At 48.5% G+C, this 72,089-nt stretch overlaps 1 long non-coding RNA gene across 2 annotated transcripts; it reads left to right on the forward strand.

Moving 5' to 3' along the window:
* The first annotated feature begins 28,529 nt into the window (after positions 1-28,529).
* On the forward strand, positions 28,530-46,470 carry LOC103349404 (uncharacterized). Of its 2 annotated transcripts, XR_016213854.1 has the most exons (3): positions 28,530-28,825; positions 33,896-33,963; positions 46,187-46,470. It is a non-coding gene; the product is annotated as an uncharacterized LOC103349404 (long non-coding RNA). The 2 variants fall into 2 exon arrangements; XR_011379157.1 differs by lacking the exon at positions 33,896-33,963 and having other exon boundaries at positions 28,537-28,825.
* The last annotated feature ends 25,619 nt before the right edge of the window (positions 46,471-72,089 follow it).

The following is a 72,089-nucleotide window of genomic DNA, read 5'->3' on the forward strand; positions in this document are numbered from 1 at the left end:
CACCGAAGACAGGCACGTTATCAACACCAATAAGTCACCCCACAACATGGCAATGAGAGAGCTTGGATTCGGTCTGCCTGATTAAGGCGATAAGCACCAGCAAGCAGCTCGACCAGAGTATGAGCTGCAGGTCACCGAAGATAGGCACGAACCAACACTAATAAGTCTCCCCCACAATTCGGCAATGAGAAGGCTTGGATTCGGTTTGCCTGATAGGGCTTGTAAGCCCCTGCAGGCTCGAACAGAGCATGCGCTGCAGGGCACCGAACACAGGCACGCATCAGCGCCTAAAAACCTCCTCACAACATGGCGAAGAGAGGACCCGGATTCGGTTTGCCTGATTGATAGGACTTGTAAGAGCCTGTGGCAACTCTAGCAAGTAGAGCAGAGTGTGTGCCGCGGGACACCGAAGACAGGCGCGTATCAACGCTAAAAAATAAAAAGAAAGGGGGATCTGTGGGGAGCAATCCGGACTAGACTAAGTTACTCGAATTAGGACTTATTCTATGCATCTGCTCTCCTCTGTGGGGAGCAGCTCGGACTAGACTAAGTTACTGGAATTAAGACTTATTCTATGCATCTGCTCTCCTACAATATGGCGCTGGGAGAGGAGAAAACAGCTTCTACCCAGCTGCCTCCAGTTCAACCAATAAACTGTAGGACTTGCTCCTGATTGGAGAGCAGCGTACTTGGCGTGTGGGCAGCCGAGTTGGGATTGGCGGAGGAGGACTATAAAGGAGGAGAGAGACGGCATGCACCGGGAACATCTATGGGGAACATCTAAGGGAACCCGTGCAGCCCCCGAGAGAACCGGCCGGCGGTGTGCCGCTCCCCTGCGGAAGTGGGGAATGTGGCCAGGGGGAACTGCCCTTCCACGGAGGTGGAAGGGATAGTAGCCAACCCGGGAAGAACCAGCAGCAAACCCGGGGAAGGCCGAGCAGACGAAAGAACAGCGCAGGGTCCTGTGTCGTTCCTCCATGAAGACGGGGAGCGACAGTGGTGCTGGACAGGGACCCCAGTGCACATCGCACACAGAATACTAGGAAAGCAATGGGTCAGTCTGAATTTCTGCTTCGCCACGGCCAGGATTTTGGCAGTCCCTTGGCCTAATTCCCACTATTAGAAGACACAAGAGCCATGGAAAGGTAAATGTAGACAGTCACGTGGCTAGAAGGCACAGAAAGCCACAACCCCTGTATTGTAAACTAATAAAGCGAAACATACAACTATGTGATTTCTATAATGTACTTATTTCCTTCATTTAAGAGCTTGGGCACAAATAATAACATTGTAATTTTTATAAGGGAAAGATGCCAATGGTCTACTAAAACTCCAATATTTGTAAAAAAAATTTGTTTTAAATTCCAGCTTCATGGAAATTATTTAATTTTTCTACAAGTGTAGAAGAATGAGTGATTAAATTGACTTAATTTTCTTGCCATCCTAAAATACACCTGAATGTGATTCAAATAAAATTGGGGCCAATGTTGTCAAATAAGAAAGATAGCACATAAGAAAACTCACCACTGTTGGAACTTCAATGTCCGACACCGCTGGATCTTCCAACTGAAGCCTCGGACTGTGCCTGGCAGCCAGCGTCCTCTGTCCTGGAGCCTCCGCTCCCCTGCAGGTGCCCTGTGCCCTGCTGTGCTCGTCCCCTGCTCTTCCGGGCACTCCTTTCCTTGTTCTCACTCCCGCCCTCTGGAATCTCGCTTCCTTCAGTCGCTACCCAATGCTGTCCATTCCTGGAGCCCTCCAGCCACCAACTCCTTTTGTCACTTGGTCTGTCTTTGAGGTGGAATCTGGCAACAAGCCGTTTGGGAACAGAAGTGTTTCAGATTTTGGATATTTTCAGATTTTGGAACATTTGCATAGACATAATGAGAAATCTTGGGAATGGAACCCAAGTCTAAACACACTAATTTGTCCCATAAACACTTTCTACACATACCTGAAGGTACTTCTCTACCCTCTTTTTAGGACACCTGCATTTTGACTGCAACCTGCCCATTACGCGAAGTCGGGAGGAATTCTCCATCTGTAGCGTCACGCTGGTGCTCATATGGCTTCAGATTTGAGTCTTCAGACTAGGGATGTGCAACCAAAACTGTTACCTTCTCTGAAGTCTCAGAGCCCTTGGCTGCCCTAGCTGTCGTCACGTGGAGTTGCAATTATCGTCAGACCTGTCCTACGCTGGCCTGTGAGCTTCTGAAGAGCATCTTCTTGGTGTTTCCGCCCCCAGTGCACAGCACAAGGCAGGGCTCAGTCCACGTCTGCTGGACAGCCACCATGTGCCCGGCCCGCCTGCACACCTGCCGTCAGTCCCCGAGCCTGCCAGGCTCCTCTGCTGGCCCCGTGTGTGTTGCTTTCCTTGGTGAACAGCCCTCCCCTTTGCATGGTTCTTTCTCGTTGCAAAGGCCATGTTCTCCCCCAGAGACTCCTGCAGTCCGGGGGGATTCTTTGGCGAGGGCTGCCATGATACAAACCCATCCACCGTCAGCGCCACAGCAGAACATGCTGTCTCACGGTTCTGAGATCAAGGTGCTTCCCCTGAGGACAGGGCGGAAGGGTCTGCTCCGGACAGTTCCCCCCCCCCACTTGCAGGTGGCCACCTCTCCCACGTCCCCTTCTGTGTCTCACTCTGCCCAAGTCTTCTCTATGTAAAAAGACACCAGATTAGGGCCCAGCCTCATGATGTCACTTTAACTAAATGACCCCTTTAAAGGTGCTGTCTCCAAACAGAGTCAGTTCTGAGGGACTGGGGAGTTAGGATCTCAAGGTAGACACTAAGTGGGGCAGGGCTGCCTGATACCACCTCACACCCTGTGGGCCAGGGCCTCTTCCCACCCCAAGGCCCCTTGCCTAGACCTCTGTCTCACTGGGCCTTGAACACCAGTTTGAAAACCTTTGCTACCACCCCCGGGGGTTTAGTAAGACCCCAGCCCAGATCCTCTTTCAAGTTCTTCACTTCTCCTTCCCCTTCCTGTACTGGGATAGGCAGGCATGCCTGTGCACACACACACAGACACACAGGCTGGATTTGAGGCAAACTCTAGCGTGTGCACAGACGCACACGCGCACGCGCACACACACACACACACACACACTGGATTTGTGGCAAGCTCCAGCCCTTTGTGTTCATGAATTAGCATCTCCTGGAGCAGGGGCCGAGCAGCCCTGGAGTCCGAGGCCCCCGGGAACGCAGCACAGAGCCCTGCTGTGGCAATGCCTGGCTGAGCCCTTCTATGGAGAGGCCAGAAAGGCAACCACTGGGGCTGCTGCTTACATTTTTTTTTTTCTTACTGAAAAGGATCGTACAGAATCAACCCACTAAGAAAGAACTGTCATAAAATCTCACACCATTGACTTGTAAATGGAATTGAATCTGTAGTCTACATAATGACGCCATCAAAAAGGGGAGAACTATCACATTCATGTAGCAGAGATGAGAAACGGCGACCACGCAGACGAACACCCCAGAGGTATTTCCTTCATCCTGCTCACTGCTTTTATATCTCCAGATTCTCTCATTTTACTTATGTTTTTTTATCCCCAGGTCTCAAGACAAGAGCAGAAAGACGTTTTTCCCTCCTAACAAATCACGTCACCCAGAAGTCAATAATACAAATACGCACGTGTCTGGGGTCAGTGCCAGGGCTTTATTAAAAATGATTTTTCACAATGTGTTTCCGTTGTGGCTGCAGCTCCAGGGTCTCCCCGGCACAGGCCCCCGTCCCAGCCTCAGCGCCGGGTGAGGCCTGGCTGGCCGGGCTCCCTCTGGACAGTCAGCACGAGGGCGCCTCTCCCGGGGCTCCTTCCAGAATGTTCCTGGAAGCCCACACACGCCCTTCCACCCAGGTCTCCCTCCCCCACGGGGCTGTTATGTTGCCGCCTGACAAGGAGGGCTGCTCACTCCGTCAGGAGCCGGCCCTCCCGGCTGGAGCTCACCCGCGCCCCAGGCTTAGCCTCGGCGAGCTGGGGGCCGGGACCCCTGTGCCCAGGGCCCCCGGGGCACCCCGAGGCCTGTGTGCTGGCCCGTGCTGAGGAGCATCGGGCAGGCCAGCTGGGCATCCCTCCGTGCTGCATGGCCGGCCAAGCCCACGCGATGGCCACTCAGGGGCCCCGCGGCCTGCGGGAAGCCAGGGCGCCATGCAGACCGGGGCAGACCCGGCAGGGAAAGGGACGTGGACAGGCGCGTGTGTGAGAACGCGGGGCAGCAGGGAGGGCGTCGTCTACGTGGCATGGCGTGAAACCAGGGGGAAGACTGGACACGACGCCGGGAAGACCGGGGGCGGTCCCAGCCCCAGTGCTGGAAGTGGCCAGCCCCAGATGCTGGAAGTGGCCCAGCCCAGATGGCAGAAGTGGCCCAGCCCAGATGCCGGGAGTGGCCCAGCCCCAGTGCCGGAAGTGGCCCAGCCCAGTCCTGGAAGTGGCCCAGCCCAGTGCCGGAAGTGGCTCAGCCCAGATGCCGGAAGTGGCCCAGCCCAGTGCCGGAAGTGGCCGCAGCCGCAATGGCGGACCGGAAGTGGCCACCGCGGCTCCGTCTCCTTCCGCTCTCCCAGGCCTGCTCCACACAGTTGTTCACCGTTAGGGGTGTTTTGTTTTCTTTTGTAATTTCCCAAGAAGGTTGCAGAGAGACCTATGGTTTTAAGAGAGCTGACAAAATGAGCATTTCTCTGCCTTCCCTGTAAACAGTTTTTCTCTGCATGAGAAACCACGTGTGTGTTGTGTGTGGGTGTGCAAAATTTGGAAATCACAGACATTATACGTCAAAGCGCAACCACAATTTTCCTTACCATAAATAACCACAACGGTATCCTAGAAGATTTACCTCTGCTTATTACAGCTGATAGAGAAGAAAAATGGAGGTCTATATGGACAGAATTTTATTTCATAAAGTCAGGATTATACTACATGTACTATCGCATACTGTGTTTTTATTTACTGTGGTGTGCAAATTTTAATATGATACTAAGTAGTCTTTGAAAACATGATGTTTAACAGCTACAAAACATTTTTCAGTGAGTGTACTGAAATCTCTCATTTCTCTACTCTGGGATATTCACATGATTTCTAGTTTTTTACCATAAATCATGCTACAATGACCATCCTCGTGCATGAATCTTGGCAGACATTTCTGACCATTCCTATAGGACGCACTCCTAGATGTGTGGTTATTAAAATAAAGAGAATGAACCTTAAGGTAATGTCTCCAGACCACGTCCCTCTCACTGCTTCCTCACCACCGTGCAGTAACAGTCTTAGAAATTATGGATACAGGGGCTGCCACCTGCCGTGCCAGCATCCCATATGGACACAGGTTGGAGTCCCGGCTGCTCCACTTCCAGTCCAGCTCTCTGCTGTGGCCTGGGAAAGCAGTGGAGGATGGCCCAAGTGCTTGGGCCCCTGCACCCACATGGGAGACCTGGAAGAAGCTCCTGGATCCTGTCTACCAACTGGCACAACTCTGGCCATTGCGGCCATTTGGGGAGTGAACCAGCAGAAGGAAAATCTCTCTCTTTCTCTCTCTGCCTTTGCCTCTACCTCTCTGTAACTCTGCCTTTCAAATAAATTAATAAAATCTTTTAAAAAATTATAGATATATATGCCTTTGTTATGGGTGAAAAACAATGTTTTAAAATTTAATCTTATATTAAAAGGGTTAAATATTTTCATTACATATTTGTGTTCAGTTTGAATTTCGTTAGAAAATTTTGCTCAGTTGTCTTTAAAAATGGGATATTATCTTTTTCTTACAGAGTTGAAGCATTCTTTGTATTAACATTACTGTTTTGTCATTTAGGCTGCATTTTTGTCTGTTTTTCTAAGTTGTCTTATTTTGTATGTGACACTTCATACTTTAAATATTATTGATGAAATGAAGCCTTATAGAGTTAAATCTATTGCTCAGTTCACTTTTTAATTTTTTCTATTTCAGTTTTTTGGAAGAGCTTCATAATTTCAAAGTAACTTTATAGGTCATCAACAAAACATCTTTTCACCCCAGAGTCTTTCAAAAATATTTAACTCCTTCACCTCTTAAAAACTTAAATTTGTGTATGCAGCAATGTGAGATTCTAACCTATTCCCTCCCTGTCCCAGAGTCAGTTTTGTAGCTCAATTGATTGAGTAATCTATTACTCCCCGGTAATTTATGATGCTTTCTTGATCACATTCTAAAATTTTCTATACCCAAAGAGTCTTTTCCTGGTAACTATAAATAGTTTCCACAAATCTATAAGTTTGTAGTTTTAGAAAACAATTTAAATTATTTTATCTTTATAGTATAATTTATAATATAAACCACATGTTTATATGTACTATAATAACTTTACAATATATGATAGGTCATTTCCCATTATAATCTTTTTTACACCTTTAGAATTAGAATTATTTTCTGCAGAATGGTGGGATTATGTTGGAACAATTTGTTACTTTCTTGCAATGCTAAACATATACTCATCATCTGCAGCTGCAATCCCGCTCCTACACATCTGCCCAGGAGCAGTGACAGCACGTATTGACAGGCCTATATGCCAGTGCCTGCAGCAGCATGTTTCATGGTAGCCCCAAATGGAAGCAACCTGAATGTCCATCAACTAGAATGCGTAAGCAACATGCAGTGTGTCCATGTATGGGAATTATTCTGCAATATAAGGGAGTGCAGTGCTGATCTATACCCCAGCGTGGATGAACCTTGAAGACAAGATGCTAAGTAAGAGAAGCCGGACAAATTTTGTAGAATTCCATTTATATGAAATGTACGGCAGAGGCAGGAGAAAGGCCAGTGATTCCCGGGGCTGGGGTGATAACAGTGACTGTAAGTGGACGTAGTGCTCCTTTCTTCTGTGATGGAGACAGTTAAATCTGGATTCTACTAAAGATTTCACAGTTCCGTAAATTTACTAAAAGTAATTGTTTATTTGAGAGACGTTTATTGTATATAAATTACAACTCAATAAAGCTACAAAAATCACTTTCTTTATTTATTCTTTCAGATGATCTCAGGCTCATTTATTGAGTCTCCCAGAAGATCACATCACTATTACTCTAAAATTTAAGGAAAATTATTATATTCGCACTTGTAATTTGGTAATTAGAAGTATGATGTGCATTTTCCAATTCTTTAACTCTCTTTGTGTCACCAAGTAGAGTTATTTTCTTCATTTTCTTTACTAAATATTTTCTTAAGGTGAGAACTACTCATTTTCTTTGAGGTAATATTATAATTTTGCCATAAATAGTTTAAGCTTATTATTACCAGTATATAGAAAAGCATATTTACATTTAACTTTTGCTTTATGTACTTTGTTTTTTAATGTTAAGGTATTTTTATAATAATTTGGTATTGCATGTATGCAATTTTTTAGATTTTTATTTATTCTTTTTTTTAAAGATTTTATTTACTTATTTGACAGGTAGAGTTACAGACAGTGAGAGGGAGACAGAGAGAAAGATCTTTCCATTGTTTCACTCCCCAAATGGCCACCAATAGCCGGAGCTGTGCTGACCAAAAGCCAGGAGCCAGGAGCTTCTTCCGGGTCTCCCATGCAGGTGCAGGGGCCCAAGCACTTGGGCCATCTTCTACTGCTTTCCCAGGCTATAGTAGAGAGCTGAATTGGAAGAGGAGCAGCCAGGACTAGAACGGGCGCCCATATGGAATGCCAGCACCGCAGGTGGAGGATTAACCTACTGCACCAGGGCACTGGCCCCTAGATTTTTGTTTATTCATTTGAAAGAATTACAGAGAGGCAGAGATAGTGGGAGAGAAAAAGAGAGAGAGGTCTTCAGTCCACTGGTTCACTCCCCAAATGGCTACAGTGGCCGGAGCAGTCAATCTGAAGCCAGGAGCCAGGAGCTTCTTCCGGGTCTCTCACATGGGTGCAGGGACCCAAGAACTTGGGCCATCTTCCACTGTTTTCCCAGGCACACTAGCAGGGGGCTGGATCAGAAGTGGAGCAGCTGAGACTTGAAACAGTGCCCATACGGGATGTTGATATTGCAGGTGGCGGCTTTACCTGCTACTCCACAGCACCAGCCCCATGTGTATATACTTTTTAAAAAAGCTTCAAAAATTTAATCTCTTTCTAATAATTTTTTCCTTTCTCTTCAGTGGCTAGAATTCACAGCACAAATTTGAAGATTAATGTTGATAGCAAATAAAATTATCTTAATTCTAATTTTAATCAGAAGTCTTCTAGTGTTTCACCATAAACTATAATGTTGACTTTTGGGTTGTGTTAGCTGTTTTTTGCCTTGTTAATTTTTAGTTTTTTTAAAAGATTTATTTTATTTATTTGAAAGACAGAATTACAGAGAGATGTAGAGACAGAGAGAGAGAGATCTTCCATCCACTGGTTCACTCCCCAAATGGCCACAATGGCCTGAGCTGCGCTGATCTGAAGCCAGGAGCCGGGAAGTTCTTCCAGGTCTCCCACATGGGTGCAGTCCTTGGGCCATCTTCTACTGCTTTTCCAGGCCATAGCAGAGAGCTGGATCGGAAGAGGAGCAGCCGGGACTAGAACCAGCGCCCATAAGCGATGCCGGCACCTCAGGCCAGGGCTTTAACCAGCTGCGCCACAGTGCCTGCCCTAATTTTCAATTTCAAGATAAGTACAGGTTCACAGGAAGTTGCAACAGTAGTACAGCGAGGGCTTGTGCATTCTTTTTCCCATCTCTCACACGGGTGGCATCTGACTCAACCAGCACACAGCAGTGAAGCCAGGAAGCCAGCAAGAGTGCAGTGCGTGTGGTTCAAGGCCATTCATCCTGTGTGCAGATTTGTACAGTCACTACCACAGTCCCAGAGTAGCTCCATCACCACAAAGATCTCTGTTCCCATCCCCCTTAGAGTCACACCGTCCCGTCATCCCGAATGGCTGCCAACCGCTAAATCCTTCATCTCTAACTGGTCCTTTGAAGAAGATTCCATTAGTCATAGAGTAAGTGACCATTTGAGATTGTTTTTATTTTCCATGATGCCTATGCGAGCTATTCAATGTATCATTAATTTCTTTCTCCTTATCGCTCCTATGTCCACAGGCAGGATGTACCGTTGTGTGTTTAACCATTCACTTCATTGAAGGAGGTTTTAGGTGTCTCCAGTTTTTGGCTACGGCCAGTTAAGCTGCTATGAGCAACCGTGTACAGGTTTCTCGTGCGTACATAAATTTTCATTGCTGTGGACTAAGTGCTCAGGAATATGACCCCTGGGACATGTAAGTTTAGTTTGTTAAGAGACTGTCAAACTGTTTTCCAAAGTGGCAGTAGCGTTTGAAAGTTCCATATCAATATATGAGAAACCCACTTCTTCACATCTCTTCAGACTTGGTACTGCCATTCTGCTTCATGCTGGCTGCTCTAGTGAATGTGTGGCGACTTCTCCCTGGGTTCACTTTGTACATCTCTTGTGTCCAGTGATATCGGAAATTGTTCCACGTGCTTGCGTGCCATGTGCACATCCTCTCCTCTAAATGCCTGTTTATGATTTTTACCCACTTTCCCATTGGATTTTTCGATTTTTCCTGCTGAATTCTGAGAGTTCTTTATTTATGTACTCTACATGGGAATCCTTTTCTAGATTTTTGGTTTGAAAATATTTTCGACCAGCCTATGGCTTGTCTTGTTTCCTTTTCAAGGATCTTCTATAGAGCAAATCTCTCTGATCTTGGTGAAGTCCAATTTTCCATTAAGCCCTAATTCCAAAAATTTGAACTATGTTTTCCCAAAAGTTAGGAAGATTTACATTTAACTTTATGCTCCATACTGAGTTAATTTCTATAAAAAATGTGAGTTGTAGGCTGATATTTACTTCTTACCTATTAATACCCTATTATTCAAGTAACATTTGTAGAAAATGCTTCCTCCAATGCATTGCTTCTGTATCTTTTTCAAAAATCAGTTGTGTTTGATAGCATTTCTGTTTCTCTGCTATGATCCAATGATCTGCATCTCTCTCAACCAACACTGTATAGTCTAGATTATTAGATTACCTAGATAGTCTAGATATTTAGATTATTTAGATATTATTAAATTTTATTATAAAATATTTATTATTATTTATTATTTTAGATATTATTAGATTACCTGGATATTAACTATTAAATTTGGGCATTATGACTCTTCCAAAATGTATCCTTCCTATTTCATATTGTTTTCCTATTCTAACTATGTTATCTTTATAGATAAATTTAAAATAATCCTGTCTATACAAAAAACAAAAATGCTGGTAGGAGGGCTGACATTGTGGTGCAGATCTCACTGAGCACCAGTTCAAGTCCTGGCTGCTCCCTTCCAATCCAGCGCCCTGATAATGCACCCGAGGAAGCAGCAGAACATGGCCAATAGTTCAGGACCCTGCCACCCACACGTGAGACCCAGATGGAGTTCCAGGCTTTGGGCTTCAACCTGACCCAGCCCTAGCCATTAGTCATTTAGGAAGTGAAACAGTCAATGGAAGATCTCTTTCTCTCTGTCTCTTTCTTTTGTAATTCTTGCTTTTTTAAATAAATAAATACATACATATTTCAAAAAATTGGGACTTTAATGTGAAGTTCATTAAACTTATATATTAATTTGGGGACAATTGTTAACCTTTGTATGTCAGGTTTTCTAATCAATGAAAATAGTGCCTGTCTTCATTTATTCAGGTCTTCTTTGATGTCTTTTATCAATGTTTCATAGTTTTTAGCATTCAAAGTCTACATTGTTTTAGATTTATAACTAAATATTTTATTTTCATTAAGAATCTAAAAAAATTGCATTTTTAATTTTGCCTTCTAAGTGTGTATTGCTGGTATACAGAAGCACAATTGATCTTTGTCTTTTGGTCTTATATCCTGGTGCCTTGCCAAACTCTTTTACATGATTTCAATTATTTTAAACTTGGTGCACATTTTATGGCCCTGGATGTGACGTATCCTGGCATCTGTTCTGTAGGCACTTGAACGTGGTATGTGTTTTCTGGTTTGGGGTGAATTTTTCTGTACGTATAAATTAGATCCCATTGGTTAGGATGGTACTGAGTTCTCCCATGTGCTCTGGTTTTCTGTCCAGTTGTCCTTCCTGTCTCTTCAATCTGACCACTCTGGGTATCGCATGTGACAGTGACCCAGTGCATTTCTTTGTGCCTGGCTCGTTTCACTTGGATGAGGTCCTCAGCAGTCCTCCACGTTCTAGAGTGCTTCCGAACTTCTCTCTCGGAGGGCTGCACGATATCCCAGCATGACAAGCTTTCAGTGCTGTAGGCTTTACCATTCTGTGTTTCTCGTGGGAGCTCGAGCACCGTAGAGGAGCTGCTGGGTGGGGAGCTGTGGACTGGGCACCATGTTAACCCGGAAGTCCTTGTGCGCTTCACTCTGCTGCTAACTGGGCACCACATTAACCCGGAAGTCCTTGTGTGCTTCACTCTGCTAACCCGGAAGTCCTTGTGCGCTTCATTCTACTGCTGACTGGGCACCACGTTAACCCGGAAGTCCTTGTGCACTTCACTCTGTTAACCCAGAAGTCCTTGTGCGCGTCACTCTGTTAACCCAGAAGTCCTTGTGCGCTTCACTCTGCTGCTGACTGGGCACCACGTTAACCCGGAAGTCCTTGTGCACTTCACTCTGCTGCTGACTGGACACCATGTTAACCCGAAAGTCCTTGTGTGCTTCATTCTGCTGTGAATGGAGGGCTACGAGAACCGCCCAGCTGATGGCATCAGCTACACCAGGCACGAGAGCAGAAAAAGGGACCTGGAAACTCCATTCCTGGTAGAGCAACAATAATATTATATAGATCAAGTTAAAACTTCATATTGTCAGAAGATAACTTAGAGAAAACAGTTTGGAATTCTGTACCATTTACATGGTACACTGAAACAGACTCATCAATTATCACCTACTGAATTTTTACGTAATGACAAGATTCCTAAACGTTATTATTGTAACTCCCAACAAGGTTTAATTATCGGCCTATAGAGTTGACAATTTGAAAACCCAAACAGTTGTGAGGCTTAAAGGAGTTAAAACTCCAAGAAAACTGTCATGTGATGTGTGTGCACGTATTACTTCACAGCAGCTAAATATTTCATTTGTTGTCACTGAGGGAAAACCTGAAGAAGAAGACAGAAAAGGAAGGAGGGGAGGAAGGGGAAGAAAGAGAGCTTTCCGAAGTTGGACTGCAGGATCAAGTTTCCCACTGACGGTGAAGTCACCCACAGCTGAGAGGATCCCAGCCTGGGAAACGTCCAGGTATGCATGAGCAGAGGCAGCAGGAAGTCTCAGTTTTCACTCAGTGAATGCCCTGGGCCTGAGAAGTTCAAGTCACCTCATTAGTGTAATGTTAATTTTGTTTTTGGCGCAGGCATGGATTTCCTTCCGTTGGTTTCTGACGCTTGCTTAACAGAAACAGAGACTGAGGAATTTTTCTAAAGTGAGGAAGACATTTGAGACTGGAGACAAAAGACCGTTCCTGCCCCAAAGCCCGTCTGAGACACAAAGACAGAAGTTAGAGGCCATCGCTCAAATGGAGGAGAGATTTTAAAAGCCCTGATGATCACAAGAACATGCATTTGAGGACCTTCCACAAGAATAATTCAATCTGAAAGGCTTTTTCAAGGTTAATGAATATCAGTGAAAGTTATAAATTAGATGTTTCTAAAATGTAAACTTGACCGTTTTTAATCATGCTAAAAGAGCTATTTCAGTTTCTTATGAAAATGCATACTAAGATGATCTTAAGTCCAGAATAATTTGAACATCTAAATTTGCACAATGTACTCTCTCTATTTAGTAAGTATTTAACATGACTATCCTCCATTAATCCTCTGTTAATACCTCATTAATAATCTTAGCACTCATAAAATATGACCATACTCATAGAAAGATGACCTTAGTTCATGCCAAAACTGACAATCTTAATGTAGTGTTTAGGTTAGGAAGTGAATTCTTAATAAAGAACAGAAACTCTGTGAAAATGGAAATCTATATTTTCCTTAATGAATTTACCTAATGTGAATTAAGGTGGCTTTCCAAAATTCTTGTTGGCATACACCTTGGGTTCACTTTGAGATAGGAATTTCATTTTACTCAGGTCCCCTCCCCCACCCATTGCTCACAGCCATATCCTGTGAGGAGGACCGCAGAGCTGAGGGAGTGTTTCCCTAAGGTAAGAACAAGGGTTTCTCATGAGACAGCCATGTCGTTGAGAGCCTTGCATTTATGAATTCCATGACTTCACGCAACTCACAAATAATTACCAAAACAAGAACTCAAGGCATCTAGGGAACATCTCTTAGCCCTTTGAAGGGTGGTGTGTACCACATGGTAGCCGAGTACTGCCATTTTATTTGCCAAAAGATGCCCTTCTGAAGCTCAGTGCAGAAAAGACTCAAGATCGTAGGCATCAGACTCCTCCCCTGGTGCATATCAAGTACTCGAGAAATGCTGGTGGCTTGTTTGTCTTATAGCCCATGCCACAGAGAGGTTTCAGATCAGTTGGAAAAACACAACCACACACATGGACTTGCAGTCAGTGCATCTGCAGATGTACGGTGTGACAAAACTCAGTACTACAGTGTCTGACACACTCAATACAGTCATAACTACGTTCAATTTGATCCGCATCTATGGATCCTCTTCTACATTGGAGGCAAGGGGTTGAGCACCATGCAGGCGTCACGCATGTGTCCTCACACCACATTACAGCAAAGGGGATGGAGCCCACTGCACTGTCAGAGTGTGCTCAACATAGGATTTGCTTTGAAGGTGAGTCATTCAACCACCACTGCCAATGGAAAGTTCAAAGATTAATGGTTGAAACAAAGAAAAGCTATAGTGGTTGAAAAAAATCTGTATTTCATTTATGGGCATGAAGAACAGCTTTGGAAATCAATGGTCTCACTCATCCTCATTTTCCGGCTTGCAAAACCGTAACACTATAGCATCCTAACTGATTCTATCCTTATACTTTGTAAAGGTGATTTGATCCCAACTCATTTGAAATCTCATATGCACAACATCATTTGATCTCATATGCACAGCATTTAACCCACAGAAAACTCTACCAGCCTGGGTCTGAACTCACAGGAACAGAAGTTTTTAATGGAAATGCTGACAGACCCTTAAGTATAGCAACGTGAATGGCACCAATGATAATAAATATGAGGAGTGATTCCCAAACCGAAGATGGGCAAATAGTTACCCAGCTGCTGCAGAAATAGCAAGATAGAATTTGAAAAAAAGAGAGAGAAAAGAAATTAAATGAAATGGATATTAGCTGGAAACATCTGTGTTCACCACAGAACAAAATGCATATTCAGCAGCCAGTTTATGGGCTCTTTAGAGGATGTGAATGGTGCATTGTAAATAATGACCCGCCTGTAATAAATTCCCAGTAAAAAAGAGAGGGGGCCTCTGTGTGTTCCTCCCACAATTCACATTTCTGGGTCCCTGCTGTGAGTGATGATTCACAGCAGTCACAAATTCCTGTTTTCAGAATGCTATTGTATACTCCAGGGCTTTCATTAAGTTTTACACTAGCTGGGGAAATTTAAAACTTGAGAGAGAGAGGGAGAGAGGAAGAGAAGGAGAGAGGAAGGGAGGGAGAGGGAGAGAAAGAGAGAGGGAGAGAAAGAGAGGAAGGGAGAGAGAAGCAGTTCTCAATGTGGCGTGCAAAGGCGCTCAGTCCATGCGGACGTGGATAGACATGTTGAGGGGTGTGCCTTCCAAACCACTCCATGGCCTCCCACCTCCCCTCCTGGAAACCCATATTGAGAGGGCAAGGATCAGTTGCTTCCTACATGAAAGGAAAAGATAAGCAAGAGATCTTCCCAGCTGGATTCCAAGAGACAGTTAGGGAACAGCATGAAGACACACGGGTTCCACGAGGACCCCACATCTGCTCCAAGTGTCTGCACAGGGATGTGCTGACACTTCATCTACAGAGTGCTAGAGGCTGGATGGCCCACAGAGATTAGAAGTACGCCCCTGTGTTCCAAATATACCTGTTGAGTGCACATATTGCACCCAAAGCACAATATTTGGTATGGCAGATATAAATGCTTAAAGAAGAAATTACCCAATCTAGAGGAAAAATTGTTCCTTTGCAACTCCAGGGACCAGGACAAAGAAATGAACTTCCTTGCTCAGCCCAGGGAGCTGCCTGAGGAGTATGGTGCTGCAGCATGACCAGGCGACCTGCTACAGACAGGTCTAAGCTCCAAACCAGGACTTCCGCCTCCAAGACTTGATTTTATACCACATCTGCGCCTTTCTGGCCCATTAATCGTCCACAGCTACAACGTGCACTAACGAGCAGACTCCGGCACAGGCTGAAGGTTCCAGTATCTCGCGTGCTCAGGAAGCATGCTGTCTGGTGGCTGCCACCTCTGTTTGCAAGCAGGGAGAAAGGCGGCTGGTCCCGCTGGCCCTGGGATATGGAGGCCTGAGGCTGGAATCTACCACTGTCTGAATCCAAAACTCCCTGCTGAAAACAGGAGGTGCCCAACAGTACCAGATGCCTGTCTTCCAGGACAGCGCTCCACAAAGCCTTGTGAAAGGCATCATTCCATGGAAGAACGCCAGGCAGCCCTGACTCACACTGGAGTATTCGTGTTTCCTCCCTAGACTTATCGATGGATCTCTACTCAGTGATGTCTGCAGGAGCAAACACATCCAAGTCATCTTCTAATGTTCACCCCAAAAAAGACCAACCCAACTTCTTCCCATGTCTTCTCTTCTACTGTCTTTCCAAATACATTAATGCTTTCCATGTAAACGTCCAAGACACTGAAAGCTTCCTTCTTTCAAAAAATTTTGCTGCGGGACCTTCAGTAGAGAGCTTAGGATAACTCCCAGTAATTGTGCCTTTTGCCAATTTGTACAGCAGGATGAAAAGCGAAGAAATAAAGAGACCAGCATGCTTTGTTTTGCACCGGCCCAAGGCCTTGCTTGCATGATCTGCAGGGGAAGTGAATGAGCACAGCTGGGCATCTTCCTCATGGTTGGCTGGCACAGAAAGGGGAGGCCTGGGGCCTCGCCCACTGCCCTGCTGGCCTGTGAAGCTTGTGACGAGCAGCTCGGGGGCAATGGGAATTCGCCAAGGGCAACCGGGCAGTGGTCTATGGGACATGGGGACGATGTCTTTAAACAGTGAAACATCCCCATGAAGATGAATTAATGCACTGAAGCGAGGTCTTCCCATTTGGTATGAGGAAGGCAGAGGCTCACTACTGTTATAGAAGGAATCAAAGAAGCAGTCAACTTAGAGTGGCGAGCCCTGGCTGCACGTCGGTTGTGTGCAGTGTGCTCCAAGTTCCCCGTGATTAAGTCATTACCGCTGCCTTCTAGAAGCATGGGACCTAGGCAAAGATACTGCGTGCTAGTGATTCACTGTAAGGATACTGATACAAGATAGAGGCTGCAAAGAGGATCTTGTGCTACTTTGTTAAATGATAAAGAAAATGGGTAAACTCAGAATACTCTCTAAAACCAAAGAAACTGGAATAGTGACTTATGTTTCAGTCTGGAACAATGGCTCAGAAGACAGAAAGCAATATTACCGCACACAGTCGGCAAAGTGTGTACAATGCCTCCAAGAGCTTCCACATGCAGAAGATTGAAACAAGACCCCTACACTACACACTATAAAAAATCAACTCAAAATGGATCAAAAACCTCAAGTAAGACATGAAACTACTAAAGGAAAACACTCCAAGATATTGGCATAGGCAATGATGTTTTGGATAAGATCCCAAAAGCACAAGCAATAAAAACACAAATAGACTAATGGGATTCACACTAAAGAACCTCTGCTCCACAAAGGAAACCATCAACAGAGCAAAGAGAGAACAGGAAGAATGGGAGAAAATATTTGCAGACTATGCATCTGATAAAGGATTAATATCCAGAATATATAAGGAGTTCAAGAAACCCAGCAATAACAAAACAAACCATCCAGTTAGGAAACGGGCAAAAGATCTGAGCAGACATTGTTCAAAAGAAGAAATTCAAATGGCCAACAAAGACATGAATAAATGTTCAGTATCACCAGCCATCAGGGAAATGCAGCTAAAGAACACAATGAGATATCATCTTACTCTAGTCAGAATGGCTCCTATCAAAGAGTCAACAAATAACAACTGCTGGTGAGGGTGTGGAGAAAGGGACCCCCAGCACCCTGCTGGTGGGGGTGCAGATTTCTGCTGCCCTTACAGAAAAGCACATTGAGATGGAGATTCCTCAATACACTAAAAATAGATCCACCATATGACCCAGCCATCCCACTTCTGGGAATATTTCCAAAGGAAAGAAGTCAGCATATGAAAGAGACCTGCACTCCCGTATTTATTGCAGCACTATTCTCTATGGCAAAAATATGGAATCACCTTAGATGATCAATGAATGAACGGATAAAGAGAACGTGGCATCACTCAGCCACAAAAAAGAACGACGTCCTGACATTTGCAACAAAATGGGTGGAACTGCAGATCACATGCTAAGTGAAATAAGCCAGACACAGAAAGTCAACGCCGCATGTTTTCTTTCAGACATGAAAGTTAATACCCGAGTTAGAAGCAGGGTGGGTGCTGCAGTATTTGGTATGTAGATATTTGTCAATGCTGCCTTCACGGAATCGCATGCTTTGCATATTAACAGAACCCTTTTCCCTCATTTTATGATCTTTGTCATAAACCCCATCTTGTGAGATATTGATATATCTACTCTTGCTTCCAAAAATATTGCATATGTGTGTAAAACATTCATATATGAAGCAAATGTGGCAAATGTTGGAAATTACTAAATCTATGTATGCTCATTGGACTCTCCTTTGTACTTTTCTATGCTATTTGAAATATTTTAAAATAAAAGCTGATAACAACTTCAAGGCTGGTTTAGATAAATTTGTAATACCAGACCCACATTAGTTTCTCAGGACATCAAAGATATTTTGTATGTAATCATGGCCTTTGAACAGTCACTGATACCATTCCCTCAGGTTGGTAAACTCAGGGTAATTTCTGGAAGGGTGGTGGGGTGTGTCCAGCCATCGACCGCTCTCAGATCCTGCTGCGTTGCTAATCACAGAGCAGACACAAAAGCAAGCGGCTATTAGATTTGAAGCAAGATGTCCAACTATGGGGGCTGGCATTGTGGTGTAGTGAGTTAAGCTGGCGCCTGCAACACAGCATCCCATATGAGTGCTGTTCGAGTCCTGGCTGCTCTATTTCCTATCCAGCTCCCTGCTGATGTGCCTGGGAAAGCAGAGGAAGATGGGCCAAGCACTTGGGCCCCTGCACCCACGTGAGAGACCTGGAGGAATCGCCAAGCTCCTGGCTTTGGCCTCGCATAGCCCTGGCTGTTGCAGCCATTTGGGGAGTGAACCAGAGGACAGAAGATCTCTCTCTCTCTCTCTCTCTCTCTACCTCTACCTCTACCTCTACCTCTCTGTAACTCTGCCTTTCAAATAAAAATAAAACTTTAAAAAAGATGTCCAATTTTCAACGATAAAAAAAATCCAATATGACGCATGATGTAATCCCTGAACCATGACTATGCATTTGATAGGCCCCCAAAATTTCATAGAATGTAAGTATTTTGAAAGTACATGTAAACGTCAGGATCTAAACAGTTCTTTGCACCAAAATAAATGTATGCTCAATTCCACTTCTCCACAAAATTTTAACATCTCCTCATACTGCACATGACACATTCGAAAAGGAAAACACACAGCAAGGAAGGCCATCTTCCAAGTGAACCTGAGAACTGAAGGAGGAAACACGGCCTTTGCGGGTCAGTAGCTCCGGGGGGTCCCTGTAACTGCTGCCCCCCATCGCACACTTGGAAGCCGATGTCTGGATCCTCCTTGGTGACCACAATGTCCATGCCACACTGCCATTTAGTTTAATGTTTTGGCACATGAGAATGAGTCAGAATTATTTTAGCTGAGTCGTGAAGCAAATTGGAGTTCAAAAGAACTGGACCTGATCGTGGGTGCAGCAAGAATGTTTATTACCCATTGCGTTGCTAAAAATAAGACCAAAACCTGTTACAAGCCATTGTGCGTGGAATAAATCCAATTTTACCAAAGCATCTGTTTAAATACTCATTAACATGCAGCAGAACCCTGAATTGTTTCCTCTGCTTCCTGCGGGAGTGGGGTCATAGGTGATACACATTTTACCTTTTTGTTTTCTTTGTACTACAAGGTTTCTGCTCTCTGAGGTTCACTAGTGTTCATAAAAAGCTATTTCTGAAAAAGGGAAAATCGTAACAGCTGCCACCCAGATACACAACAAACACATGTATATTTTATAAACTCAATCAGTGCACGAATCAAGCAGTTATCATAACTAGTTCAAAAGAGAAGTTAAAAGAAAGGTACAAATTTCTGTAGTGTAACAGAATAAAGGGACAAACGGCACAGAGAGGTAAAAGCTGTTTTTCCGAAGGGAGAAGAGAGCACTCAGCTGAATCTCTGTGGGCAGCACTGCATATCAGAAGACGAGGATTGTTTTGCCTTGCTATACGCTGTCTACAGTTCGCAAAGTTGTGGAGTATTTCCCACACGGTCACATTCTAATGACTCAGAGAGCCTCCTCCAGATTCTTGGAGACTTTGCCAGGACCTACGCAATGGACAGCTGCCACGGAAACACAAATTTCCCCTGCAGTGCTGAGTTCACCTTTCTCTGTCCAGGGCTGGCCCAAAACAAGCTCACTGCATAAATATGCATTTAAAATAAGGAAATACATGTCTTTAATGATTGAAACGATGTGGAGGCAGGCGTGGTGGCAGTGGCACTGTAGGCTAAGGCGCTGCTCGGCGTGCCCTCATCCAGGATCTGAGTGCCAGTTCCAGTCCCTGCTGCTACGCTTCCGATCCAGCTCCCTGTCACTGCACCTGGGAAATGGCCAGGTGCTTGGGCCCCTACCAACCACCTTGAAGACCTGGATGGAGTTCCTGGCTCCTGGATTCAGCCTGGCCCAACCCTGGACGTTGGGGCCTCTTGGGAAGTGAACCAGTATATAGAAAACTCCCCCACCCCCATGTCTCTGCTCTTCCTCTACCCTCTACCCTATATCCCTACCCCTACCCCTACTCCACCTCTACCCCAACCCCTACCTCTACCTCTACCATGAATTTCCATCTCTCTCTCTCCTCACCTCCCCCCACTGGCATCACTCTGTCTATCAAATAAATAAAAATATTTTTTCAAAAATTTAAAAAATAAAATGATCTTCTTTAAACTTCTGTTTCATGGCACCCCTGTCTATGGACAGAGGCTGGCGCAGTTTCCCCTTCCAGGACAGTCACGGTGTGGTTGTGCGCGTTGCAGACTGTCCTGGAAGGGGACCCAATATACACCTAAGAGTCCGTGTAACTCGTCGCTGTAGTTGATCGGGGCACCATGCTTGCTGTCAGGAAGGAGAGTGAGGGTGACAAGAGGAGGGAGAAGCCGAGAACACTAGCTCTGAATCAGGAAACAGGTTTATTCCACCCACTGCATGTAGGCTGGGACACGGCTGTTTACCCACTGATTCCTCCTCCCACCACAAACCAACCAAGAGCCAAGGCCGGGCTGGGCAAGCAGCGTGAACGCATCACCCACGTTAGGCTGGAACGTGAAGTCTGAGCTTTCCAAGACCATGTCTTTCCGGGACACATCGCTGCCTCTGAGCTGGGGTGTGTGAATCCTCTCTGCCCGCTTGAAGACGAGCTGTGTGCAGACAGAGGTTACACGCGATCCCTGTTGAAGGCATCCTGCTCTTTGTAACACGGCCAACCTCCAAGACCATTGTTTTAATTAGGATTGTATTTCATGCCCGAGAAAGCCCACAGTCCCCGTACACCTCCGAAGCCTCGCTCTCCTCCTCCTGCAGGCACCTCTGGGCCCAATTATGTCACCGGCAGGGTGAGGCCTGCAGAGCTGCACTCTGCAGTGACTTCCAGTGCCCTGTTTGTAAACTCAGCTCTCCCGCGCCTCTCCCCGGGCGCGCGGCAGCTTCCAGGGACAACGTCAGCTCTGCAGATTCACAGCTTTTTTGTAGCAACCTAGAACTTTAGGGCTCAGCACCCAGCACACCCTCCCCCGGCCCCGCACATCCAGACCTGCCACATAAGCACTGCAGACAGAAATTCTGACAGGCCCAGCCACGGTCCCTCCTTGCTCAAAGCGAGTGACTCCTGGTCACTGCAAATGGCTTAAGCCAGCTCTCCACAGCCTCTCTTCCACCACAGCTGACCAGGACCAGTCTTCCTCCTCTGCACCTGCAAGACACCCTTGTGGATCTCCAATGTCCAGGAGAGGTTACAACACTGTTACAAAGGGCGAGCTGCCCCAGGAGGCCGAGGCTTCCTAGCAAATCAGAGTGAGTCTGGTAAGGACGAGATGTGCTCTACCAGCTGCTTGTCTCATTCCCCAGGATGACTTTACTGTCCTGAGCCTCCACAGAAATCCCCCCTCCCACTCCCAAACAGGAAAGGACTTCAAACGTTTGTGGAAACTAGAATGAGCAGATTATTTTCTTGCAGAATAATCTGAAATCAAGGCATAGTTTCCTCATAACAGGCAATCTCTACAAACCTTTTTGATTTGACAGAGAGAGACAGTCTGGAAGAGCTTCCATCTGCTTGTTCACTCCCCCATGACTGCAATGGCCCAAGCTGGCTGCAGCTGAAGCCAGGAGCTAGGAACTCAGTGTGGTTCTCTGACCTGGTGGCAGGGACCCAACATCTATCCATAACCCACTGCTTCCCGGGGTCTGCATTAGCAGGAAGCTGGAACTGGGAGCCAGGGTTGGGACTCAAACCCAGGCGATCCATTGTGGGATGCAGACATCGTACCTGGCATCTTAACTGCTAGACCACACACCTGCTCCTCCGTGAATTTTTTTGAAGACCCCTTCAGAGAGATTTGGGAAGCAGGAGGCTCACAGAAAACTAAGAGAAATAGGCAGGTGGCCATGACGGGCACTGGGCCCTCCCTTCTCATCCAGGGCTCCTCCTGCCCACTGTGAAATGTATTTTGTTTTCTCCCAATCAAGGACTGTTCCATCGGCCCAAAGTGAATAACAGGGAAGGGGTAATACTTTTTCTTTCTTTCTTTTTTTCAAGATTTATTTACTTATTTGAAAGTCAGAGTTACACAGGGAGAGAAAGATAGGGAGAGACAGAGAGAAAGAAAGAGAGAGAGAGAGGTCTTCCATCTGCTGGTTCGCTCCACAATTGGCCGCAAATGGCCAGAGCTGTGCCAATCCAAATCCAGGAGCCAGGAGCTTCCTCCAGGTCTCCCATGCGGGTGCAGAGGCCCAAGGACTTGGGCCATCTTCTACTGCTTTCCCAGGCCATAGCAGAGAGCTGGATCAGAAGTGGAGCAGCCGGGTCTTGAACCGGCGCCCATATGGGATGCCAGCACTTCAGGCAGTGGCTTTACCTGCTACACCACAGCACCAGCCCCGGTAATACTTTTTCAATCATCCTGGAGTGAGCTAAGTGGGAACCACTTAACCTAAATCATAAGGATGCCTCCTGAAATATAATATTTTATAGCTGCATAATACAATTTTATCATTTCAAATATAAGAATGTGGGTATATGTGTTTCTAGCATTATAAAAATAAACAGATACTGGCATGATTTCCCTGGAGCAAAAAGACTACAGGGATTGATTTTTTCTTTGTGAGAACCGGAATGACTTGCCAAGTCCTAATGATATATGGCATTTGGTCTTCTCATAAGTTCAAATCAGTCTTTCTTGAAATGCGTGCTACATTTATGAAAATTGGTGGCACACCATACTCAATTTATTTCACCCACCCAAGTCATTTACTTGTGGAAACTTTGTTAATTGCACTTTCAGCTGATTCACCAATGTCTATATGGACCAATGATTTGCTTTGCAACGGCAGGCGCAGGATTTCCTAAGTGGGTGAGACATGCTTTAGCAGCAACATTATAGTCTGAGAGTCCAGAAGACTTGGAACGATGAAAATGAATTCTGAGAATTCAACAACCATTCTCCAATAATGAGCTGAGCTGAGTTAGTACATTAATTATGTACTGGCTTGCTAGAAAGCGTTCTTTCTCTTTAGGTACACGGGGGCGTCTTTAACGAGTATCCTACCCCTGATCAGCACTCTGTGCAGGACCAGGGCAGGGACAGCAGTTTCCTCGTCTTTGTGGCCACAGAAGCCAGATCAAGAGACCTTGAGTTTCGACCACAGGTAGACCTCCCCACTGAGGCCAGGATGGACTGAGAGCCAGGGTGGGAGGACGGCAGGGAGCGTGTTCTGCATGTGGGAGCACACTGCCGCCCTGGTCTGTTCTCCCTGCGTTTGCAGATCATCTCGTCCGAACGCTCCATTCCCCTGCAAGACGCCATCCACTCCTCTCTGTGCACACGCTGATCATGGCCTCACCAGCACAGCTCCACCACTGAAATCCCAAAGCAACGTTCTACCCACTCACCTCATAGTCTCTCCTCCACCTTAGTGTCTCCAATGCCCCCACTTCTTAGACTACTGTTCTTTCCTCGTTTTCTCTCCTACGTAGTCTACACCTAGAACTTCATCACTGTAATCACTGTTTTTCTAGTACATTTCATATCCCTCAGTACTTTAATTGCATGTTCCAGGACAACAAACAAAAGCCCAATTTTAGATGGGCACAGACAACTCCTTTCTCCATTCCTATCCTAGGGTCTGTTGGGTATCCGAGGAAATCTCAAACTGCTTTAGGAGTCACTACAAGCACAAGCTCTTTAACTTCGACTGCATCTTCACTGTGTCCTGACGGTAGTATTTTGGATCCAGAGGAAGGTAACAGCTCTCAGTGTGAAAACAGATGCGCTAAAAGAAAAAGATGACCAAAGCTTCACCAAGGTCAGAGGGGAGGAGAGGAGGGGAGTTAATGTGTTACAAAGTGTCCCCCAACTTCTCCTCGATCAATATGTGTATCTTGGGCATACAGTCATAGTTGATGGGTCTCAATCAATTGATTATAGGTGGGGTTTTTATTATCCTTCTAAAAAGGTTCTTAGTGGAAGCCTCTGGGATCCATTGGGTATAATCACTTGGTTCCTACACACCTTTCACAAATGAGTATGGATCACTTACTTTCTATCTGCCTGGTGCTATACTGAGCCTCACAGGCAGTAAGAAATAGCAGAACTCATTGTCACGGTCTTCAAAAGTTTATATTCATGCTAGGGATAAAATTAATGTGCTTAAACCAGTTGCAATCAGGTTTGGGCAAGCTCTGTCATAATGACAGTTACTGGAGTGGAAAGTTTAAAATGAGAGAGACTGGTTTTGTTGCAAAATCTTTAGACAGATTTGAACATGAGCAGGCCTTGCAGGAAGAACGCGAGGTAGAAAGCAGAGATGGGAAGATTTTCACCACATTTATTCTGTCCTCTCAACATTCATCTTGCTCCCACGTTGCAATTGTAAGGTGAAAGGCAGCAGATGCACTGGGCAAGAGGAGAATCTGGACTGACAGCAGACTCGCCAATCCTACTCCATCCCCTGCAAAATGTCAGCAGGATCCCTAGCACGTCTTGCATGAGACTCTTACCCTAAATTGTCTGAGAGCCCTCGAGGGGTCAGGCATTCTCAGCAAGGGGAAAAAAGTTAGATTTTCCTGTGACGGTTCCCAAAGCCACCCAGCTGTGTGCCCGGTCGAAGGCCCTACCAATCACACCCCACAGCATTTGCTTGGGTTGCTGGAGTTTCCCGCGGGTCTCCTGTGTGCGCACAGTGCAGGAGCACAGTCAGAGTGCAGGAGATGGGAAGCGCCTGGTGAGCCCTGGACCCCTCACATCCTCGCCGCATCCTGGAGATGGGCGAGGACCCAGGTGGTCTCCAAGGTCAACAGCCGAGGAGAACGAAATGGTCTCTGCCTGTTTGGGGGTTTTCTACCTGCTGTGTTAGAGAGGTGGCATTGAGTTCCATAGACACCGCACTAGTTTTAAATCAATCTCTCACCCCAAAACTCACCCATGCTCCAAACAGAATATCTTTGCTTTGTCTGCGTGTGACATTCTGTTAAAGGGCAGAAAAGTACATGTTGTGATTTATTTCCAATTCTTTAATTTTAGAACAGTGTCCCCTCAGTGAGTAGATAGAACTTTATAACCTTAAGTAAGTTAGTTAAATACAACCATATTGATCACTTTGGCAGTTTTAGTTTATGTATACAATCAACTCTTCTTTTAAAGATTTTACTTATTTATTTATTTGAAAGGTGGAGTTACAGAGAGAGGAGCAGGGACAGAGAGAAAGAAAACCTTCCATCCACTTGAGGTTCACTCCTCAAATGATCACAACAGCCAGGGCTGGGCCAGGCCAAAGACGGGAGCCTGGAGCTTCTTCTGGGTCTCCTACATGGGTGCCAGAGCCAAGCACTTGAGCCATCTTCTCTGCTTTCCCGGGCACATGAGCAGGGAGCTGGATGGGAAGTGGAGCAGCACTCGAATGGGTGTCTATATGGGATGCCGGCATCACAGGTGGAGGCCTACCCTGCTACACCACAAACCCTCCCCTACAATATACTTGTAAGGTAAAGCATACAAAATGTCTCAAAAGACACCATCATGCCGATAGTTAAACAAGAGAGTACTTGTGCATGATGGCTTGTCACGACACAGTCATATCCTGTTTTTGTTGCTGTTTTGTTTGACCTGTTTGCCTAACATCTTTATTTCTCTTGTATTAGTAAGGATTTTAAAGAAATTCAGAAATAGGTGAGCGTGCAGTTGTCTGTTCTTAGGTCTACCTAAGAGTAACTGGAAACACAGTCAGCCTGAGGTCAGGGGCAGCGGTTACAGGACGTTACACAAAACAAAATCCTTGCATGCTCAAGCTTTTCATACTAATATTCGCATATAACCCGTGCAATCCTCCTGCACACGGTGAAGTGTGTCTGCTTTACTCCTGGTAAGGAAGACAACGTAAACGCTACGTAAATCACTGCTGTGCTGCATTGTTCAGGCGTCAATGACAGGAAAACACAACCTGTGCTGTTCAGTGCCGACGTGATCACGGCTGAGTGTCTCTGATCTGTGCTGACTCCACTGATCCGACACCCAGGGACAGAGAGGGACAGCTGGCTTATGTTCACAAAACGGTTGCAGGACCGTTTTCTGAAGGATGTCCTTAGTTCTCCAGCGCAACCTGGAGGGATCTCAGAAGACTGTGGAGAATGAAAGCAGACATTCTACATGGAGTTATACTGTGTAGGCGCTCAGACGTCATCAAATCCAGAAACTTGAAATATTAGGTTATTAAAATAGGTTGCAACATTTAAGGAATTAAACCAGCATAGTAGTGACTTAGGAAAACTCTTTCTTTTTAAAAAACATAAATATGTTGTGCAACCCAATTGTGCAACTGACAAAGAAACCTAACGCCATGTCCATGTGCTCGTCAAGTGCAACGCAACACACGGAAGTGTGTGTGTGTGTGTGTGTGTTGGTGATGTGGGTGTGTACATGCACATGTATGAGTGTGTGTGTGTTTGGATACAGGGCTGGATGGATGTCCCTCTGTGCCACCTTAAGAGAGCAGAGTCTCACATGTGATAATTCCATTTTGCTTTTGCTTTTTTTTGTGCTGTTTGAATTTTTTAAAAATTAAAAATACATATTTTAGCAAACATACTAAAGCTATTTTCAATGGAATCCAAAAGAAAGCATTAAAACAAAACAGTTCTTGGTAATGTCTCGTCCTCTCCTAACATAGATTTTTTTTTAAAGATTTATTCATTTGTTTGAAAATCAGAGTTACACAGAGAGAGGAAAGGCAGAGAAAGAGAGAGAGGTCTTCCATCTGATGGTTCACTCCCCAGTTGGCCGCAATGCTGGAGCTATGCTGATCCAAAGCCAGGAGCCAGGAGCTTCTTCCAGGTCTTTCACGTGGGTGCAGGGGCCCAAGGACTTGGGACATCCTCTACTGCTTTCCCAGGCCACAGCAGAGAGCTGGATTGGAAGTGGAACAGCTGGGTCTCGAACTGGCACCCATATGGGATGCCGGTGCTTCAGGCCAGGGCGTTAACCTGCTGCGCCACAGCGCCGGCCCCATAACATAGATTTTTGACTTAGCTGTTGACCTTCTCTGGGTATTACTTTTCCCACCTCCTCTTCCTGAGTCTTGGGGACCCACGATGGAGGGGGGAGGGCCCAGGACACTTCTCTTCTCACTCAGACTACTTTGGTTTCAACAGCAACAGACTAGAGATTTAATGGTGTAGCCTGCAGGCACATTTCTCAAGATTGGCCTAGGATAAATTAATAACAATGTCTGAGTGTGTGCTGTGTCACTCTCGGCCCATGCAGTGAACAAGAGCGGAAGTCAAGGGGTGTGACTCCCCTTTAGATGCACGGTTGTGGTGTGAGCACCGCTTAGCCCTTCCCGCGGGACCCTGCACAGACCTCAGGGTGGGTGCTGCTCATGCTGCACACAGTGGGGCCGCGGTGCACGCAGGAGAGAATAAAGAAAAGTACGGCTGAAACGGGCCCACCCTAAGAGCACGGAGATTGAGCCATCCAGATAGAAAGTGGGAAGCACCCGCGGAAGGGAACCTGCTCTCCCAGAGACTTCCGGGGTCTTGCAGCGGGTACTGTGCAGATGGGCGCTCCCTGGCCTGGCAACGGCCCCATTGAGTAAAGGCTGTCTGCATTTTTTAATGTTTAAATTTTATTTATTTATTTATTTTTGACAGGCAGAGTGGACAGTGAGAGAGAGACAGAGAGAAAAGTCTTCCTTTTGCTGTTGGTTCACCCCCTAAATGTCCGCTGCAGCCGGCGCACCACACTGATCCGAAGCCAGGAGCCAGGTGTTTCTCCTGGTCTCCCATGGGGTGCAGGGCCCAAGCACTTGGGCCATCCTCCACTGCACTCCCTGGCCACAGCAGAGAGCTGGACTGGAAGAGGGGCAACCGGGACAGAACCCAGTGCCCCAACTGGGGTGCTGGCACCGCAAGTGGAGGATTAGCCTAGTGAGCCGCAATGCCGGCCTAAATTTTATTTATTACATTTTATTTATCTTCTATCGTTAAGGTAGAGATACAGAGAGATGTTCCATTCACTGATTCACTCCCCTAATGCCTGCAATAGCCAGAGTTGTGCCAGGCTGAGGTCCAGAGCCCTGGAACTCAAACTGGTCTCCCCTGTGGGTGGCAGGGACTCTATCACTTAAGCCATCATCTGCTGCCTCGGCGGGGGGGGGGGGGGGCTGGAATCAGAAGCAGAGCCAGACTTGGACGCGGCCCTCTGACATGGGGGTGGGGGTTGGGGGGGGCTGGAATCAGAAGCAGAGCCAGACTTGGATGCGGCCCTCTGACATGGGGGTGGGGGGTGGGGGGGGCTGGAATCAGAAGCAGAGCCAGACTTGGACGTGGCCCTCTGACATGGGTGGGGGGGCTGGAATCAGAAGCAGAGCCAGACTTGGACGTGGCCCTCTGACACGGGGTGGGGGTGACCTGAGGGACGTCCTAACTGCAGGTCACTGCCCACGCCAGCCGCTGTCATGTTCTAATTTTGCCACCACCACTGTATGATTGCACAACCCTGATTCTCCCATTCCCAGAACAGTGCCAGAGCAAACTCTGTGGTTTAATCAGTAAATGACCTGAAACTGAGGGCAGCTTTCCTTCCACAGTGAGGTGGAGGTGGAAGGCTTATTCTCATCTTCACTGGTGATGATGTGCTGTCGAGACCCAAGAGATGACAACAAAACCCCAACTTGACCAGAAGGAAAACACTCCCTGGGTGCAGTGCTGTCGCGGCCGCTGGCTAAAATGCACATGCAGCTTGTAGAAACCGCCCCCTTCATACCCAGGAGCTGGTGAGTATCTTTTTTTAAATTATGATTAATTACGATAAAATATGATAAATATGATAAAATAAATTATGATAAAATAAGTCAAAATGTGGTTAAAATAATTCCCCCAAAAGGCATGAGGAGGGGATCACGGAAGGAAAGCGATCGGCAGAAAGGAACTCCGGGGATAACAGAGTGCCTGTCACTCACTCCGTGTTCTCAAAGTAGGCTCGGCTACACGCAGCACAAGGCATGACGTCACGTGTGCGTGCCGTGACGCTGGACAGCACGCTATGTTCCAACAGAAACTGCTTTGCCGTCCAATGCCCCTTTGAAATGTGCTCAGTAACATCTTCTTCTTTAACTCTCTATAGATGTCCTCCTAGTCAGGTAATATTCATTTCTCCCCTGAAATTTCCAGTTACTCATTTTTTGTACAAACTCTAACCTCAGCATTTTAATTTGAAAGAGAAAATCCAGGAACTCCAAGAAAACAATTTTTAAAATAACGTTTCTGAATTTTTAACTGACACATAAAAATTACACATTTATAGGGTGCTGAGTATAGAGTTTTAAGTAATAAATGAGTTGATTAATACTAAAAGATGTGTAGTGCAATTTACATAATTCTGTTTTGATAACAAAAGTAATGTGAATAAAATATTATATAAGCAACTTGCAGAAATTATCAGTGAAGAAAAAATTAGTGTTTTTTTTAATTTGTGGAGAGGCACAGGAAGTTATCATACACAACAATGGAAATCATTTTTAAAGCAATACAGTCAATGCATCATGGAGAGAAAAACATAAAGGGGTAATGAATAATTTAAAACCTCTGCTTAAGGAAAAGAAGAATACTCACTTTGGATTCTTTCCCAAATAAGCACACAAAAGGTTAAATGCATATTTTCAAAAATTTTTGAAGATATGCATTTATCAATATTTTAGTATGTTTGTGCAGATAAAAAAAGTACGTAGACTGATCCAATAGCTTACATAAGACTTTAGCTTACTAGCTGAAAATTACACTTAGAAGAATTTGTCAGACAAATTTCCAAGAACATTGAAACACATGCAAAGAAGAAATTAATATCATGCGTCTCAGCATCAGTTAGGCGCTGCATAGATCAAAGATTCGCTTTGGTGCCATGAAGGTCTGACTTTGAGTTTCCAACAAGATGAGAGTACGAGCCAAATGATAAGACAGAAGCATGAAGAGCTAATTTCCAAGAATTCCAGCAGATTATAAATGCAACCGACTGCAAGGCACGGCTTCCCTGAACACAGGGGTTTGCAGACACATCTGGCAGAGAGGCTGTGAGTCCCTCTTCTGCTCTTTTCCAAAGACGTTATTTTCCTTTGTTAATTCTTCCTGACCTCATATTTTTAAATGGGTGGCAACAAATCCTCAGTTCTACCAACTGCAATAATTAATGCATTTTGCTGCTTTCTGTCATTTAATTATAGCATTAAAGACAGCCTATGTAATTGGGTACTGTTTGGGGGCATTTGCACCTCCTAGTGTGCTAGGAGAACATGGCTCTATATCCCCATATCCACAATTCCAAGGATGGTACCTGGAGGAGAGTTCCCTACCTTTTCAGAAACAAGCAAGACAGAGTATAAACAGACAGACAGGAACAAGTGTATCAGACAACGTTCCAGGGGCTGGGGCTGTGGATCAGCAGGTTAAAGCCCCAGCCTGCAGTGCCGGCATCCCATATGGGTGCTGGTTCGAGTCCTGGCTGCTCCTCTTCTGATACAGCTCTCTGTATGGCCTGGGAAAGCAGTAGAAGAGAGTCCAAGTCCTTGGGCCCCTGCACCTGCATGGGAGACCCGGAAGAAGCTCCTGGCTTCTGGCTTTGGATTAGTGCAGCTCTGGCCATTGCAGTCATTTGGGGAGTGAACCAGCGGAATGGAAGACCTCTCTCTCTCTCGCTCTCGCTCTCGCTCTCGTTCTACATCTTTCTGTAACTCTTTCAAATAAATAAAATAATTCTTAAAAAAAAGAAAAGCAAGCATTCCAAGCGTTAGAAGAAAAGGAACTACCTGGGGAGTAAGACTATCAGTGAGGAGTTCTGAGTAAAGCAACCAGCTCACATCACATAGGGGTGAAGGCTGTGTTTGCTGCTAAGTCAGCCTTGGTCCCTTCACCAAGCACGCAGGTCTGCATCATCCTTGAGAATTCCATTCCAGCTGGAACGCCTGGGACTGGGACGTCAAAACGACCCAGGTGCTCACTTGCCTTGCTATCGCCGTCTCAGATCTTCCATGCCTGCGCCAAGGGGCCGTGGCGACCTTCACAAGGAGGTAAAGTGCCTTAACTGACAAGAGCGTGTTGCCTCATTCAGGGACACATTCCAGGACAAGATCCGGTGAAGGAAGTCACTGGAGAATTCCACCAGCGTGGCTGGGGCACGCTCAGGCACGAACAATGCGCTGTGCAGGGCAGGGACGAGCACACGCAGCCAGCGGGCCAGGCTGGCCCAGAACGCAGGACGGGCTTGCGAGATGGGCATCTGGGCTGGAAAGTGGAACCTGTGATGATTTACGTACAAACACCTTGTCCCAGGACAAAGTTTATAGAGAGGTCTGTTTCTCAGTAGCTGTTAGGAGGTCAAACCTCTTAGAAAGAGTTAGTCCTAGTTCCTAAGCCCAGATGTCAGTATAACATGGGACTTCTGTTTTTCAGCCATGGAAAACTGCTCTTCTTGGATGTAGGTATTTAGGCACATGGTAAAGAATAAATATTTTATTGAGCTTATCTTGTACAAGGAAAACTAAGCTAGAAAGCAACTTTCTAAATAGTTCATAAGATTATGAAGTCAAATTCAATTTTTAGCACCACAAACACTGACACAACTGGACCTCATTTGTATCAAATTGTTGGCACAGCCACACAGAAAGGAGCTGTTCAAGCTGCCTTCCCGTCTTTCTGAAAGAATGGAAGAGAAGTGCTCAAACTGAGAAAATGCAGGTATCACAGCAGCACTAATCGCAAAAGCCAAGAAAACAAACAAACAAGCAAACAAATGAAGAAATAACTCAATGTCTGTTGATTAATGAATGAACAAAACATGGTACGTACACAATGGCATATCTTGAGCCATCAAAGGCATCAAGTCCTAGTACACCAGCTTCCTGTTCTATGGCACATCAAGAACCAGGAAATTCATGGAGACAAACCACATCTGTGACTTTGCAGAGCCCAGGGGAGGCAGGAATGGTGAATGACTACTGTATGCACATGGGGCTTCCTTTTGGGGAACTAGATAGCAGTACGTGTCGCAGAAAACTGTGAATGTGGCAAATGTCACTGGTAAAAAATTTTGTTGTGTGTGGCTTATCAAGGAAAAGTTGTAGAGACTAATGAACAGTAAGTGGTACCATTTCTCTCCAAGTTTACAGAAATATGGTAAAGGGAACTAGGCGAAAGACCCAGATAAAATGAGAGAGGTCATGAGTTGATGATGGTTGAAGATGAGTGACAGGTATATATGGAGCTTCTGTGTGCTCTTTTCCTACTTTAAATAAGTTTGCATGTGTCATCTACCTATCTCTGTGTGTCATCACCTATCTATCTATCTATCTATCTGCCTATCGTCTATGCATCCTTAACTCACAGGCTTGTCAGGCACCATTGAGTGCCATTAATTTGGGGGAATGTACAATGCCTTTCAAGAGAGGAGATAGCAACTACTTTAAGTGTTTTGAGCCAATTAATTTATTTTTTAAAAATATATACATACACACACAAACACAAATATGCAAAAACTTTAGCATCTGCATCAAGGATTTAGTAAATTTTTTTTTCTGACAGGCAGAGTGGACAGTGAGAGAGAGACACAGAGAGAAAGGTCTTCCTTTTGCCGTTGGTTCACCCTCCAATGGCCGCCGCGGCCGGCGCACCGCGCTGATCCGATGGCAGGAGCCAGGAGCCAGGAGCCAGGTGCTTTTCCTGGTCTCCCATGGGGTGCAGGGCCCAAGCACCTGGGCCATCCTCCACTGCACTCCCTGGCCACAGCAGAGGGCTGGCCTGGAAGAGGGGCAACCGGGACAGAATCTGGCGCCCCGACCGGGACTAGAACCCGGTGTGCCGGCGCCGCTAGGCGGAGGATTAGCCTAGTGAGCTGCGGCGCCGGCTTGGATTTAGTAAATTTTGTTGATTCTGATTGATGGGATAGTTCATTAAGGGCAAGTTTTTGGGAACTTGAGTTCCTTATTTATGAGTTCCATAGTTTATGATTTTAATATAATTCTCCGTGTGGTTTGATAAGCCATTTTTTCCAATTGCATTCCACTATTTGACAATGCCTTAGGACTCAGTTTAGAAGTACAAGTTGATTGGTGTAGTTACTAAGTGAATGTTCGTTTTTGAAATGAATGTATAAGAACAGATGCTTTAACATGATCCAGGGCTTATGTCAGTGCCACAAGTACAAACTCTGAGCCAACAATTCTGGTGAATTAATGTGTGCTCTGCTACGTGTGCTTAGTCCTGAAGCACACAAGGGTGTTGTGAACCACTGAGTGCCGTTCATTTGGGGGAACGCACAGTCCCCCATGAGGGAGAAGATAATAACTGCCTGAATTGTTCTGAGCTAATTCACTCACTTTTAAAAGCAAAAATGTACCTTTAGAAACAACAGGCAAGGGGCCAGCACTGTGCTCGGCAGGTTCAGCTGCAGCCTGCAACACTGGCATCTCATGTAGGCACCAGTCCTTGCTTATGCCCTGGTTGCTCCACTTCCAATCCACTTCCCTGCTAATGACCTGAGGTAGCAGTGGAAGATGGCCTGAGTGCTTAGGCCCCTGCACCCATGATGAAGACCCAGATGAAGTTCCTGCCTCCTGGCTTTGGCCTGGTCTACCCCTGCCCTTGCAGCCGTCTGGAGAGTGAACCAGTGGATGGAAGATATCTCCCTCCCTCCCTCTCTCTCTCTCTCCCTCTCTCTTTAACTCTGCTTTTCAAATAAATAAGTAAATAAATCTTTAAAGGATAAGTAAATATATCTCTATATTGAATGCAATGCAGCATTCAAAGATAGCAGCTCCTTACTGTGGCTACGATTCCTTTCTTTTCCCCCTCTCCAGCCAACTGTCTTTACAGAATGATGAGTCTTTGTTCCAGAAGATACATTTGAGACGTTAAACTGCGCCAGGTAGGGGACAAAGAGCTGGCGTGGCTCACAGGTCTCGCTCTGTGCCCTCCGCCCACCCTACTTCCTGCAGCTTGCTTGCTCCTCAGCACACCTCCCGCAAAGTCCCTGCCTGCCTTCTTCGCGTCACTCTCTGTTTCGTATCCTATTAGTTTCTGCAGCCACTTGTCTAAGGTCTCATTTGCTTTTGTGGCCTCAGAAGCATGCTCTCTCTCCCCTTTCTTTCACTGTCCACAGAGAATTATTTGGGGTTCCTTGTAGACAATCAGTATCCCACTCATTTATTAATATTAAGAAAACAGAAAATGCATTCTTAAAAATCGTGGGTGACTAACACACTTCAGATGCCTAATGATACACAGCATTTAGAGATTATAAAGGAGGGACCACAGTTCTACCTCCCTAGTTTTGTCTGAGATAAGAGTTGGAGGAAACGTCCACAGCTGGGTGCACTTGAGGCTTGCACCCAGGACGCACCCCTTGAGTGCCCTCAGGCTTGTCTGTGAGCCAAGGCAGGGCCTACACAGGTGGAGGCAGCTCCAGCCACTTACCCACTGCCTTCCTGCCACGTCCCAAGCTGTTCAGCAAATACAACTGTCAGTTCTTTATCCACACTCCAAAGACTTCACAAGGGGTTTTTTCCCTCTTTGCACCCAAGAAAATGTGGTTAACCTCTTCCAGATCAGGAAAAAGAAAATGGAACTAAAATAAGAAGATTCAGTTGGTTGTAATCACATTCATATTAGGTGAAGAAATAGAGAATATGTTTGCATTCACCTGCTACTCAGTAGTTATTTTCATACACACATACACACACACATGCACACACATATACAAAAACATTCCTGAATATTATCAGTAAGGTGCTTTAACAAAATTTGGTTAATGCTAAAAATAAAATTTCCCCCCATATTTCATTGTGGTACAATTTCCTGTCTTGAAGAAAGATGGAAACTTTTACTTGGAAGATGTATAGTTAGAATTTCCTGTAATACTGAATTAACTCCAGTCAAAATGAACTATTTTATACTGCCATTATTACTCATTTACCAAAAATAATTTGTGCTGGGTTTAATATTTTCTTAATACTTTTAACTTTTCAAAGCACTTTCTCATCAAATATCTCTTTAGCTTCACAATGAACTTCAGACTTAGGCTAATGAAATATCTTACCAGAGATTTTATTTTTTTTAACTGCCAAAGACAAAGGCTATTTGTTTATGATGACCAAGTCTACTATGACATCCTTAAAATATATTTCAATTAAAAAGTGCAAAAAAGACTCCTCCTCAACCACAGACAGGCCCGTTACCATTTTATCATTTCTGAAAAGCTGCATCCAACGGTAATTTTGAGACAGCTTTATTGCATTAAGAAACACAACAGTCAACATAACATTGTATTAATTTGGGGGTTTTGACAGGAAGCCATAAAACAAAGCAATGTGCCAAATCAAGTCAACCTCAAATCTGGCTTCCCTTAGAGTGGAGAGTAGCGGTGAAGTTCATGATTCCAAATATAGAGACCAGTGGGTGCTGCCAGGAGAGCTGGAGTCCTTGGGCACAAATGGCTCGAATTAATTACCAAGCCATCCTGGACCCCACGCGCTGGCGCCCTGCGTTAGCAGATGTGGTCCTCGCAGGGACACGCAGCCCGGTTCTGCTACCCTGTTATTGGAGCGAGGGGAGTGGCGCTGGCAGGCGCTTCACTCTCTACTTTGGTACTTTTTCTCAACCCTGTATATTTATGGGGATTTTAAATACTATCTTTTCCCGTTTACCATATGTCAAATTCTACATGAACTGATAAAAACATGCAAAGGCCTGATCACTCTCCTCTCCCAAAATAGACTTTCCTCCCTCCTCCCTCCTACACTTCAGCCAGCCCCTAACTACTCATGACTAAAATCTGAAATGCCCATCTGACCGAATTGCATGATGTGTCCGTTTTTAAAGACCTGTATTCAATTATCCACACTGATGCGGGCACCCAGAAAAAAGAATTGCCTGTTGGTGCTTTTCTGTTCGGCTGCTCCTCAGCTGTGGGACAGTTTGGCATGCAGCGTGCCCCCACCCCCCCACAGCAAGCCGGCACCCTCCTTGCTGGGAGCGCTGCCGGCACTGACACCGAGGAGGCCGCCTTCATCAGAGCCTGCTGGGATGCGCCCAACTCCTCACTCCAGGGAGTGCTTCCCTGCTTGACGCTGGTAGCAGATTAAAGCTGTTCTAATTTTCCATCCCAGCCAAATAGATGCATAAGCAAGCTGTTAGGCTGTCTGGAGATCAGCACGGATCACGCTTTTTCAGGGCACCACTGCAGTTAGCGGATCGGGAACATTTGCAAGTGAAATCACGGGGGGGGGGGGGAAGACTGGGGTGGGCACAAGCAGGTCCCTGCTCAAGTAGCACACACACACACACGCTACGCAGCGAGAGAGCAGTGAGGACCATGGAGGGTCATCTTCCAGTGACACAGGATGGCAATCGGTCATGCCGTGCTCTGCACAAGCCACTGCCCAAGGGACAAAGGAGAAAATTCGACTTGCAAGGCAGCTTGGCATCACCAGCTGGAAGCCCCAGGAGCCTGCATTTTGTGGACAGGCCACAGGTCACTGTGGAGGCCGGCCTGGGATTCAGAGCTGGCGTCCAGTTCCAGCCTCTCTCCCAACCTCCGGCCCCAGAGTGCATGTGGAATAGCCAGTGAGACCTGGCCACCTCGGATGAGATACAGTGTCCACTGCACTAGAAAATTCCAGCTGTGACACATCAACATATTTGAAGAAAAAGGAAAGAACCAACATACAAAAGTGAAGAATGGCAAAGGAAACTGAAATCAACAGAACATACAGACCACGTCAGCATCTCACGGTGCTGAGTCCATGGGGTGAGGATAAGGGAGAAATAATGACATACCTTGTTGGAGCCAGTGTTTTAAAAAAAATATTTATTTATTTCTTTGACAGATAGACAGTGAGAGAGAGAGACAGAGAGAAAGGTCTTCCTTCTGTTGGTTCACTCCCCAAATGGCTGCCACGGCAGGCGCTGCACCAATCCGAAGCCAGGAGCCAGGTGCTTCCTCCTGGTCTCCCATGCGGGTTCAGGGCTCAAGCACTTGGGCCATCCTCCACTGCCCTCCTGGGCCACAGCAGAGAGCTGGACAGGAAGAGGAGCAACCGGGACCAGAACCTGGTGCCCATATGGGATGCCAGTGCTGCAGGTGGAGGATTAACCAAGTGAGCCACGGCGCCGGCCCCAGAGCCAGTTTTCATCATCATTGTGTTAACAATTTATAATGAAAGCCCAAACGCACGAAGCATTCTGCTGAGAGTGGCTTAGAGCAGGCGATACAGACCCCTTTCATTCCTTAGAAGAGTCTGGAAAAAGAGAGATGGAAATAGAAGGCAGAAAATGATTCATGACAAGAAGCCCCGCAGCCCACGGGCCATGGGGCCTCTTACAATGGGACTTCCTTATGTACAAGCCTTAGAAGCTCCTAAGCCCGATGTAAGGACAGCTGTTGGAAAGGAAAGCCTCAACAACAACAAAACAAACAACCCAGTTAAGAAATGGGCAAAAGGCTTGAATAGGAATTTTTCAAAAGATGAAATTCAGACGGCCAACAGACACATGGAAAACGCTCAGGATCTCTAGCCATCAGGGAAATACAAATCCAAACCACAGTGAGCTTTCACCTCACCCCAGTCAGAACAGCTCTCACACAGAAATCTACCAACAACAAAGCTGGTGAGGACATGGGGAAAATGGTACCCTAATCCACTGTTGGTGGGAGCAAAAGCTGGTACAGCCACTGTGGAAGACAGTACGGAGGTTCCTCAGAAACCTGAAAACTGATCTACCGTATGATCCCACCCCTGGGAATTTACCCAAACAAACTGAAATCAGCATATGAAAGAGTTACCTGTACCCTCCTGTTTATTGCAGTTCAATTCACAATAGCTAAGATATGGAATCAACTCAGAGGCACACAGACTGGTGACTGGATAAAGAAAATGTGGTATATATACACTATGGGATACTACTCAGCCATAAAAAAAGAAGGAAATCCTGTCTTTTGCAACAAAATGGATGTGACTGTAAACCATTACACTTAGTGAAATAAGTATATTTGTCTTTTGTCCCCAAAAGACAAATACCAAATATTTTCCCTGATCTGTGGTAACTAATAGAGTACCAAAAAATGTAATGTATAGGAATGAAACTGACATTTTTGACTGGATGATTGCTTACAGCCCGTCTCTCCTGCTGAGGAAGAGTGTTTTTTCTTCTTACTATTTGTTGAATTCTTTATCCACTGGAGGCTTAAGCTTACGATTATAATATAAACTGAAAGTATGACATAGTAAAAATTGAAGAAGGAATAGGAAAAGAAGGTGGAGGGAGAGTGAGAGATGGGTGAGAGGGAGGGTGGGGTGTGAAGTATCACTAAGTTCCTCAATCTCTATATATGAAATGCATTAAACGTGCTCCCCTTATATAAATATAAATGGATGTTATTAGGACAATTGGTGAAATAGGTATTAAGATTCTAGACTATGGCCGGCGCCGCAGCTCAATAGGCTAATCCTCTGCCCTGCGGAGCCGGCACACCGGGTTCTAGTCCCGGTTGGGGTACCAGATTCTGTTCCGGTTGCCCCTCTTCCAGGCCAGCTCTCTGCTGTGGCCCGGGAGTGCAGTGGAGGATGGCCCAAGTGCTTGGGCCCTGCACCCCATGGGACACCAGGAGAAGCACCTGGCTCCTGCCTTCGGATAGGTGCAGTGCACCGGCCGCAGTGCGCCAGCCGCGGGGCCATTGGAGGGTGAACCAATGCACTCCCCAGCTGCCTGCCTGCGATGGTCCCTGGCTGCGAGCAGGGACTATGAGCAGAGAAACCACTCCAGATCTCCCAAGTGGGTAGCAGGTACTCAAGTACTTGAGCCATCACCTGCTACCTCTGACTGCACGAAGCTGCATCCCGGCAGAGCTGGGGCTTGAACCCAGGCACTCTGGTATGGGATGCGGGGTGTGGGCATCCCAGCTGGAATCGTCAGTGCTATCCCAAACGCCTGTGCCAGGTTGACTTTCTGCCTCTTCCTCCCTCAAGCACGCTTGACATCCACTGTCCTCCCCTAAAATGGGAAGCCCCGCCTGGGAGTCACTGCCGTGCCTGTCCCCTGGGTCCCATTTGTCCCGGCTCTGCTACCAACCCTCTCCTGAGAACTGCAGCTCATGTTTGTCTTCTTCACGCCCCTGCCTCGTGGGGGGCTCCCTTTGGGTCCTCACATCCAGTCCCCGGTGTCAACAAGGGTGCCGTGAAACTAAAATCTCCAGAAATTCTGGAAACACATAAGTGGATCTTTTTCTGCAACACTAGAACATTAACTATGTTCGTGATTGTGGGCCCAGTGCTTTTACTGCTAAGAATCCACCTGCAAGAATCCACTTCAGAGTCACGTGAGTACCGTATGCGTCCATGATCTTGTCACATGCTAGTGCGGGACATGTTAGGGGAGTCCCTTGTGAACATACCGATCGAGCATCTGTAAGGGCCGCGCTTGTTCCTCTCCCCCAGTCCTCTCTCAGCGCAATCTGCAGCAAGCAAGGCTGCCCTAACCTGCTCCCTGAGGTGCTGAGGCTCCTCTAGGCCTCCTGTCACTGTGACCAGGGGTTCTGTGAGGCTGGCGGAGTTGCTGGGCAGCTGCCCTCGCTGCCACTGTGTAGTGCTGTGTCCCTGCTGCTGTTCCACTGTGACAGCCACTTGTGTGCAACGGCCCGCGGGGTCACGGCTGGGAAGCGACTGTGGACCCAGTCTGGATGATTCTCTACCATCCAAGCCTCACCGAGCTGCATGTGAGAGCGCTGTTTAGGGCTCTGTGTGGTCCTCTTTTCCCTACAACCCAAGCACTGGTCCACAGCAGAAGAGGAGTGCGGACTCCAGTCTGTGGAGGAACTTCCCTCCTTTTAAACGGTAATGGCTTTGACACTGAGTGACTCAGACCTCCGTGGAGGTGGATTCCGTGTGGCCATCCCAGCACAGGGTGCACGCAGCTCAGGGACTCGGGACGCTTCACGCAAGTGCAGTAACAGCCAAAGCACAGGTGACTGGAGGGTGTGTGGCAGATAACAGGCTACAGTCACACCATGGAAGGACATTTATCCATCACCACCATCAATTCCTATTACAATACTGTACGAACAATTCAGAATTACGTGCCCAGTGTGATCTCACTTATGAAGAAACCTATAGATTCTTATATTCTTCCACAGAAAAACTGGAAGAAATACACCTTGACACCAATAACCACTGACAATCACTGTCTCTAAGCAGTAGAGTTGTAAGTAATCACTCATTAATTTTCAAAAATAATTAAACATTTAACAAGGTGTTTTATAACTTCTGTAATATATCTACTTTTTTTTGGGACAGGCAGAGTTAGACAGTGAGAGAGAGAGACAGAGAGAAAGGTCTTCCTTCTGTTGGTTCACCCCTCAAATGGCCACTACGGCCGACGTGCTGCAGCCGGCGCACTGCGCCGATCCGAAGCCAGGAGCCAGGTGCCTCCTCCTGGTCTCCCATGCAGGTGCAGGGCCCAAGGACTTGGGCCGTCCTCCACTGTACTCCTACGCCACAGCAGAGAGCTGGACTGGAAGAGGAGCAACCGGGACAGAACCGGCGCCCCAACCGGGACTAGAACCCCGGGGTGCCGGCGCTGCAGACTGAGGATTAGCCTAGTGAGCCACGGTGCCGGCGTATATCTACTTTTTCTACCTGAAAAAGAATAGGATGTATAAAAAATGCCCAACTCATTATCATCCTAATGCTAAATTACATAGGATCCGAGGAGCGTGGGCTTGGCACAGTCTGCCCTCACCGGGTCTCTGCTCCCACTGGGTGTCTCTGTTCATTGGCTCTGCCTCTTTGGTGGGTCTCCCAACCCCAGACCCACCCAGGGGCAGGGCGCTGCAGGGCCATACACGGGGCTGCCTGCTGGGAGCTCCAGTCACTGTGCTAGCTGCATGGCCTCTGCAGATGCTCTCTGTGCTGCTACCTCCAGAGCTGGGTCAGCCTCCCCAGGCAAATCACGCACCCAAGTCAACAGAGCTGACACAGGCCCGGCACTTCCACGGGGTTCTCACTGCTGCTCGCTTTCAGGTCCCTCATGCGAGGTCCCAGTTCCTCCGTCACCTCCCTCCCGACTCCTCACTCAATTTGCAGTTGGAGATTTTACAGACAGAACGCACGTGGTCTCCCTGCTCTGTCTTGGCCCTTGTGAAAGCTCTGGGATAAGCAGTTAAACAAGGGGCGGGGCAGGAATAGGAACTGGACAATCACTGGAGGGCAAACACAAAGCTCAATGAGAGAGTCCTGCCACCACTTTGCAGGTATGAAAGGAAGTTGTTTCGTGAGTCAAAGGAAAAGCAACAAGTGGGAGCATTAGGAAGCCGGAGTAAGACACTGGGAAAGGAGGGCGGTGCGTCTCTCCCGAGCCACTGAAAGTTGTGGTTTGCCTGAACCACAAGCTGGCAGAGCCACAACTGGGTTCCAGCTGGTGCTTCTAATTCAGTACGGCAGCCACCCATGCCTCCAGTCTCGGAAGATTAACCCGGCCAGGGAGCTGCAATTTCAAACCTAAGATGCTGTTTCCTTGGAGTGAGTAATATAAACATTATTATGATCACGTTGGGTCTTGGGTTCGTGAGCAGTTTCTGTCTGGGACTGGGATGGGCTGGGTTCCCAAGGGTGCAAGGCCCTCCGCGGGGTGTGCTACGGCCAGCTGGGCCCTGGAAAGCTGCCGCTGTGATGAGATCTGCAGGGCTGTAGCTTGGGAACGCGCTTCACCGTGGACTTGAGGTTGCTGTGATGTACAGGGTATGACAGCACAAATGCTCGTTTGGGGATTCTTGTGGGCAACAGAAAATTCCCAAACTGCTGAACTCTATTTCCATTCGAACAGAGAGCTTGAAAAACCCTCCCAAGACATGGGAATGAAAGGCAAATCAGGAAAAAGAGCTCTCTTCCATCAACATTTTCCAAACAATTTCGTGCAAAATGAAAATCATGTAAAGAAAGCTTAGCTCGATCATAAATGAAAAGGGGAAACGTCTTTCCTCCAAGAGCACTGTTAAACATGCCATGAATCCATCTGGCACTTCTGTAAGGCCTCCTCCGTCAAGTGTGCAGTCTCCGGGGGACACAGCCCGGCTCTCCGGTTCAACCCACAGGTGTCCTGACGGTGACCACTCAGCACTGCGTGCCAAGCCACAGCTGACCACTCTGCTCACCAAACACTCGTGGTGCCACTCCTTGCTCTCCGTGGTTCTTGAGAAGCTACGATGGAGAAGCCCTCTGCTTCCCTGACTAGTGGCTGCGACGAGTTTTCCACGGGCGCAACTCGGCCGTCCCCAAACCTGGGAGTCTTATGTTATCGTCATAGGCCCCCTTCCAATTTAGAGAAGTTTTTTCTTTCACTACTACCCGTTCATGTTCTGCTAAAACCACAGTAGAAGCTTTCTATGTGGGCCCAGATTAATTAGAATTCCTCTGGAAAACACACACAAAAAAAACTTGGATTATTTAAGCCTGCATTGAATTGGGTCATAATAAAGTAACAGTCCTTTATGGATTTTAACTGTGGTTTGGCTAACATTCTAGACACACACACACACAGAAAAGAAAGATTTTCTTCTAGAAGGGAAGTCACTTAAGAATGTAGGAATCCACAGGAACACGGACGTAAGCTCATTTGTTGCTTTTGAAAATAAATTTCAGAGGCGCTTGGTTTGAAGAAGCAGCCCCTTGGTCGTGCGCAGCGGACCCCTCCATGTCCACCCGCCGCTCCAAGGACACTTGGCCTCAGGTCCCCCGAAGGGCGAGTGTGAACCGGGACATCTGATCATGGGAGCCACTGGGAAAATGTCTTCCTTGCAAATTCTAAAACTGTGTCAATGAATCATTTTCAAGTGATTAAACTTAATACTTCTAAAAACATCAACTCAATTCTGGCTTGAACCAACTGAAATGGACTGTCTTAAAGTCCCCATGACTCGTAGCCGCTCTCAGCCGCTCCACGGCTCCTTCTACAAGGCCGACTTTCCCAGAGGTGGTGAGCCCGGGAGCACTGCCTGGTGTATGGCATTCCACAATGTTGTATCAGCATGATAGCAAGGCACGATCACCCCACGGTACAGGGTCAAGTAGCCAGTGAACCTGGCCTTGTTTCAGCTTCACAATTCTGTCCCCAAAAGCACAAAATCCTCCACTATATCCCACTGTGGTTAAAATCGCAAACCCAAAGACAGGTCAAAAGGTTTGACTTCTAATTCCATGGCAGTCAACTCTGTTCTGCTGTGGGCTCACTGACGTGGTCCGGTACACACACATGCACAGTACACGCATTTCGAATAAAGCTTTCTTACCCGCGGGATTGGTGAGCAAGCTCACTCTCTGGTGAGTGGATGGTGTAGCACCACTGCGGGGGACTGACCTGGGATGCAGAGAACGCGCCCACACCATGGCCAGAAGGGACTGCAATATACGGGCTACGTGTTTAGTCCCCGTGGAAGGAAAGCATGAAAATGTGGGTGGAAGACACATAGACCACGGATTTTAAAACAATCGAATCGAGGCTTGTGTTTCGCCCGAAGTCAGACACCTGTGTCTCGCATTAGAAAGCTCAGGTTTGATGCCCTTCCTCAGTCCCCGACGTCAGCTTCCTGTTAACACACGTCCTGGGAGGCAGGGAGATTGCTCACGTAAGCGGGTTTCTGCCCCCAGTGTGGGAGACCTGGACGGAGTTCCTGGCTTCGGCTCTGGCCCAGCTCCAGCTGCCATCTGTTGCAGGAGTAGGCCAGTGGATGGGAGTTCGCTCTCTCTGTCTCTCGCTCCCTCTCTCTCTCTCTCTCTCCTCCCCATGTGTTTGTTAATAAAAGCATTAGTGAAAATATCCTGCAAGGCTCTGACCACACAAAAGAGAAAAAGCATTTATTGAGAGCTTACTATTAGACGCTCGACTAAGTGTTGGTACAATCAATGAGATCTGCGTAACAACCATAGTTTCCTGCATTGGCTCATTGTACCGACGCGGAAACTGAGGTCTAGGTAATTTATGTGACTTTTCTGATGCCGCAGATTCCTGACAATAAGAGGGCCTGTGCCTGGTTCTGTCTGATGCTAGATGGCTGGTTTGTCACCTCAACGCCCTGCCAGTGTTTACGGAGGAACCAGTGATCTCAGCGTCGTGCAGAGAACTGCACTCCACCAGACACTTTTGGTCTGTCTTGAAGCTCCATTCTCCATTATTTATTTGTTTGCATTAAATTTTATCCTTTTAAAAAGTACTGTAGAAATATACAATAAATTAAGCCTCATTACACCGTAGTCTAAATTAATTCCTCAGTGGGTTTTGGTTTGGGGAATGAAAGAGAACTCGGGGGCGCCAGGGGCTCCCTGCAGATGGGAAGGAAGCCAAGACAGAAAGGCGTTAGTGGGGCCGGCGCCGTGGCTCACTTGGTTAATCCTCCGCCTGCGGCACCGGCATCCCATGTGGGCGCCGGATTCTGTCCCGGTTGCTCCTCTTCCAGGCCAGCTCTCTGCTGTGGCCCGGGAAGGCAGTGGAGGATGGCCCAAGTGCTTGGGCCCTGCATCCGCACGGGAGACCAGGAGAAGCACCTGCTCCTGGCTTATGATCAGCGCAGCACCGGCCGTGGCGGCCATTTTGGGGTTGAACCAATGGAAGGAAGACCTTTCTCTCTGTCTCTCTCACTGTCTATAACTCTACCTGTCAAATAAAAAAAAAAAAAGAAAAGAAAAGAAAAGAGAGGGCAGAGGGCAGCTGGAGGACCCGGATCAGCGTCCAGGTCCAGGTGCTCGGATTCTGCAGAACCAGACCTGTTATGTCAACAGCCTAGGATTACGATTATTTTCTTGTTAAAACTGAAATTAAATTTTTATTGACTAGCAATAATTGTATATATTTGTAGAGTATAATGTGATTTTTAACACATGAAGTTACTTCCAAAAGCTTTCTGAGAATGTTATTTTTTTAAATCTTTTTTTTGTTGTTGTTATTTGACAGGTAGAGTTCTAGACAGTGAGAGAGACAGAGAGAAAGGTCTTCCTTCCGTTGGTTCACCCCCAAAATGGCTGCCACAGCCGGCACTGCGCCAATCTGAAGCCAGGAGTCAGGTGCTTCCTCCTGGTCTCCTATGCTGGTACAGGTGCCCAAGCACTTGGGCCATCCTCCACTGCCCTCCTGGGCTATAGCAGAGAGCTGGCCTGGAAGAGGGGCAACCGGGACTAGAACCTGGCGCCTATGGGATGCCAGCGCCGCAGGCGGAGGATTAGCCAAGTGAGCCACCGCGCCGACCCCCTGAGAATGCAATTTAAATGCAAATATGTTGTGATGCAACAAATGTTGAAATCCAAGCAAACGGAGTATGTACACATTTGAGAAAAATTAAATTAAGTGAATTAACATAGCCGTGCGTCAGCTACATTCCATTCAGTCCTAGGGAGAACATTTAGGACCTACTTTTGAGCAGTCCTTACGTTGTCACTAGGCACGGTCACCATGCTTGTGCCGCAGGCCACGGAAACAGCCTTGCCTTCCTGTGTGGTGCCAACAGCAGCCTTCGGCCACCAGCTCAAAGGCGTTTGCTGACTCCCGTTCCACTCTCGTCATGAGAGCTGAGCTCTCCAGAGTCCTCCCCCTTGGCATCCAGTCTCAACTGTGTCCAACCAGCCTGGGAAGAGGAGAGAGAATGCTGGCGGTCTCACACAGGCCGGAAGCAGCACACAGCATTCACTGACACTGGGAGGGAGGGGCTTCGGAAACATTCCACGGCAGCGGGAACAAAGAGCCTCTCCACACTTGTCCCCATGTCTGCCCACTTCCTCGTGGGGCCCGGGGCGGACACTGGTTGCACCCAGTGGAGCAACTTCCCTTCCCAAGGCATTTCCGGTCATTGCTGCATGGGCTGGTCTCATCGCTATCTAAAACCGTGAGTTTACATAGGTCAGCTTCTCTCCCATCACACAGATTATATTATATATTATATATTATATCACACACCCAAGTCACTTGAGAAGGTATCTTTCAACATGTCTGCGGTGGGAAACAGCGTGGTAACGACGGCCCCTCTTTGTGGTGGTGGCACTGCCACCTTTATCAAAGGCTTAGCTGCGTCTGCTGCTCTAATTGCGCTCCTTCCTTGTGCGTTATCTCATCAGGCCCTGCCTCAGAGCTGAAGACTGTGAATCCCTGGCTGATGCGCATGAATCATCTCGTTGTAACTTTCGGTGAATAGGATGATCGCCAAGTGGAAGGGAAATTCATCTGCATGCTGTGAGATCTTTGAAAATCAAACTTTACTTTAAAATAAGTTGTATTGCCATAAGGCGTCCCTTTTTTGTGTCGTTCCTCACCTTGATAAGAATGTAATGGACCCTTTATAATGAGTAGTCTCTGAATCACACCGGAAGATGTCAAAATAAAGGATGAACGTTTCTAAAAAGAACAGCTTCCATAATTTTCTCCAAAAAAGGCAAATCACATCTCAGTTTTAGTAAGCAAATATTTCACCTCCTGTAAGTTGTATGCAAGCCTTGGAGGCTTGTTAAAATGGCACCGGAATGTTCTGGAGATTGTCCACTACAGTGCACCCTGCGCCGCACTCAGGATTAACGTCCGGGAGCTTTGGGAAAGCACCGGGCCCCTTCAGGACCTCACATGCCAGGGCAGAGGGAGAGACAACATCACGAGCAGCTCTTCCAGAAGCAGAACCAGGCTCCCCGCGCAGCCAGCTGCTGATCGAGGAGGCGCAGGTGAATTAGAGACGGAAGCAGGGAGGTCAAGAAAGGAGGGCTCTCACGCAGGACCCCACAGCAAGCAGCTTCAGCCCGAGCCGCCAGGAGAACTCAGAGTGTAAAGTATACTTGAGGGCTGTCCTGACTTGAGGCAAAGTAGCTGAGTCTTGTACTTGAACTTCTCATTCGTAGGCTAAGATCTGCACCAAGGGAACATAAACTCCTGGGTACTCCCAGCTGCACGCACGTGGATTCAAAGTGACTCGAGTAGCCCAAGGAACAGCCCCCAGAGAAGCTTTGCTGATGGTGGAAGGATCCAGATACTGGGAGAGAGGGCGTATAAAGGAGACAGGGATTTGGGGAAACCAGGGAGAAGGAAGGACAACATTCATCACAGTCCACCCCTGTGCCACTCAGATCCACTCAGGTTAAGGAAGACCTCTGTGACATCTTTGAGATGGTTTCTAGTGACCATGTGTGGGAGTCATTTACCAGGAGAACATCACCGGAAAGACCTACAGCGCCCACTGCTACAGCAAGTCCCAAGGCCACATCACCCCGTGTACTGGGCACCTCTTTCTGCTCCCAGGAGAATTACTACCGTACCTGTCTAGCCACAATGTGGTGAAGTCAGTAGCCAGCATGTGAGGAACAATTCATTCACATGGTCAGACACTTGGTCTTCACCGGGATCCCGAACCACGACAAAAAGATGCTGTCACACGGCCCTCTGCGGCTGCTGGCACTTTTGCTAAGTGGAATGCTACAAACGCGACTTCCCGTGGGAAAGGATCTTGGAAATCACTGTGGCATAACCTCATGATAAAGGTCTTCTCACAGACACCCAGCTTCTCATTCAACTCACGAGTTCTGGGTCAGAGCATGACCTTGGATATGGGAGCTGGATGCAGGTTCTTGAAGCTACTGGCAGTAGCTTACAGCTCATCTATTTTGATATTTTATATAGACTAATATTCTTATCAGTTGCACATGTATCTTGCACCTAGGAACCCTATGGTCCACTATCCATCCTACATAACAGAGGAAGCGGTTTTGTGGTCGACTTCTGATCTTGCCTACAGTAGCAATCGTGTCCACCTTTAGTCCTCAGTGGGTGCCACCTACAGTAGTAATCGTGTCCACCTTTAGTCCTCAGTGGGCGCCACCTACTGTAGTAATCGTGTCCACCTTTAGTCCTCAATGCGTGCCACCTACTGTAGCAATCGTGTTCACCTTTAGTCCTCAATGGGCACCACCTACTGTAGTAATCGTGTCCACGTTTAGTCCTCAGTGGGCGCCACCTACTGTAGCAATCGTGTCCACCTTTAGTCCTCAGTGGGCGCCACCTACTGTAGCAATCGTGTCCACGTTTAGTCCTCAGTGGGCGCCACCTACTGTAGCAATCGTGTCCACGTTTAGTCCTCAGTGGGCGCCACCTACTGTAGCAATCGTGTCCACGTTTAGTCCTCAATGGCTGGTGCAGCCCCTGACTGCTGCTGCTCTGGAGTCCGCTCAGCCCGCAGACCCTCGGAGCCCGGACACTTATCAGCCATGCTGGGGCCTCTGAATGGCTCTGACGCTCTGTGGCCTGTGCACTCCTTTCTGCCTTAGCAAAAGGAAAGTCACTGGGGCCTTCCTAATACACATGGTTGTCTGGAGGGCTTTACAGATCCATCCCAACAGCTCTGTTTCTATGATCTTCATGGTCCTTTATCAAACATTTGGCCAAGACGGTGCTGGCCACCACTTATTATAGGCTGTGATTTTTTTCCAAACTTCCTGGAGCCAACCCACAGCTCGAACAGCTTCTGCCAGTACCTACTAGCCAGGCTGGCAACACTTTATATGAATAATATCTTTCCCCGCTTAGGCCATGATTTCCCATCAGGCCACTGAGGAATCTGACTCTAGATATTTCTGTAGTGGTTAAGAAGGAAGGGGGAGGCGTGTCTTGGGGATCACAAGTATTTCTGTGCCACACACCCCAACTGCTGCACAGTCTTCAAGGAAGAGAGATTGCAATGAAAAGAAGGAACGGACAAGTCCTGCAGACAGAAGTTCGGGGTTACAGGGGCCCAGTGTTCCAGCATGCACAGACTTTCCCCACCTCACAAAACCTTGCTTCCTGTCACGGTCCTGACACGAGCATAGGCTCATCAAGGCTTAAATGCAGGAATCTTGGACATTCTGTTTGTCTTAAAATGAGGTCTTGGTCTTGTAGTTCAACATGGTCTTCCTCTCTTTGGCTCTCAGAAATGAGAGTCTTTGGCAGTTTTCCAATTTTCTCCCCTTTATCTTGTTGGTATCTGGTTAGCCTCTCTTCAATCCATGAGTATCATGCAACTACAGTTAACTACTTGCATAGCTACTGAGTGATCATTTCTCTGTCTCTCAAATACCGGAAACCACAAGTCATGGCAGCCTATTCATTTATATCTCATCTAAATGCATCACTCAAGTAAATGCAATTCTGCCACATGGCAGGGATTATCAAGACTCTGCTTCCCACCAGAGAAAGGTCGTGTTACCTTCCGGCCTGTAAGTGATCTAACTCGAGAATCCCACCCTCAAAGGCTCTTGCAAGCACTACTGCTAGTGCCAGTCATCTTTGCTTGCATTTTCTAAGTGTGAGCCACTGTGAGGCATAAGCCAGTGGTGCTCATCCCTTCCCAATGCCATGCACAGGGGTATCTCCGGGACAGCTGGAAACCAGCTCCTATCAGAGGGTTTACCCCCTGGAAATTGGTGAACAACATAAATGAGAGCTTCATGTTGTTTCAGAGAGCAAGGGTAGACATTCACTTGACTCACTGTGGCTCAGTGGGTTAGGTTACCTTGTGGGACATTGGCACCCCATACTGGAGTGTCTGGGGTCGATCCCCACTCCCACTTCTGATCCAGCTTCCTGCTAATGTGCCTGGAGGCAGAAACAGATGATGGAACAAGTACTTGGGTTCTTGCTACCCATGTGGGAGACTTGGACAGAGTTCCTGGCTCCTGGCTTCAGGCTGGTCCAGCCTCAGCTATTATGGGCATGGGCATTGGGAATGCATCAGCAGACGGAAGACAGATCTCTCTCTCTCTCTCTCTCTCTCTCTCTCTCTCTCTCTCTCCAGCCCCCGTGTGTGTGTGTGTGTGTGTGTGTGCCTCTTCCTTTCAAATAAATAAACTTTAAATATATGAATACATAAAAACCAGAACTTCCTGCTACAGGACTGCTAAACTAAGAAGCAGTCTGTGGACCTACCCTCACAGAGTTTTTCTTTGAAGGACAATAACCCAGAGAGTTTCCGTCTTGAGCCTAATCTTATTTTTGTGTGTGAGCACCTTGGGGAGTGTCATGAGGTCTTCCTCAATGGTGCACTATGGTTGGTTAGCAGTGGCAGTGAAAGAGGGTGAGCCACTCCCTTCTCCAAGGCTGGGGCTTAGAAATCCAAACAGCCAGTGATTTAAATGCTGCCCAGGCTATCCTGCGACTAATGTAATTACAGTATCACAACAAGGCACGTGGACTTAAAACGCAGAAAATTACAGTATACCAGCATCCTCAGTGAAAAGCTCAATTTATTTCCGCATTTTAAAAGACATATATTTATTTATTTTTACTTATTTGAAAGCCAGAGAGACAGAGACAGAGACAGACAGAGAGACCTTCCGTTTACTATTTCACTGCTAAAATGCTCACAACAGCTGAGGCTGGGCCAGGCTGAATCTGGAGCCGGGAACTCAACATGGGCCTCTCATGTGGGTGGCATGGGCTCCAGTTCCCCCATGAGTGTGCACAGCAGGGAGCTAGAATCATATCTGGGCCCAGACGCAAACCCAGCAAGTCTGATATGCAATGTAGGAATTCAAGAAGCATCTGAGGCTGCACCAAATGGCCACCTCCTTATTCCCGCATTTTTAAAGACAGAACCCACAACTGGGGGGTTGGCTTACATTCAGAACACGCATCTGTCCTCCCATTCACTGTCTGCTCTCCAGCCCCCCATCTGCCACCTTGCCCAGGGTGAGTGTCTTTGGTGGACTCTCCAGCCCCCGTCTGCCACCTTGCCCACGCTGAGTGTCTTTGGTGGAATCTCCAGCCCCCCCACCCCTGCCACCTTGCCCACGCTGAGGGTCTTTGTGGAATCAGGGTTGTCCTTCCAGCTGAGCCACCGGAGGAAGGTGAGGAAGTTGGGCCCTCCATGCCGGAGCAGGAACTCCTCTGCGTGAGGAGGAGAGGCCAGAGGGGCCACCCCTTCACTTAGCCCCCGCCCCCCTCCCCACCCTTTCCCTCTGAGACTGAGGGGCCATCAGAGGTCGTGGTGCTGGCTGAGTGCCTTCCCTTGGTAGCACAGATTTCCACCATCAACTACAGAAAGGCCCATACTTAGGTTGCCAGTGCCTTGGGTGGAAGCCGTGTCACCTCCCAGCTACTTCTCAGCCAGTGCAACGGCCCGTGTGCCAGACCCCTCCACCTCGGGCTGACCCACGGGGTGCTGAGCGCCAGGCACGCTGGCGTGCACAGACAATTGAATGGCTTGGACAGTTGGAGACTTAGGAGGCAACAAAGACTTCAGCAAAAAATCCTCCTCTTCCTTCCACCTACAAATGCAGGCGTGGGCTGCTGCCTGCGTAGGGAGTTACCCACAAATCCTTGCCACCAGTAATTAGCACCTGATCCACAGCACGCAGCTCTCTCAGCAGTAAGGGAAAAGAAGAAAAGACCTTGCTGAAAATAAGAAAGATCTTTTCTCCCTGTTTTATTTTTAACCTGATGTGTTGCATAGTAGTGAATGTCACCAGATTGTCATTAATGTCACTTTCCCTCATGTTCCATATGTGATATGACATAGCATCTGACTAATGAAACCCGATGAACAATATGTCAACATAAAGAAGCACGCTGGGTCACAAATGCGCTCCGAGAGCATTAACTCGCGAGGAGATGTATATTGGACGTGTTTTCCATAGGAATAAAATTGAGTTGCATAGTTAACATGTTACATTTAGGTATACTACCTTGGAGACCAAAAGAACCAAAATACATCGGGGAATGACCTATAAAATGTGCATTATCAGCGTGCTGATGGCACAGTCAGATGAATACAAGCCCAGAAGAATCGCACAAGGAGGGAGCGCTTTCTCTGAAATGCAAACAATTGTGGAAATAAGCCAGGCCACGCGGAGGAGAAGCAGTAATGGCAAGAGAGCCCCCCGCGACTCCAGCACGAACACGCAGGAACGTTCCTGACAGATCCTTGCCCTCCCCGCACAGCCACCGCGGATCCTAGGCTACACAGCACGGCGTCTCCTGAGCAGACCCCTGGCCTTCAGGCCTGGCCGCCCTGGCCGGTCCTACTCTGGGTCCGCCACCCCGCCGGCTGTCTTGTCTCAGCTCCGGGGGCACTGAGCTCCTGAGCCATGAAGGCACTGATGCAGCCACCCCGACCCTCGACGGCACCTGCCACCGTCCCCACTGACTCGGGCACTTCCCTCAGGCTGGTCCCCCGGCCCTGAGCTGCTCCAGGTGGTGCTGACTCCTACCTGACGCAGAAGAACTTGTGTGCTGGCCTTAACCTGCAGGGCTGAGCATCTCTCTGCACTCCCAGAGCTGCCTGTGTTTCCCACCATCCTGGCTCACACCTCCTGGCCGCCAGGGCTGGTCCTTGCTGGGTGCCAGGGGCCCTGCTCACGCCCTTGGCTCGCTGTGGGCGGGGCTCCCTCACTTCCTGCGCCGCACAAGTCATTGAAGGCAGAGTCAGAGCGTGAGCTGTCCCCTTCCGGTGTGTCGCCCTCCGCTTTCAGACCCCACTAGGGATGCGGCTGTTTCAAACGACCTGGCAATGGGAGTGACGACTCGCAGTGAGGAAGAAGGTGGCAGCGCAGCCACGTCTGGTGCCAGCTCAGTTAGGAGGGACTCCGTGGGGCACCAGGATTCCCACATGGCCAACACAGCGCTCCTCAGGACACCAAGTCCACTCCACGGGGACAGTCCCAGCACAGGCAGGAGGCTGCAAGGGGCGGATGGCCGAGTGCTCCAAGGAGGAGGGCTTTGTCAACTTGTACTTTATGCAGATAATGAAAGGATGCGTTAAGAATAAGTGAAGTCGCCAGCGCCGCGGCTCACTAGGCTAATCCTCCGCCTAGCGGCGCCAGCACACCGGGTTCTAGTCCCGGTCGGGGCGCCGGATTCTGTCCCGGTTGCCCCTCTTCCAGGCCAGCTCTCTGCTGTGGCCAGGGAGTGCAGTGGAGGATGGCCCAGGTGCTTGGGCCCTGCACCCCATGGGAGACCAGGAGAAGCACCTGTCTCCTGGCTCCTGCCATCGGATCAGCGCGGTGCGCGGGCCGCAGCACGCCGGCCGTGGCGGCCATTGGAGGGTGAACCAACGGCAAAGGAAGACCTTTCTCTCTGTCTTTCTCTCTCACTGTCCACTCTGCCTGTCAAAAAATAAAAAAAAATTTAAAAAAAAAAAAGAATAAGTGAAGTCGCTTGGCGGGATCAGGGCCGTGTGTGTACTTCTGCAGCTGAGACGCCATCGCTACATGCAACCAACTCGGACACCGTGAGGGGAGGCCTGCGCTTCCTCTCCCCAGAAGTCACCGGGAGGGCCCTGGGCCATGGTAGCCGAGATGAAGGGAGCTGTTCCCACCCCCACCAGTGCCCTGTTACTGTCCTGCTGCAGCCACACCTTCCCTGGATCACAGCTTCCCTCTGTGGGTGCCCTGGGAGCACCTGCAGACACCACAGCCCCTCCCCGTGGGTGCAGTCCCAACAAAACCCTCCCCCCTCTGCAGCCCAGCCCAGCCCTCCCCCCGCATTGGTTCCTGCCTTCCTCTACCTGATGTTTCTCCCCCAGAATCCGCGTGTTGCGGTAAGGGGAGCAACATTTTAAAGTCCTTCGGAGGGAAGAATCAGCTCCCACTTAAGGTCCGCTAGCGCGAACGCAGGGCAGTTCCTGGTGCTGTCCTTGGACAATTTCCTGGTAGTGGCAACTGAAGATACTACTGCTGAAGACGAACCAATGACTAACAAGGGATGGGAGGCATTCACAGTGTTTAGAAATAGAATGCACTTTTTAAATTAATTCATTAACAAATGAATACATGGAGAAATCTAAGAATTCCATATGGCTCTAAACAAAGATAAGCTGTTTCTAAACCCATCCAAAAGTATCATATGTTTCATCACCAATATACAATATACACACGGATATATGAGAGACAGAGAAAGAGGCAGAGAGATTGGGAATCGGCCGTGCTGTTAGTCACGTGATCTGCCCCTCAGCTTGATTCAGATGAAATTAGAAGACGCAACTGACTGTTCTGCGATGGCTGCCACGGGGTAGGTCCTTCCTGCGTGTTACAGCAGCTCCGGGCGTTCTTCTCCCCTTCCTGCGCTCTGAGCCATGCAGCCACAGAGCCGGGTCGTGGGCACCGGGGTGTGAGTCCAGTTTTGCACGATTCCATGCGTTTGGGCTCTCCGACGTGGTACTAGGACCCCCCCGTGATGAGTAATAAGAGCTGGAACGAAGTCTTGTGCGTACCATTCTTTGCTGTGAGCATGGGAAGTCCGTATTTTTCTAAAATGAAGGGAACCCGGCGTTTGCTCACAAATCCCCTCGAGCACATTGTCTGAGGGATACCCGCCCTTGCTCCTCCGTCCCTGCCAAGCCCGGGCGCTGCACTCGGTTCGGGAGGAGACATCCAGCAGTGACTCACGCCATCTGCCCTCCTGTCCCACGTGCAGCTTACCCCGCAGCTACCCCTGTGCTCACTGGCATCGCGGGGCGGTTACTATGCAATTATTGGGAAATAATGCGAGGTATTTTGCAGTGAGTCCGCCAATAACCCACGCCACTAGTACACCTACCATTTTTCCCTGCAATTAAGATATCGTTGACTTCTTTACACTTGTTTAAACAAAAAATAGGAAACCATATTTTTCGATGCTATTTCGTTTAACCAGAGCCCAGCAAACGTGCACGATCAGATACCTGAGTTTTTGTGAATGATTTGCCATCCCCAGAAGGAAACGCTAGAATTTCTGTCAAATCGTCATAATGGATACTTTGTTGTTCCAGCTCGCACAGAAACAGATGTATTTACCATGCCGGCAGCTGCAGGCCCCCTGTTAGAAGCCAGATCTGTGCTTCCTGTTGTATCTGCATGCCCTTGGTGAGCGCCTCGCTCTCACTCCCGAAGCAGACGTGATAAAATAAAGGGAAGGAAGGCTGCGTCCAAACAGCCAGGAAACTGGAGCACACGTTTTTATGTGGGAATAAAAGTGAAACACTGAAAGATGACGGCAACTCAGGAGCAGGAAGAATTCCAGTGTTCTGGTGTAAAACGCTCACTTCACGCCACGTAGAAATTGGGCAGTTCATGACTGAACACCCTCTCGCCCTCGCTGAGGGAAGACGCCGGCTTCCCCCGCGTCACGTGGGACGCAGCAGGTGCGGGGTCTCAGCCACGCACCAGCAGGCTCAGACACGGGGCAGGATGGCCTCCCCACAGCCCTGCGGCAGGGAGCTCTGCACTTCTCCCTAGCATTTTTCCACGGGGCGGGGACAGCTTCCTCTCTCAGGCGTCCCTCTAATTCACGGTAACGGGATCCGGAGCTGGGCGCACGGCGAGTCTTCCAGCCCCCTCTTCGCCAGCGGTGGCCATCCGCATAGGTGCTGCCCAAGGGGAGCCGGGCAAGCTCCGTGGGCAGCCTCTGAGTTCTCCCTCCCGGTCCCAGAACGCAGACATGGTGCCAAGGCTCGGGGTCCCGTGTGGACCAGGGCCGCTCTCGAGGCCGTGGAGCTGCAAGACGGAGCCTGCTCCCAAGGCTTCAGTTGTTGGAGCGGCCATATCAACAAGGGATCTCACGTGAGGGAAACGTGCTGTCTTGCTTAAAGCCCACCACTGTTTGGGGCCTCTGCCCCGAAGACACATTATCATATCCTTGCCTAAAAAAAAAAATCAAAAATCAGGAGAATTCTTTTTTTTTTTTTTTTTTTAACAGGCAGTTGGTTCACCCCTCAATGGCCACTGCAGCCGGCGCACTGCGCTGATCCAAAGGCAGGAGCCAGGTGCTTCTCCTGGTCTCCCATGGGGTGCAGGGCCCAAGCACTTGGGCCATCCTCCACTGCACTCCCGGGCCACAGCAGAGAGCTGGCCTGGAAGAGGGGCAACCGGGACAGAATCTGGCGCCCCAACCGGGACTAGAACCCGGGGTGCCGGCGGCGCAAGGTGGAGGATTAGCCTAGTGAGCCGCGACACTGATCTAGGAGAATTCTTGATTAAGACCCTTGATGGAATGAAAAAGACCATTGCTGTTTTTAGTATTTTTTTAAAAAAATTGATTTGAGAGGCAGAGGGAGGACAGAGAGAGAGAGAGAGAGAAACAGATAGAGTGCTCCCATCTGCTGGTTCACTCCCCACATGTCCCTGCCAAGCAGGGTTGGACAGGGGCTGGAGCCAGGAACCGGAAGTGCAACCGAAGTCTCCCTATGGGCGGCAGGAACCCAGTCCCTCGAGCTGTCAGCACTGCTCCCGGGATCTGCATCAGCAGGAGGCTGAGCCAGGAGCGGGGTCGGGTGTCAAACCCAGCCCTAGGATAGGACGCAGGACGTGCGCATCCTAACTCCTCTCAACTGCTGGGTCAGACACTTCATCAATCACTGTTTCACTTTCTCCTTTCTTCGTGTGTCTAACTCTCCCATGGATCTTGAGAAACAAAAGTGCAAAATTTCTGCGGAAGCAATTTCCCACTATTTAAGAATGTTTATGTAAGCATGTTATTTTACCTCTCTAGATGAAAACTTGTTAAAAATGAGTAAAGCTGCAAAAATTTGTGCCATGGTCCCCAGTGGGTGAATTAGGCAGACACATCTCCATTTCCTTCTACTGATAAATTCTGTGGCCTTTTGGATGCCTGATACGTTTAATTGTTTCACTGGTAGATTGATCAGGCGGCTTTAGCTAATGGCTGAAGTATGAGACAGTACACGTGTGCTCATTCACGCTGGTAACTGATCAGCTAACGAGAACGTCTTCTGAATCAAAGGTTTGGGTGGAGGAGTTGTACCCACTTTAAAGGGATGGAGGCACGGATCTCCCTGACACTCAGGCCAGCTGAATGCTGCGTCTCTGAGTGGCAGTGCACAGGGTGGCACCTTGTGTCACTTGTCTGACATCTGCCTCGGAGATTCTACAGAACCCCAGGTGGGTTAGCTCTTGTACCTTGACCTTCAGCTGCCATTGGAAGTGGTGGAGTCTAAGGGAACATGGAGTCCTACGGCTCACTTGGCTGAGATATTCCAAAACACCTGTGGCAGTGACCTCACCTCGGCTGGCAGGACTTCAGAAAAGCGACACAACAACAATAGGGCTTCAGAACCTGACGGAGGAATCATTTCCAAGTTTGCCGCACATCCCCTAAGTCAATTACTTGGCATCTTTTCCACCTAACTTTTCAGTGGTGACGTGCGGTCCACACACATGGAGAATCAAAGGAGACAACCGAATTTATTTTTGTTTATGGAGCTGAGCCAGAGTCTAACCGACTCCAGCGATGGCGCTCACTTCCCCGGGAGCCTATCCTCTAGTCGATAGATCCTGCTCCCAGGAAATCTCTCTCATAATTCGCATAAATTGCCCCTCGCTGCATCCCATCCCATTATTCCTAGTTAGATGTCTTCGACTCCCTCACAGCACAAATTCTCTTCCCATAGGCCTGCCTTGGCCAGACAGGAGGGTTGATGAAGAGAAGAGAAAATGAGGGGGTTGATTAGGAGAATGGAGCAGACTCTGCCAAAGCTGTCCTGGCAATTTATAAAATTCTCCAATTTTGGCTGAGTCTATGGCTACCAACCTATTCTTCTTCCCTATTTGCTGCCTACCACCCAATCTTAAGAATAGTTGACACTACCCATTGAGGTCTACAAAGACAGCTGGATATTACATTTGTGATCTTGCTGAAGTACATGTGTACCAACGGCATATAACACCCACATTCATGAGTTGCCTCTTGGGCCCCCAACCTGGGAGGAATGGAAGTGGTCCCACAATAACAAGGCAAGACTGCAGCTACCACTGGTGAGTGCAAGGGAGCCTGGGAAACCCCAGCCAAGGAGTCTTCTCAGAAGTGTGTCTGACTTGGACATGAGACCGTCAGGGCAGTCTCTCTGTCTGCACAGACTTAGGTATAGCTTGGGAGCAGCCGGCTGTCATGGCTTCTGTTAAGATGACCAGAGAAGTGAAGAAGGCCCCTGTATAAAAACAAGGGACAGAGAGCTGGACAGGGACAAGAGGCCAAGTTCCAGCTTCCATTTGCTCTGGAGGCCTGATAGCATCCCATGGTTTGGTTTGTTGAGGAATATCAGAATTCTTAGAATACATGCCATTTGATGGGCCAGCACTGTGGCTCACTAGGCTAATCCTCCGCCTTGCGGCGCCGGCACACCGGGTTCTAGTCCCGGTTGGGGCGCCGGATTCTGTCCCGGTTGCCCCTCTTCCAGGCCAGCTCTCTGCTGTGGCCAGGGAGTGCAGTGGAGGATGGCCCAAGTACTTGGGCCCTGCACCCTATGGGAGACCAGGAGAAGCACCTGGCTCCTGCCTTCGGATCAGCGCGGTCCGCCGGCCACAGCACGCCGGCCGCGGCGGCCATTGGAGGGTAAACCAACGGCAAAAGGAAGACCTTTCTCTCTCTCTCTCTCTCTCTCTCTCTCTCTCACTGACCACTCTGCCTGTCAAATAAAAAAAAAAAAAGAATGCATGCCATTTGAACTCTGTGGTAGCACAGAGAGTACTGATTCAGTTTACAGATGGAGAAACTGCTCAGCTAGTGAAGACATGAGATTTAAATCCAAGACTTTTTGATGTGAAGCAGTTTTCTGTTGCAGTATATTTAGTGTGCTCATGATATGATAGTCTGTATTCTAACCAAAGCTGTGAATGGAGTGAGACAGGGCTAGGCCATCAGTACCAAACCCTTACAGCAGGATAGAGAAGTCCCCTTCAGTGTACATGTGGCCTAGATGACTCCAGGCAGCTCACAGGGACCGTGAGGGTGCCCTTGACCCACCGCTTCCGGTGTGTGCGGTTTGCAGTTCACCAATCGCGGGACTGCTGTCGGCACTCTCAGGCAGTCCCTTACGCGGTTTCCAAGAAAGCTCTTTTTTGTTCTTGGCTGTGCTTTGACTGGATTTGTATTTTATGATACAAAACACAGCCAGTAAGCAGCCAAGGTATCCAGACCACACAAGAAACGCCAAAGGGCCCCCGGCTTTGCGTGGGTGAAGAGAGAAACGCCCGGCCACGGCGAGCGGTGCCTGAGGTTGTAGGAGAGGACAGAGGAAGAGAACGCCGTCTGTCTGCCCCTGCCCGCTGACTTAGTTTCCCCCCAGATTTCCCTCCCAGCCCATTTCTTTGCAGTGCTACATTTACAATGCACACAGCACTTCAGCCAAATAGATTTCTCTGTAGTCTCACTTTGTAACCAGATGAGACACTTAGAAAAGGCATTTTATCCAAAGCTGTCTTGAAAGGAAACCAGCTTCTTCCCACTGGCAAGTAAACTCTCTGGCTGCAAGCCAGTTCACCACGCTGTTCTGTAGGCATCCGTTCTCAGTCCCCCTTCCTGCCTTGAGAGAGACCCGGTGCTGTTCCTACAGGCCCAAGTCTATTAAACAGCAAAACCCAGTCTGCAAACTCCCTCCCAACTACACGCGTGAAGCCTGCAGACGTTAGTCTTAGGAAAGCGCTGATTATGGAAAATTATGAATTAACACGTCAGGCACTGAGGTCTGAAACCTTATAACTGTGTTTACTGTGTAAAAGCCCCAAATGAATTGGAAACTACACGAGGAAAAACAGCAAAATCAGGGATTCGGTGACTGCTCGGGTTGCCAGCATCCGCCTTCTGCCTACTGCCTCTGCCAGCTCCCCCAGTCATGGTGCACACACGGACACACACATGCACCTGCACAAAGCCGAGAATAGGCGCAGGAAGTAGAGATGATCTAAGTGATAGCTGGCCCTTCCTCTGGGCTGGGCTTCTTAACTGATCGCCTCCCACACTTGCACAAATTACCCCTTTCTCATTCTTCCTCCGAGTATTAACAAGGCTCCTAAATGAGCCTGGCACTGGAAGGCACTGGGGGAAGAGGCACCTGCCTCTGAGCCCAGTGCCTACGGCACTGCTCCGTGCGTGCAGCCCCCACCAGCTAGTCTGAAATGCACGTTCGCAGGCCGGCCCCGGACCTCCTGGGTCAGAATGTTTGGCAGTGGAGCTGAGGACGCGTATTTTCAGAAACCCGCCAGCTGATTCTTAAGCAAGCCGAGCTTGATAAGGATTGGGACTGGGAGGCCAACGTCTTAATAACATTGCTCAAGTCATTTTGGAAAATGGAGTGAATGTGAGGGAGATGCAGTCATTTCTAACAATTGGTTTTAGCCTCTCTAGATTCCAAAGGCTTAGCTGCCTCTGCAGGGGAGTTCAGCTATGGTTCAGGAGTTTCCTGAAATTAGATCAACACTGGGTCCTGGGCAATATGAAAGAAAATGCCTTTTTTTTTAATACTGTAGTAATATCGGCGACACATCTCTGCTAAAGATATGTGTTGCGCCCATTAAATTACATTTCCACGAGGAAGGACCCAGAAAAGCAAAAGTTTTCGTCAACCTCTGATCACATTACAGTTATTCTTTAAAAGGAAAAAACCCGATTAGCTGCCGAGCACACAGTCAATCGCAGAACAGATGGTTTTATTTGAAGAGAGCTGCTGGTCAATGTGGAAGAAAACGAGGCCCCTCATTTTCCGCCCTGGCGATGGATCGATAGGAAGTTGGCAGGTCTGTGTCCCAGGTGCAGCCGTGTTTCCAGGTGGGAGAGGCAAGCGGGAGCCCAGGGCCCTTCATGGAAGACCATCTTGCAAGAAGGAGAGGCCAGGGGTGGTGGCTTCTCTTTTACACAGCTGTTCTGGAAGTCGCTCTCAGGGGTTCACCCATCCATCTGCCTGGTGGTTTCCAGGTCCCGAGGAGACACGGGGAGGCGAAGTACGAATTAATTATGCACTCCCCATCCTGCACGGAGCATCTGCTCTGTGGGCCCGGTGCTTGCCTGCACCATTAAACAAGGCTCTCCTGGAAAGAAACCCGAGGCCCGTCTTTCCTTTCTCCAATAACCCAGCGCTCTCCTCGGGTTACAGGTGAGGAGCTGCGTCTCACCAAGGTTAGCTGGCGCCGGAGAGCAAACGCAGGAAGTGGAGAGCGGGTGGTCAGGCCCACAGCTGCTCTGGGTCCCTCCTGTCCCCTTGGGAGCCCTGCACAGCATTGCCCCACAGGGGACGCCAGTGCTGTCCTCCACTCAGCAGCTGACAACACAGTGAGGGATCTGGTACGGTGTGGGGGACACACTGAGATCCGGAGGCTGCTTTTTATTGACGGCAGCACTGCATCGCCGCCGTGAGCGCTGAGCTGGTGAACGCTGGAGGAAGTTCAGGGCCCAGTTCCTGTGCGCCCTGAGCGCTGCTCCTCTCCCGGCGGAAGTACAGGATCAAAGTCACAGGAGCACTGAGCACGGCTCCCAGAGAAGCGACAGGATCAAGCCCCCCACCCCCGACCCGAGCTGCTGGCCACAGCCGCTCAGCAACTGGTGGGCACCTTTGCTTTACGCTGATTCTGCTTAGAGACACCCGATTAAACACATACGTTGGTTCACTGGCATTGGCCTCATCGTCACCCGCGCTTTAACTCCTGTCTGAGCCTGAACAAAGTCTTTCCATATCATCTATATTTTCGGAGTGCACCCCAGTCTTCCTGCCCCTGGGAGCACTAAGCACTGGCACACTGTCCAGATACCGCCAACAGACAGCACAGGTGTGTGAAGAACCGGACCTGACACAGACCCCAAAGAGGACCTTTGTTCACAGCGTGAGTTGAAACAGGAAGCCAGGGTACCGCCCTGCCCGACCTGGGCGGGACAGGAAGCCAGGGTACCGCCCTGCCCGACCTGGGCGGGACAGGAAGCCAGGGTACCGCCCTGCCTGACCTGGGTGGGACCTGCGTGCTGGCCCTCTGTGCAGACATCTCCAGAAGACGGGACAGCACTACAAGTGTTGGTTTTGAGCTTACAAGTGAATTTCATCAAATAGGGCAACTGTTTGTGGATACAAATCCACAGACAGCAAGGATCGACTGGCCCAGATGTGTTGTTCCACCTGTCTCCCACCCCACTGGCGCCTCTGCGAGCTGCCAAGTCAGCCTCCCTTTCCCAGACTGTGCCCAGCAATGGACGGGCCCAGCCAGCCCGCTGGCAGCCTCCAGGCAGCACAGCACACACAGCCCCTGACGCTCTGGACTGCCGGCTGGCGTCCTGGGACCCTCTTCCGCCCCCAACCCTCTGACTCTGCGTGGAGTCTCCGGGGTTTCTTTCTGGTGGTGTGCTCCCTGCACGGTGACACGCGCACCTCCAGCTGCTGTCCGCTGGGAAGGCCACACTCCACCCACGTCGCTGTCCACAGGGGAGCCTGTGCTCTTCAGTGGGTGTCTTCTCAGAGGCCCCCCTGCAAGCTGCCTTCCCATGATGCCCTCGTGGTGTCCTATACCACCAGAGCTGCCATCCGTGTTCTGTTTATTCCTTTGTTGCCCTCATCCTCTGTGGGAGGCAGGATTCCTAGCTGGCCCCTAAGACCCCTGCCTCCTACTGTGCACAACCCAGGGGGGTGGACAAGACTGGGTTGTGTTACGTGACAGAGGCCTTGGGGCAGCCACTCCTGTGAGTATATTTCATTATAGGAGTATAAAGCCCAGTCTGAGCAGGCTGGAAAGAGGTCCTTCTGCAAGCTTCGGAGAAATGAGCTGTCACCTAAGAGAGCCACGTGGCTCTGACCCCGAGCTGCTGAGGAGCTGGGCAGGCCTCTGGTCGGCAGTCAGTGGAAGAGGGCGGCCTCCGAGGTCTGACAACGAGCTCAGAAGACAGCCCTGAGCTCAGAGGAGAATGCAGCCTGGACCACACCTGCACCTGGCTTGTGAGCTGCTGGGCAGAGAACACAGGGAGCGGGTGCCCAGCCGCCTGGCATCCCAGTGCACGGGCCCTGGCCTCAGGAACTGCAGGTGGTAAGCGGCTTCTGCGAGCTTGTTAGCAGTGACATATGCAATGTCCATGGAGACAGGGGATCCGTGCTGTGTGCTACTTTATTCTCAGAACCAACAGAAGACCTGGAGGGTATCACGTGGGCCTCCTGGCCCCTTGGAGACCTGCAAATTGTGGCCCAGTTGCCTATACTGGGAGTCAAGAGTCCAACCAGGGACTGTCACAAGCCCCCTCCCCCTTCTGACTCCCCCTGGCTACTGGTCCTCCAGCACCCCAGTTCTTCCCCCAAGCAGTCTGGGTGTGAACCCTGCCCCTCGGTGCGCATCCTCACAGAACCAAGTGCAGATGTGGACACCTGGGAGGGGTCATTTCCCACGGCCACGGCCTTGACCTGAGAGGTGCCACCTTCCCCCCGTAGCCAGAACCGCTCTGCCACCATCAGGGTCCCCGACCCTAAGCAGGGAGCTCTTTCCAAACCAACTCTGTGCCCTTCTTGGGAACCTTATGAGGACAGCTGTGAACACAGTGACATTTTCCACCTCATTTCACCTGTGCGATAAATCCCAGCTCAGATCTCTCCACCGAGTCTCGGAGGCACTTATCCATCTGCCTGCTGGTTCCCTGCAGGCGGGAGTCTCACAGGCACCGCAAGTCAACATGCCCGCAATTCGAACCAAAACCTTTCGCCCCTATGCCTTCTTCCCCAGGCTTCCCCGTCTCACTGCGTGGCACTTCCGCCTGGAAATCACAGCTGAGACCTCGCCCGCCAAGCCCCAGCCGTCAGCCATCCGAGAAGTGAGTCCTATTCTCCTCCCCTGGGAAGAGGCCATGCGCTATCCACACGGCTCAGCCTCAGCAGCAATGGCCAGGCCACTGGCCCATCGCAGGAAACATCACCCAGACGCCCCTCTGCCTCCTCACCCCAACTTCCATTTCCCATGTGCAGCCCAGCCTGCTCATCCAGCCATACCTCTCCATGGGTTCCCAGTGCTCGCACCGCACTGGGCCTACCAGGCTCACTCAGCCTCCCAACCCCCTACTGCTGTCTGCCCCAAGTGCCCAGGGGACACTGCTTCATCTCTGCCCCCCCCCCATTCTGTTCTCAGTTCTTCAAAAATGTCCTGGTCTCTTCCCCCACCCCTTGGCCTGCACACTCATGCGTGTTTCTGCTTGGAAGGGTCCTCTCTCCTCTTTCACACCTGCCTGTTTTCATCTCGTCTCCCAGGCCTCATCTATGTCACTTCCCAGGTTCAGGTGCCCTCTAATTTGCTTTCATGTCGTGCCAGAACGTCCATCTTCCTGCAACGTTATTGGTCATGCACTGCCCTTCTCCCTGCCAGATAGTACAGTGCATATGAGCAACACCTGTCTCCCTAGGGACTGCTCGGTCTGTAAGGCAACCACCATATCCCCGTTGGAACGTACAGTCCAGTTCACAAGGGTAGAAGCTGCACTGTCTTTGTTGTTGTAGCCCAGTGATTGGAAGAGCAAGGGCCACAGACGGTGCTCAATAATTGCATGTATGAATGCATGACCAGAAAACAGGGAAGCCAGCCTCCTGGAGCTCACTCTCTCGTTGCAAAGTTAACAGCAGGGATGCCTGACTGAGAAGTGACCATGACCTGGCAAGGCCAGCTGAAAGCAGCTGCTACAAGCTCGCCCCTGATTGGCTGAGGTGTGAGTTAGGAGGAGCCACAAGCTCGCTCCTGATTGGTTGAGGTGTGAGTTAGGAGGAGCCACAAGCTCGCTCCTGATTGGCTGAGGTGTGAGTTAGGAGGAGCCACAAGCTCACTCCTGATTGGCTGAGGTGTGAGTTAGGAGGAGCCACAAGCTCGCCCCTGATTGGCTGAGGTGTGAGTTAGGAGGAGCCACAAGCTCGCCCCTGATTGGCTGAGGTGTGAGTTAGGAGGAGCCACAAGCTCACTCCTGATTGGTTGAGGTGTGAGTTAGGAGGAGCCACAAGCTCGCTCCTGATTGGCTGAGGTGTGAGTTAGGAGAAGCCACAAGTTCCAAGAAGCAAGAGGCGTCTGTGGGCGGGGACATTGTACCGCGAAGGTGAGACCTGGGCTGGTTCTTGGTCAATACAGGGAACTTGATCAGAAAAAGAGCATGAGAAGTTTCTCCAGAAGAGGAAAGGGCCCAAGGCTGTGGAAGGCAGTGAGGATGCCCTCGGGGTGGAAAGGTAGGGGCCTTGCAGAAACGCAGGCAGTCACGTGAACAAACAGAGAGGTGAGGCAGCTCCGGGCCCGGGGTGGGGGGGCTCTTCCCGTCACAACATTTGGAGGATCTGGGGAGGAAACGGTTTCCCAAGCCTGGTCCAGGATGGCCTCTGGAGGAAGGGCCCGCACAAAGAAAGCTGGCCACACTGAGCTGCAGCCCTGGGCCAGGGTCCCAGCAAGAAGGAGGCGGAGATGAACAGATCCACCCATCAGCACTCACACCCGCCCACTTCCACATCTCCCCCAGGAGCTAGGATAGAAAGCCCAAGGGACACAGGCTGCTGGGGAGGTGGCGCACAGTGCACTGATGGGGACAGTGGGAGGACTGGGAGAAGTGGGGTACAGATAGGAAAGGCGCTAGTCTCTTACGGGGCAGGGGTAAGTATGAGTAGACGCAGCTCAGAGCCTCTCCTATAGTCAGTACTGGTAGAGCTTGGATTCAACTTGGCAGCAGAGCCTGCACTGCCAACCGCTGGGCAGAGCCAGCCCAAGGCTCCATGCATGCGGGAGAAGGCAGTGAGAGGAGCCCCCCACCCTGTTGTTGCCCAGGCGGCTGCTCCTCTTTGCGTCTTGCCCCCATCAGCTTTGCTGGAGCCATCGTAACTGGTGTTTCTCTGTCAGGTATCCCAGCTTCTTCCTTTACATCTGCCTTAAATTTCCCCTACTTAGGCAAACTGGGAAGTATTCAAGGCCCATGTTCTATTCAAGCCGAGAGCCAGTTAAGAAAACTGACTAAGGGGTTGGCGCTGTGGCATAGCGGGTTAAGCTGCTGCCTACGGTGCTCTTGTCCCATACGGGTGCCAGTTCACGTCCCTCTGCTCCACGTCCAATCCAGCTCCCTGCTAGCACACCTGGGAAAGCAGCAGAGGCTATTCCTGCACCCGTGGGGGAGACCTGGGTTAGGCTCCTGGTTCCTGGCTCAGTCTGACCCAGCCCTGCCCACTGGGCCATCTGTGGAGTGAATCAGCGGATGTAAGACTCTCCCTATATATCTGCCTCTGTCTCTTCCTCTCTCTGTAACTCTGCCTTTCAATAACAATTTTAAAAAAGAGAAAAATAACTATCAAAAAATTGTAGGGATTAGATGAAATGCCCTTCAAATAAATGCATGTGTTTTTCTAATATCTGGAGACCATTCTAGAAGCAAAACACAACAGGTCCTCTAACTCTAGAGTGATGATGAGTGGGTCAATGTTGGGAGAAAAGACTTTTTGTATTAAACTATTGACTGCCAGGAATATTTATTGACATTTCCAGGAAAAGCATGTTATCGCTTGGAGATCAATAAGAGAATAATTCCATGACCAAAAACTCTCTCTAATCTCCCTATATCAGATGTCATGAAGTCCACATGAGATTCATCATAGAGCTATTTCTCATTTTCAGATAGCAACAGTGCACACACAAGAGCCAGAATATTTATTTATTTAAAATGTGTTTATTTATTTGGAAGGCAGAGCTATAGAAAGAGAGAGGGAGAGACACAGAGAGAGATCTTCCCTCTGCTGGTTCACTTCCCAAATGGCTGCAATGGCCAGGACTGGGGCAGGCCGAAGCCAGAAGCCTGGAGTTCTACGCGGGTCGCCCACGTGAGTGCAGGGGCCCAAGCGATTGAGCCATCTTCCACTGCTTTCTCAAGCACATTAGGGATCCGGATCAGAAGTGGAGCAGCCAGAACTTGAGCCAGAGAGCCAGAATATTCAGGAAGCGTCGTTAACCCATTGCCATATCCACGGGGCTGGGGAAAGCATACCGTGTGCTTGGAGATCCGTGCTCGCCCCCAGTGCCCCGGTGGACCCAAGTCAACACTGGTGAGAACCTGCCGATAGAAACGCCTGCTGAAACAAGGCACTGAAGGCTCAACCACCCCATCTCCGGTCTCTCTCTAAATCAGTCAAGAGACGGGGAAGGAGCAGAACTCATATGACCATAAACCAACTCATTAGGGAGAAAAATCACAGTTGAAATAAAGCTTATTGTTTCATCACCGCTTGTATTTGTTTTGGCTGCTAATGTTAGAAGTTGGCTGACTGGGGAGACTGCCAGACAATGGAGGGGTGACCAGCATGTCTTGAGAATGAGCGTCATTTTGGGTTTCAGAAGAAAGTCTGTCACACCAGGGAAATCATAGAAAAAACCCGGCACACAAAGCAAGCCGTTACTCGTGTGGCTCCTAAGGCCTTTGTGCATAATTCCAAGTCAAACATATTCACATTATTAACTTTTTAAAGTTTATTAGTCTCAGTGCTAATGAACTCATTCATCCTTGGCAAACGCACATGGCTCCCTAATGCAACGTCAGGAGGCAGATCGGCGGTGCAGTGAGCACACAGCGGCTGGTGCCAAGTTCCTCTTGGCTCTGAAGGCTGGAAAGAGGGGAACACTTGCAAAGAGACACTTGGCCACAGCACCGCGTATCAGGAAAAGCGCTGGAGAGGTTGTTTGCAGCCCAGGATTCTGGGCCGGGCTCCCCCACTTGACAGCTCGGTGACCTTGAGCAAACCATCTGACATTTCCAGAACTCAGCTCCCCCTCTGCCCCTCCCCCTGTTCTTTACAGCTCTGTCATTTAATGCCACACCCCCACTCCACCAAGCACACAGCCCCTGACAGAGCTAGCAGGTGTTCAGAGAAAGCGTGACGCTTGGACCTTCTTCTGGGACATCTGTGGGTGAAACCGTCGCTCGTTCTTTACAGATCAAATTAAATCAGTTCCGTGGGAGACACCACGTGGTGCCTCGGGTCCAGGGTTCTGTGTCTGACCTGGTGGAACACTGAACACTGCACTGCTCAGAGCTGGAGTGGGGATTCTAACCCACGTGGCTTTGAGGCAGCCTGCATGGCTGCGCTCTGAGCACGCATCAAGATGCAAAGTGAAGAAACACGCAGTCAGCCCGCCTTTCCCACCGTCACTGGCCTCTGAGTGGGCGCGCTTCTCTTTGGGGGGCTCCAAGCTGCCAGCATGGATCCTCCCAGGCGAACTCTGCGCCTTCCCCAGCGAGGCCGGGGTCGCGCCTGCTTTGCCCCCATCTTTGAACTGCCGGGAAGTCAGGAAGCGTCCTTCCCAGTGCTTCGTGGAAAGCGGCTGCTTCATTATTGAGCAAAAGCAGAACTAATCCTCGGGAAAGCTTTTGCTTCTGGACGACATACATTATCTCCAATTTTCCTCATTATTTTCTTCCGCAGGGTATAAAGCGATTGCCTGTGGTAAAACAGGTATCAGTGCAAAACAAATAGAAAACAGTTTAAACCGCTGAAGTACTTACCTTTTTTTTTTTTATTTAAAAAAAGGCATTTTAATCCTATTAACGGTAAATTATATTACCTATTGTGAAAGCAGACATGAAAGAAATATGTGAAGCACGCAGTTAATTATGATACCAAGTGACGCATAATATTTATGCTCCTCTTGTATAGCCCGAGCAATTTCTCTCTCACTAACTGAGTCACACTCTGATTGAAGTCTCAAAACCGATACCGAGGCAAAACTCAGACACAGCCGCCTAGACGCTTCATTCTGTAGGTAATTAATGCCACGAGGAACGGCCACTGTTGATTCTCTTATAGTTCTCATTTTGCACAGAGAGGGAAACATTCTCTATTCCCATCTGTCCGTTTTCACTCCCCATTTCGGCACACGTATGTAATGTCCACGCAGGCACAACAAAGCGAGGGGTTGCACACGAATCTCCATGCAGAACGGCTGTGCCTCCGTGGGGGAACTGGACTTTTTCCCCAATTCCAAGGCGTGCACGAAAGCAGTGGCCCTCTCTCAGCGAAGTCACGACACCCATCCCCTGAAGCCCCGGGCGGTACTCCTCCACAACCAGCATAAAGTACGCAGCCTGGGTCCAGGTTAGCAAGTCGCATTCTTGGCTGATGAGCACACGCCGATGCAGTGAAGCCGTGGCAATGCAACCGGAACCATGGTTCCCCGAGCCTGAATCTCGTGCCACACGCAGCCAATTCCCAAGTGAGGTCGCTGAGCACCCCCTCGTGGGGACCGAGGCTGTGGGGCAGCCACTGGGCCTTGCTGCTCCAGGACCCGGCCACAGTAGCAACTCTCGGCTACTTCCTCCACGTGTGAAACTCCGTGGCTGCACTCACCAGCGCTGTTTCTAGCAGGTGGCCTCCCCGCAGCAGGGACGTCCAGCTGACTCCTATCAGAGTCTCAGCGCACAGGCTGCGGTGCCCCAGAGTGCTCTCACGGTTTGACCGAATCGCTCCATTTTTCACTCTGTGAGTCTTGTTGGCATTTCACCCGATGCTTTGGTTTTTCATTATTCTCGCAGCCCCTACAATGGGCTGAATAGGAGCCCTGCACACCACGACACATGTAGGTGCCCATGAGACAGCCCCGGCACTGAGCGGTTTCTTCACACGGAGAATAAACAGAGCCCCAAGATCCGGAGTGCTAATTCACCACCTATCGTTTTCCATTAGATTAAGACTAATTGTGTAGGTTATAAAAAATAAAAACGTAACTGGTTTGCAGTAACAGGAGGCTTGGAGCCCACTGAACACCTACTATCTACTTTCTCATGCGTCCTCACGAGAACTCTGCAACATCAGCAGTAATCGCTCCTTTGGTCAAGGTGGGAACAAGGCTTGGAGAGGATAAGTGATTGGTTAAAAACCAAGAACCAATAAGGTGAAGAACCACGGTTCAAATGCAAGCGGGTGTTTGGTCCTTGCCACTATCTACTTCTCATTTATGCTTTAATAGTTTGATACTATGAAAACGGTATATACATATTAACAACTGAGTGAAAGAATTAGACTGGATTTCAATATCCAATATGAGTAAGAGAAATTATTCCACGAGATCTCATTTAGCTACAAAATATTCAGATCATTTAATCCAATTTTCAAATTATGATCAGATACAATTTTTTTACTGAGGTTTAATTTCCATTTTTTGAAATGCACAGAACTTATTTTAGCGTGAAGTTTGATAAGTTTTGACAAATGCATACGTCTGTGTAACCCTAGGCTCATCAAGATACAAAGCAGTTCTGCCTCACCAGAACATTCGATCACTCCTGTCCATGGTCAAGCCTTCCCGTCCACATGGACAGTCATTGTGCTGGTTTCTATTAGATCATTTTGCCTTCTCTTAGCTTCATGTGGAATTATACAGCATTGTGCTAGCCTGCTGCTTCTGACGTAACAACTTACCACCCAGGTGACCCGTTCTGTGTGCATCCATTTGCACTTATTTAGTTCTGTACAGCTGTAGCACACGGCTATGTTTCTGCCATCACAGTAAAGATACTGAACGTTCCAGCAGTCCCTTGTTTTGCCACTTGACAACAACACTCTCCTTCCTCAACTCTCCCCCAGAGCATAACCCCTGGAGACCACTAATCCATCTCCCATTTGTCATTTTTTAAATGTTCTGTAGATGGAATCACAGTATGCCATCTTTTTCTTTATTTCTTTGAGAGATGTAGTTACAGACAGTGAGAGGGAGAGACAGAGAGAGAGAGAGGTCTTCCATCTGCTTGTTCACTCCCCAAATGGCCGCAATGGCCGGAGCTGAGCTCATCTGAAGCCAGGAGCCAGGAGCTTCTTCAGGGTCTCCCGCAAGGGTGGAGGGATTCAAGCACGTGGGCCATCTTCCACTACTTTCCCAGGCCATAGCAGAGAGCTGGCTTGGAAGAGAAGCAGCTGGGACTATAACCAGGCTCATATAGGATGCCGGCGACACAGCACCAGCCCCACAATACGCAGTCTTTTGGATTGACTTTTTTTCCATCAGCACATAACTGGAAAGTCATCTAAGGTCTTTGTATCCAGAATTTATTCCCTTTACTGAGTAGTAGTATTCCATGGTATGCATAAGCCTGCTGAAGAACAGCTGAGCTGTTTCTCCTTCTGAGTCAGCTGAAAGAAGAAAAGCGGAGGAAAGAGAGAGGGCAGGAGGGAAGGATGGGAAGAGGGTGTGGAGGAGGGAGGGAGGGAAGAAGAAAGAAAGAGGTGTGTACAGGTTTTCATGTGCACTGTTTGTATTTCCTGGAATAACTGCCAAAAGGTACAACTGCTGAGTTTCATGGAAACTTCATGTTTAGTTTTTTTTGTTAAAAAAAAAAAAAAAAAAACAAAATGGCAGCCCCTTTCCCAGGGTGGCTGAACCCTTGTGTGTTCCCATTACCGTCATGAGCAGGGTCTCCTGGCTCACTGGCACTTGAAGTTGCCACTACTTTCTTCTGTTAGCTCTGGTAAGCCCACTATAATGGCTCATTTGGGTTTAATTTATACCTGCCAGGTGGTGATAATATTGAACACCTTTTCAGATACTTATTTTCTGTTTGCTCATCTTTTTCAATGAACTGTCTGTTCATGTTGCTTGTCCATTCCTAATTAGATTATTTATATTTTTACCACTGAGCTGTGATAATTCTTTATATATTCTAGATATTATTCCTTTTTGGGCATGTTGTTTACAAATGTTTTGTAACAATCTGTAGGTTTTTTTTTTCCCATCCACTTCACATGAGATTTCAAAGAGCAAAAGATTTTTATTATGATAAGATTCAATAAATCAAAATTGTATTTTATAAACTAGTGTCACGTCTTAAGCCTATCCCTATTTTCCGAAACTTTTCTGCAGTGTTTTTCCTAACATTTGTCAGCCATTTCTATTTCTTCTTCTGAGATATCTATTTATATCCTTTGCCCATTTCTTACCTAAAATGGCTACTTTTTGTTGACATTTTTCTTATATTGTCTATTTATCCTTTCTTGCATGAACAGCTTGGAAATATCTCTTCCCATTCTACTGATTGTCTCCTCACTCTGTTGTTTGTTTCTTTTGCTGTACCAGAGCTTCTGAGTTTAATATAATCTCATTTGTTTAATTTTGGTTTTTGTTGCCTCTGCTTTAGGGGTCATTGCCTACACCAATGTTTTTAAGTCTCTCCTCTGTTTTCTTCTAGGAATTTCAAGATTTCAGATCTTACATTAGGTATCTGATCCATCCTGAGTTGACTTTTGGATATGGTGAGAGTTAGGGATCGAACTTCATTTTTCTGCATGAGTAA

The sequence above is a fragment of the Oryctolagus cuniculus genome, chromosome 10 (genome assembly GCF_051225735.1).
Source record: "Oryctolagus cuniculus isolate XC-2025 breed Fujian yellow rabbit chromosome 10, ASM5122573v1, whole genome shotgun sequence".
Lineage (NCBI taxonomy): Eukaryota > Metazoa > Chordata > Mammalia > Lagomorpha > Leporidae > Oryctolagus > Oryctolagus cuniculus.